Source organism: Tyto alba, unplaced genomic scaffold (assembly GCF_018691265.1).
Source record: "Tyto alba isolate M040663 unplaced genomic scaffold, T.alba_DEE_v4.0 Super-Scaffold_45, whole genome shotgun sequence".
Lineage (NCBI taxonomy): Eukaryota > Metazoa > Chordata > Aves > Strigiformes > Tytonidae > Tyto > Tyto alba.
This window is the reverse complement of record NW_024881321.1, coordinates 18,870,021-18,942,109: the sequence shown is the minus strand read 5'-3', so window position 1 is coordinate 18,942,109 and position 72,089 is coordinate 18,870,021. Positions and strand designations below refer to the sequence as shown.

General features: G+C 38.9%; 1 protein-coding gene across 7 annotated transcripts; it reads left to right on the top strand.

The window, feature by feature from the left end:
- Positions 1 to 24,962: 24,962 nt before the first annotated feature.
- On the top strand, positions 24,963 to 59,425 carry EDNRB (endothelin receptor type B). 7 transcript variants are annotated; one of them, XM_032986008.2, is made up of 10 exons: positions 25,134 to 25,350; positions 25,562 to 26,063; positions 35,209 to 35,321; positions 35,491 to 35,695; positions 36,049 to 36,198; positions 37,797 to 37,930; positions 38,511 to 38,619; positions 40,014 to 40,159; positions 45,922 to 45,944; positions 57,696 to 59,425. In XM_032986008.2, exons 2-8 carry the CDS (start codon positions 25,590 to 25,592, stop codon positions 40,143 to 40,145), a joined length of 1,317 nt encoding a protein of 438 aa, XP_032841899.2. In that variant the 5' UTR covers positions 25,134 to 25,350; positions 25,562 to 25,589; the 3' UTR covers positions 40,146 to 40,159; positions 45,922 to 45,944; positions 57,696 to 59,425. The 7 variants fall into 7 exon arrangements, with proteins under 7 accessions (XP_032841896.2, XP_032841899.2, XP_032841898.2 ...); XM_032986007.2 differs by lacking the exon at positions 45,922 to 45,944; XM_032986006.2 differs by lacking the exon at positions 57,696 to 59,425 and having other exon boundaries at positions 45,922 to 46,153.
- The last annotated feature ends 12,664 nt before the right edge of the window (positions 59,426 to 72,089 follow it).

Here is a 72,089-nt window from a genome sequence, read left to right as displayed (position 1 = left end):
TTGATTACAGTTCTTATGCAGTAGATATCATTCATGTTCACACATTCCCCGGGTACAGAAACGTATGGCTGCCATACATAACAAGTTCAGTTTGACCCCTTGAAGAATTACTTTGTCCTTACATTCAGTTCCCTCTACTTTGAGAAACATTTTGGTTTTATACATTTGCAGCTGGAAGATTCAATTGATCTAGCTGCCTCAAGAATAATTCTCCATATCTAGACAGAGTCCTAATACTGTTTTCTAGGGGCCATGCAAGTGTCACACAAAAGCCATACTTCAGAGTATGAAACTATTAATACATAAATCTATGCTTCTCAACTATCAGTGACACTGTCACAGGGAAAACACTCCAAACTCAATGAAGAAAAAACTTAGTGGGGGAATTCTGGCAGCATTTGTTGATGCACGCACGCTGAAGCTAACCATGAGAAACTCATTGCCTGAAAAAATGTACAAGCACTTTATTTTCTAAATAATTGGTGCTTGGTGAAATATTTGTGCACACTTATCATAGTGTCAGAGATGCCAAGGTCAATTGAATGTCTAAGGCATTCCTCAGATGAGATGACAAAGGCCCTCCACTGCGCAATTCACACTGCTGTGACTCAGTGAAACCTTTTATGTCACTGTCAAACAGACATACTCAAATGTATCTGCTCTGCATGACATTGGTGGCATTCCCTCTTGATAGCAATGGACTTTCATTTAGGCTGGATCACATAAAGTTATGTGAGCAGGAAGGATATGAAGCCCATACTAAGTGCAGTTTACTATTGTGGTACACACACAGTCTTTGCTTAAAACAAGCTTTCAAATATTTCTTCTATCTGTGGGTTGCTATTCCACTTCATTGTCATTTTACTCTCTGAGGGACATTTCTTCCATCTTAACAACTGTCAATAATTATCAGGGGAAGACAGTTTAATCAATACTAAAATACCATGCATATACAACTAAACTGGATTTATGATTTTATTTCATATCACCAGGAATTCTATTATAAACAAGAACAAACACCCTTTCCCTTTATCTCCAGCCCATCGCTAAAGAAGAGAGCATTCCCTCTGGTATGCTCTAATAGCCCTGTGCCATGTCAGATATGCAAAGCAATCATAAATCCACTTTAGCTTGTTAGTTTACTGCTGTTTTCTATCACCAGACAAGCACAAAGCAACTGGAATATGTCAGTGAATCTGGCCCTAAATCACACTTCTTTTTTTCTTTTCAAGTGGTATTTTTAAGCCATTTAACATTCCAAGACACCCAGGGAAGAGAGCTACACCATGATCACTGGCTTTCTAGCATGTAGATGGCTGGATTCTCTGTGAGTCCTGGCTGCTTGGTGCAGTTTGGGCAAAGAAGTATAAGCCCAGCTCAGCTGACTAGTTAAATGAAGTTTAGTGGAATATTGTGTACAAGTATACTATTCATGAATTCAATATACTACATCAGAATTCAATAATCCTATTCCCTTTTTGTTTGATAAATATATTTTGGGGAATTAATTAAATCATAATTGTAGTAAAGGAAAAGTTTCTCGAAAATTTTCTAGGAGGAATAAGTTTCTTCCCCTTCTTAGTTTCCTTTTATTTTGAAATATGTTACATCTATATTTTACTGTTGCTTTATCAAGAGGAAAACCAGAAATACATAAGAGACAGTCAGAAAGATAAAGTTGCACTATTAATCCAAAGTTAAAAGTCAGATCTGCAGCAGGGGAAAAAAAAAAAAAAAAAACAAAAAACAACACATAAAAGATGCGAAGGCAGTGGCTGGCGAACCTACAGAGACAAAATGTCTTTCTTTAGCAAGACATGGAAACACATAAAAGTCTCTTTAATACCACATTCCTGAATGATCATGCTTGGTTCCATAGTCAGACTAAATGAAATGGCAGTTGCTCATCCATTACATTTGACAAGGATACTGCCATTATTAAAAAAATCTAGTTTATTTTATGTGCCATTCTATTCCAAAGAAAACTATGAGAGTACTCCAATGGTTCATTTGTGGGACTCCATGATGATATGAGTGCTCCTGTGACCAGGAAATTACTTACAAACATATGGCTTTTAAAACTAAGGGATTTACTATGTTTTGCTTAATGTGATAGGAAAAAGCAACAATCTAATTCTGTTTTTCTCAAACCATGGATAACAATTTTAGTTGTTTTAAATAAATAAGTAGATCAAATTAACTACATACATAAAGAAGACAATTCTCAGGAAAACCAACACAAGTACCATATGCCAACCTATAGTCAGCAGCAACTCAAATAATCTAAGGCAGCAGAGAGAATATACTGGGAGCCAGTTATCACATTTGTCACTTAACTGTCCAGCCCAGCAGGGCTTCAAACATAGTCAACAATTAAAGCTAGCTAATCAACCAAAGGTTACATAGAGACAAATGAGGCCATAAAGGTGCATTGCTTGTCAAAATTTTGAGAATTACAGATTTCTTTTGTGAATATTCTTCTGCTCTTCTTCCACAGGAGATGTATTTCATAGGTATTTCACAGTGCTGACTTAGTGGTATATACTTTTCTAGGGCAGTCTGAAAGAGTCATAGTATATTAGTGATATAGTGGTCAGTATAATTTAATGGCCTGATTTCACAGAGGTCCAGGGATGTGGTCACCTTTTTCCCTATAAGCCTGTATTTTTGCCTGATTTTTACAAAGTTAATTAAGTGCTGTCAAGTATTTCAGCTTGTGAGATAACTTTTGGTGCTATGGATGTGGCTATCTGTCTTTGATGCAAACATCTTAAAAGCAGTATGGGAATGTGCTTCACTTTTGGAATAACCTATGTTCATATGGCTACCACGTGGATCGAGTCCATCTATGCATGCCCTTGCCCTAAGCATGCTACCATGCAGTGAATGCCTATGCCCAGAGGCTATATCTATACTAGATCATAAAACAGCCAGGAAAGGTGCTCAGGTCAAGTGGCACAGTAATTTCCTTTGTCTGTGCTCTTCTGAAGCTTTATTGCAGAAGAAGGTATAATCTGTGATGTATAAAATCCAGCCACTGGATGTGTCTGTTTGCAACTCTGAAAATAAAACACCTACTGAGAAAAGGGGGACAGAGGTCCTAGAAATCATATGTGACCCAGTATCTCAGTCTCCATTTAGATCAATTGTTAGTCAAATTCTCAGAGAACTTTCTGACATATGTACCTTACCATATTTCACCTGTAACCATGATGTTGGTATTTGGGAAGTACCCATAGGATAACAGGATCACAGAACAATTGAGGTGGGAATGGACCTTGGTAGGTCCTCATAGAATAATAGAATCATAGAATGGTTTGGGTTGGAAGGGACCTTAAAGATCACTTAGTTCCAACCCCCTTGCCATGGGCAGGGACACCTTTCACTAGACCAGGTTGCTCAAAGCCCCGTCCAACCTGGCCTTGCACGCTTCCAGGGAGGGGTCAGCCACAACATCTCTGGACAACCTGTTCCACTGTCTCACCACCCTCACAGTAAAGAATTTCTTCCTTATATCTAATCTAAATCTATCCTCTGTAAGTTTTAAAATGTTACCCCTCATCCTATCACTACATTCCCTGATAAGGAGCCCCTTCCCATCTTTCCTGTACCCCCTTTAAGTACTGGAAGGCTGCTATAGGTTTTCCCCAGAGACTTCTCTTCTCCAGGCTGAACAACCCCAACTCTTTCAGCCTGTCCTCATAAGGGAGATGCTCCAGCCCCCTGATAATCTTTGTGGCCTCCTCTGGACCCACTCAAGAAGGTCCATGTCCTTCTTATGCTGGCAGTCCCGTAGCTGGACACAGCACTCCAGGGGGGGTCTCACCAGAGCAGAGTAGAGGGGCAGAATCACCTCCCTTGACCAACTGGCCACACTTCTCTTGATGCAGCCCAGGATACAGTTGGTTCTCTGGGCTGTGAGTGTACTTTGCTGGCTCATTTGGATGGAAACACTCCTTTTTAATGTTATTTCATTCAGTATGTATTTGAAATTTGGTTCTATGATCCAGTATCTACAAGAGTTCTCACTTAAACCTGACATCACACTGCAGAGCTTTCATATGTTTGTCCTTAGACTTTCACATCACAAATGAGCATGTCTCCTATGGGACTCCACATTGTATTCCCTCAGTCCCTTGGGACTTTCACCTCTCTATTCTTCTCTCCCTCTTTCTCTCCACATCCTATCTTCCTTTGTATGGAAAAAAAATTCCAAATATCTTTTTTTAATACTTTTGGTGAGATCACTTTCAAACTCACAAGGCTGTAAATTTGTAGCCCACCCAAAAGGAAAAGCCACTTGGGTCCAACTTCATTTTCTCTGGTGGGTCTAAGCTTGTTTGGAAGAATAATAATAGTAATAATAGCTGTAGTGCATCTTGAAGCAAGACCTGACAGTCTGTGAAACAACTTGAAATTAAAAATACAAAACAAACCCAAACAATCCCAGTAATTTGTGACAGGTACAAAATATTTCTCTTCTGTGATTATTTTCAAATTGTTATCCCTTCAGTTAGTTAACATTTTAAAAGAATAATTAGCTTAAGCTAATAGGCTAAAACAAGTTCTAACAAATTGTAAATTCTTTATTAGAATTCAGAAGATTTCAAAGACCTGCTAAAAACAGAAATATTACATTTCTTATGAAAGTACTGTTTAAAAATACTCAGTGTTATTACAAAGCATACACTATTTGGCAGTTGGTTGCCCTTTGCTCTGGATTGGATATTCTAATTCAGCTTCAGGCAGGGAAAATACATTCTGGAATTGACATGCCAATTTCTTATTTTGGTCCATATTAAAAAGAGCTCTAAGCTAGTCAACAAAGCAGAGAAGGAATCAAGGCACTTATTATGCCATAAAGTCTCAGTGCATTCAGAATTTTGCTCCTCAGAGCTTAAATATTTCCTTCTGCTATCTGGACTCCTACAAGAAAAGTGATATATATAAAAAATACTTCTACCATGTGCAGTCATATCTTTAAGTCAGAAAGGAAAAGCATGCTTACAAGCATGATGGTCTAGCTAAATTGTCAGAAACAGTGTCAGAAGAGGCTTAATTTCTTGTTCCTGTTTCCAGTTTACTCTGTGCTTGGATAAAACTAAACACAGCAAAAGTCCTGGTAGATGGTGCCAAAGCCCATTGAGTTATGTAAAAAATCATCATAAATCCATGGGCTGTCCATCTAAAGAAAGTGGCAGGAAAACCTTTCAGCATGCCCAGAATACATTAGTTCTATCAGGTCTACCCGGGAAGATAGACGAATATTCACTTCTCAGATTGCAGCTCAGGCTCAGATGCTCAGCTCTGTTAAAAACAGAGTAAACCTGGGTATAGCTGAAAGTCACAGAGAGAATTTTCTAAGGCGTTTGAGTATTTCATGTTATGTGATACCTGAGTGTAGTCTTATTTGTATGCATATCATTTCAGCTTCAACTCTCCATCACCTACGTAATTCCTGAGATATGATCTACCTCTTATTGTAACCACACCAGGTTTTTTCCTCTTTTTCCTTGCCTCATTTCTCTTTATGTCAAATACTTACAAAATAAGGATAAAAATGGTCACACAGCACTAGGAAAACAGCTCCTATCTGACCTGGCCTTCCAAAGTTAGGAGTTCTTTTCCAAGTAGTAATTTCAAAGGAGCAGGATAAATTCAGATGAACTGACCTTGTTTAAATATCTTGGACAAAACAGAATCACCCATGCTGTATGCCAAAACCCATGCCAAAAGTGGCTCTAACTTAGGTTTGCGAAATCTTTTCTTATTAATGTAACACAGCACATTTCTGCAAAAGATTTTGGTTTCAACTGCAGTTTTCTATGAAAAATCACTTTCCTGGTAAACCTTACTGGCTGCTTCTACTCACAAACTGGACATGAGTCTCTTTTAGAGTTAGGTTATGACATACCAATTGGCTATACCTTCTTGGGAAACACAGCAGACAGAAAAGCAATTTAGAATTAGTTTCATAAAGCCCAAAATTTGTCTGTTTTGTACTGTGTTATGAGGGGTCAACAGCCAGTAAACTTTGCTCCTTCAGTGCAATAACAAAAGCAATGTGCATGACAAGCTAAAGCATAAAAACCTTATGCAGTTTGCCTCAGGATTATCCTGGCAAATTTCTATCAATTCTTCTTTAAAGCCTTGTAAGAAAGTTGGATAAAAACGTCGTTGTTTTGTTCTTCAGTCATGACATGGTCTTGACTCTCATTAGACAAATAATCCCTTACAGCAGTCTAGTCCTCTCTTAGTGGTCCCTTGGAAGTGAGAGTAGCATAGGCAGAAAAAAGAGAGCATTATACTTCAGCATTTTAAAAGAAATTATATTAAAAAAAAAAAAAAAAAAAACAAAAAACAAACAAATCAAAACAACTCAAATTTAGACGATTTATTATTATATTGTCTCTCCTGCAACAAATTACAGTTTGTCACAAAAATTGCTCCAAATGCTTCTGTGGTCTGGTTTTAGATTATTGCTATCATTTGGGAATAGCTTTTTCAAAACAGTATTATATAATTAAAACCACTAGGGTAGTCAGTATTTTACACTGATGAGGGACATTTTGGATCAGATTACAAAATGTTAATTTCTTCTTTTGCTTGTCTTATTGTTGTTCTTTGGCTAAAACAGTATCACTTGTTTATATGCCTTGAAATGAGCTTGTCAGTGTAACAGTATAACGTAACTAAGGATTTATCCCTGCACACTGTCCTTAGTCAAGAGAAGTTCAGCCAGGAATCCACTGGAGTATTTGTTTAACTGTTTTACTGGGTCAGGAAAAGAGCAATCAGCATATTAGCAGATCAATTCCACTTGTGTAGTACTTTGATGAGAGAAAAAACTTATATGAATCCCTGAAGTTATCATGTACATCACACATTTGGAACCAGCAGGAATTCAGGATTTATTATGGGAAGATAAAGGCAGTACTTTCCCTCCTGTACTGATAGAGAGAGAGAAGAAATTGTAAAGGTTAATCATGGGGAAAGAAAAACAGAGATCTCAAAGAACCCAACTCACTTTTGAAGGATAAAGAATACAGCACATGACATCACCAGCACTTTATTAAGAACATGTTCTAACATGCCCTTCTTGACTCAGAAATTATTAATATCTAATTATTTGGGGCTTGTAATTCTTCTGCTGATTTCTGTATTTCAGCTACAGCCAAGGCAAAAAAAAAGAAAAATCTTAGTACAGAAAGAAGGCACAACTGAATCAAATATATTTATAGGTTCAGAAGTAGAAACAGAAAGAAACATGCTGACACATAGTCTTGCATAATAAATGAATTTATAAAATTGTATACTTACAAGACAATCAGTAATATGGAGGATAATCAACTCCCCTGGACTTATTTAGGCAGCTATTGTTTACTTTCAGCACAATTTTAACAGTAAAAAGGTAAGGGAATGCTGGCATTATTGCTGGTGATAGAAAAGATTTCTATAAATGTATTAAGTAAAAAGCAGTGTGATGTCAGTGGGCACAGAAAAGATCTATCAAATCTTCCCAGTTTACCACTTGTGACTGTATGACTTCCTCTGACAGCAAATTGATTACTGTTGCGCATTGAATCATGTGTTGAAAATGACCTATTAAGGTCTTACTTCTACAGTGATGGCATAAATGTATTTTACCAGGATCAGTAGCATTTCCACCTATTCTACTCTGTCCACACATCTGCATATATTGAGAGATTAATCCTAAATCTAGTTCAGACAGTAATTTTATACTCCTGAATTGCCTAAAACCCTCTCTGCAGGTTAAAAATCTTTTATTGAAGCTTTATTCTCAGGGCACAAGTAAACTGCACTACCATACAGGATGAGATTGCATCATGCCATTTAGGCTTCTCATTAACTGGCTCCAAACATTGCAAGCATGAAATCCAGGCTATTCTCTGCATCTCCACCTGTTTCATCTGAACATCAGAAAACACTTCTTTTACTGTGAGGGTGACTGAGCCCTGGCACAGGTTGCTCAGGGAGGTTGTAGAGTCTCCATCCTTGGAAATATTCAAAAGCTGTCTGGACATTATCCTGGGTAAGCAGCTGTAGGTGGCCCTGCTTCAGCCGGGGTTAGACCAGATGACCTCCAGAAGTCCCTTCCAACTTCAGCTTTTCTGTGATTCTGCAATTGTGTGATCTCCAATGCCAAAAAAATGAAGCCTTATGAGGAAAGACTGAAAGGAATGATGATAAGGAACTGGGTAAGTTAAAATGTTATAAGTTATAAAAAAAAAAAAAAAAAAAAAATCTGGGGCAGAATAGCACATTGGCATATATTCAAATATTTATCATGAAAAGTTTTTTCAAGCTGCATCTTACTTTAGCTCTTCAGCTTATTGTATTCACCATACGTTTTGCTACATGATCCTGCTAGAAATCAGTCATTTGCATTTGCAATTTTTGATAATTGAGAGTGAGAGAAGTCACAGAAGTACACAGGCCGCTTGGACTCCTGCATGATAATCCAAAACAAAACTCACATAAAACATGAAATACCTCCCACATTTATGTAACACTTCTATCTTTGTGATTTGGTCCCTATTAAGCAGCCTGGAAGCCTTACCAAAGCCCCTAAAAGCACCCACACAATGATATCTGAAAAGTGGCCACTCCAGGTCTCTATAGCACTTATTGATGTCAGACACAGCAGCTGTTTCAGATTCCCTTTTGTTCTTAAGAACTTCATTCTCTGGTAAAACAAATTCTCCTTCCTTCTGGGTTGATTAGTGCTTCAGGTGAAAAAGAGAAGTCCAAAGAGTTCTTCATCCTATAGAATATAATCCTCCTTTTTTTTGGTCCATAGCTCTCAAGAAGCTCTTTTATTAAGGTATTCAACTGCCTTTCAGACAGGATCTTCCCCTATTCAGGCCTGGATATTTGTGGGATGTCTGAATTCTCTATTTTCTAACTGCATAATCTAGAATACCTTAGACGCTTTTTTCAATTTCCTAGTGATTTCTTAAGTTCTTGTCTTCTGATACCACTCAAAGAAGTCTTCAAAGCCTTCATTCATACATACATTAGTTCAGGGGTCAGTCATATTTCATAATACTGACATGAGTTCATCTCACTGGAGTTTACAGGAGTCCTCTGAGATCAAACCAGATCTCCTTTATTTTCAGCAGTTTTTTAAAGGAAATATCTTGATTGATCTACAAAACATCTTAAAAGAAAAATCATGTTCTCTTTCCCCAAAAACTGTTTAGTTGATTAGCAGCTGAATCACACAATTTGCTATGAATTCACTTAATGTTACTCTGGTTGGATATTTAAAACCACATTACAGAGTTGTGATGTTTCTGTCAGGTCACATTCACCTCAGACTTGGGAACTAGCTAAGTACTTAATGAAGTGTTTTCATACAGAAAACCATGGGCAAACTTTGGAAAGATTGGATAAACCAACAGATCCAAATGACTACTTAAAGGTCATTTGAACTTAATCAGGTTGAGTTTGGTGACAATCTCATGGCATGAGTTTCTCTGAAACACTTCCTAGCTTTGGCTGCACCAAAAAGACATGAAAATAGTAATTTTTAAAATATACTGACAGACATATATCTAATCCAGCAGTAAATAATGCCCTGTAACCATTTAAAAACAAAGATAGTTGGATTTAATTGGTTTGATTTTGAAAGCAGTATTAGTTCAATTCAGTAGGTGTTCTGAATGAAGGGTCTAACTGTATTTCCTATAATCTTATTGCTTTTTTCACAAAGTAAGTTATTAGGTAAAAGTGTCGGGAATTATAATGAGTAATTGGCAATCAGTTATGCTAAATTAATACATTATAACTTGTTTAGAAAAAAATTTATGTGAACTGTATGTCCTCTTTCCATTAGAGTTGAACGCAACAAAAAGAATGGTAGAAGAAATAAATTAAGAGAAAGAAACAAGAAAAGAATAAAGGTAGAAAGAGAAAAAAGATCCACATAAACTAAAAAAAAAAATAACTTGGAAGGGCATGATTCCAATGTCTGGAATTACATTAGGAATCAGGAGCTGATTTGTTGTATTAACAGCAAACTTTCATGATGGCTTTGTTGAAGTCACTAACACCTTTGCATCAGTTTTTCCATCTTTAATAAGAATATGTATCAGCACAGAAGTAATGGATAAAATTAGGTTATCTTTTGTGAGATGAAAATTAATGTCCAGAATCTTACACCTTCAAAAAGCTGTCCAATTATTAACTAGCTTATTTAACCAAAGTGTTTTAAAGCATAAAACATTGTGACAAGATTCTTTTAATAGATCACAAACAGCCAATAAAAATGTTTTTTCCTCACATGTGTAGAAATAAATCATTTGTATAAAATAGAAATTGCCTGCTGTGCTTTTTTATGAAAATAACAGTAGCACTTCAGACAATGAAGCCGAGGGTGGGACTACTAACGGTTATAAATACAACATTAACAACGTCATTGTATTTCCCTTGACTTCCACACTTGTATCTCTGGGGAAATAAAGGCCCTGTTACTTACTAACTTGAATTCCTGTCATTGTACTTTGGGAATCAGTTGCTTGAGATGAAAACTTACAACCTATGCCTAAGGTTATCATATTTGGGGTCATTCACAAGCACTGATGTATAGTTGAAAAAAAAAACTTTTTCTTTTTCTGTTTTTTTTGTTTGTTTGTTTGGTCGGTTTTTGGGGTGTTTTGGTTGGGTTTTTTTTTTTTTTTAGAAAAGAACAGAGAGAGAGAGCTGTAATAAATCAAGGTAAACAACAAACTATGTGATGGCTGAAATTGTGGTGGAAAAGTGAAATATGTCCCACAGCTTTTTTTTTTTATTAAAAAATAACTACACTGTACAGTGATAATCATAATATTTTTTTAACATTTTCAGCCAGTCCAAAGTGGTGATGTGTCAAGCTTTGAAAAAACACCAATTCATTATTTCCTTCCCAGTTTTCTTCCCTCCCTCCTGACACTACACAGTTAAAGTGAACTGATAACAGCAAAACCTTAAGGAAAATGCTTATACCCTATTCTAGTTAATACCAGTGGGTAATTATCTCTCAGCATTTGCTAAAAATCTCTCCTGGGTCAGACAGAACCGCTGCTGAACTTCTTCTATCAAGCTATATCATTCCTTTCTATCTGAAAACTTCTATTTTTGCTAGAAAGAAGTGCATTAATGTCATTACATGTTAAATCGCACTATAAACATATAGACCCTTCTTTGGTTGATGTGAAATCCTGTTGCTCATGAAAATGGGTGACTGGGAACCGGTGGCGGAGCCAAACATGGTGTGGATAAGGAAGAGATGGACCAATTACTTTGGCAAAATAATGTCACAAAAAGCCAGCCAGACTTCTGAAGTCCTGCAATCCCAATGCCATCTCAAACACAGTCCAGTTCCTCCTCAGGACTGTCATTCAAAAGAAATTCTTGGAAACATAAATGAAGAAGCAGTCACACAGGGACAGAAGGACACAAGGGCAATGGTCCCGGGCTGCTCTGAGGTGCTTCTCCATAACCTGTCTGTGCTCATGGATATTATATGTATTCTGTTGCAGCAGACTCTGAAGTCATTAAGAGAAATAAGGCAGCACAGTATCAGCAGTCATTTATTTTGGGTTTAGATGTTACATATCTTGACATCCAGTTCTTTGCTATTTCCATTTGGTCAAAAAATGTTCATTTAAAGGGGAATGGCCAAATGCTGGTGTCACTTAGATGGTGGAATGGCAGGAGCATTTTTTTGTTGCAATGTTACTTAATCTATACAGGTAAGACAAGTCAAGGAAGGGTCTTTTCAGTTTTGGTCCCTGGACTGAGGCCGCATCTATAACAGTGAAATAAGTAGGCTCGAGCTATTCCCTGGCACTGAGACTGAATGGCATGGAACAGCCAACACCCATATAGTTAACCTCTCAGTTTTCAAGACAAAATACCTATATTCTAACTGCTTGTTGGGAATAGTTCTTGTCCTGCTAACTCCAGAATTATGCCCAGTTATTGTCTGAGAGGGTGTTAACTAGTCACTAGAGCTGTACATTGGACTATAGCATACTTTACCAGCATGGATCTCCAAATTCCTGTCCCCTGGAAATGTTTAGTTTGCTTATACAGGTGTAGCCAGAATGTTCTTGGGATGGTAAGAAATGCTAACTTTCTGTCACATCTGAAACAGTCCCTGCAGTGAGAATGTAAAGACTGAAGTCTGTCCAAGGAGCTTCTTCAGGAAGGTTCTAAGCAGCCTAGAAGACACAAGGAGCTTTACCTGTGGGGTATGCATGTGAACAGATCTCACTTTGTAGTTCTTCTAGGCATCACTTTTTCAAAATTGTAAGGAATATTTATTTGGGGTTTCAATATTTTCCTTTTCCCAACTGGAGAACAGACTTCTGTTTGTGTCTTCTTTATGCATGGTCCAGAAAAGAGACTCTTGTTATGACTTGGGGCCATAGTTTCTCAGATCTGGCTAGGCACCCATCTTTCCTAGACATTTCAGACTCAGATGCAAACCAAGGATTACATATGCATGCCTGTACAGATGAGTATGGCAATGGTCAGAACACTTTGGTAAGTCCAGAACTATGGATTCATTCTGGAAAAAATATGGGAGTCAGTGACTATAAAAAGTGCAAATCTATGGCTATAGATGAGTGAGAGTGAATGAGGTTATCCTGATTAAAAGAGAAAATAAAAATATTGGGTGAAGCAGCAAGGATAGGAACCTTTTAGAATTAGAAGTAAGGTTTATGAAGACATGAGAGAGGACCTGGTTTGTTAAACAAACAAACCTAGGTCCAAATGTGCCAATTTATACTAAGCATTATGAAGCCCTATCATGGCCCTGTATTTTCCAATCCACCCAAGATTGGGACATTTTGGAAACAGAGGAGAGGAGAGGAGACAAATTCTACCCATTTAACCTCACTCGTGGGGCCTGCATGTCCTAATAGAAATGCCTGGGCCTGTTTTTCAGCTCTGAGGCCAACTGGTCTAGTTAGAGTCTCTGCAGAGAAATGTTTACACCTTCCAAATAGAGTGGCATCATTCATAGCACCTCTTGGGAACAGACCCTCAGGTGTACTCTCAAATACTCTGACATTGTATAGGTAGTTATTGCTAGTCAAACTATGTCAGGGACTACTTGAACAACTTAAAACCACTGACAGCTGCAGAATAATGCATAAGCCCATGCTTTCATATCGCTTTGTTTTCTAATAACATATGATGAAAGAGACATATAAATTTAAAGCATCTTTCTTCTAAGTTTCCTTTCTTGTTAATAGGAGAGATAGGTCCTTCAGATTTCATATGGCCCAAATCTCACTCGGCATATGTTGATCTTTTCCCACTGAATCTAGGAGTTCTGGGAAAACTAAACTCTAAATACAAATAACTCAGTTAAGTTCGTACATTATTTGTAAATAAACCAGTACAAATTTTGTCACTCATATTTATCAAACTACTTGCATGGTAATTTAAAGTTCTCAGGTCAAAACCTGTCTTCAGTGTTATTTGTGCATACTCAAACAGACAGCCTCAGCCATCAAATCCGTTCAACTTACTTTTTGTACAATAATGATTTTTAGATTTTCAGATATTCTGAATAGTTCTAATCATTTTGATGCTCCACATAGAAAATTTCTGTTTATCAGAGAACATTAACTTTTATGTTTAAGTACAAAAAATGTTAAGTTGTCAACCTTTCAAATAATATAGAGCATCTTGTGTCCTTTACTCATGATATATTTATTAAACCTGGATTTTGTCCAGAAAAAAATATACCACTGGCACTAATCTATTTCTTTCGGTATCACTGGTTTTAACTTTAAGATAATTGAATTCACCAAAGATATTTATTATGAAGGACTCTGTCCCATCCCTCCAGAAGCCCAACGGGAGCGCTATTATAGATTTCCAAAAGAGTAGGATTGGGTCCAAATTATCTGAATGAATGCCAAGAAAAAGTTTGTTTTGGTCTGAGCTTTTGACTAGTTGTTTATGCTAAAAATAGAGATAAAGGAAATGTTTCCTCTTTATCATGAATATTAACTCATTTTGAATCAAAGTATGTATTACACTCTGTCTGTGATTTCAGAAACGGAAACTGTATGGAATATACTACAAGCCATAATCTAGAAAAAGTCATCTGAATTTACCAGTGGCTTAAACGGTGGCTAAAGTTACACATAAAGAATTTGTTGGTTAGGAAACAGCTGTTAATAAGAGAAATAAATCATAAAAGAGGCAATATGACATCATCTGCCCTTGAGTGGATGTAAAATTTATGTGACAAGACACGAAGAAAGATGAGGAAATTCAAGAAACACAACAAAAGCATGTAGGAAAAAGCTTCTCTTCTTAACTTATTTATGCTATTGTAAACCTTCTTCCAGCTAAAACTCAGACACCGGGCTTCATGTCATGTAGTTTTAAACATTTAGAAGCCTGAAAATTAAATCTGAGCTAGTCACTATACTCTCACCAGACTCAAAGGAGAATAGTAAATCACCCAGAAGATAAATCCTCTGAGCAATCTTATGCCCTGATGTCCAGATGGAATTAATCACCTTCAGAGACAACTGATATAATTCATATAAAGAAATTTTACAAAAGCTACTTCAGGTTTAGCATCTATCATGTAGATGTCTAAATTAGAAATTACTCTCATGCAGAGTACAGCCTCAGCACAGTTTTTGTGGATAAACAAGGAGATCAGGAAAAACAGAGCTCCATTTAGCCAGAATCCATCCACCATTGCCTAGTCACTGCTGAAGGTCTGATTTGCATCATACTCTCTGAGACACAACACAGGTCTCCACAGACATCCTGTGGCCAACCTCCAGAGGCTCTTTAAGCTATTTAGGTAGCTCTCCACCTGGCTTTAAAAAGGGGTGGGATTTTCTTCTTCCCTGTTCCACAGGTGGCAATTCCCTTAGAGATCAGGCTGAAACACTCCACCATTTCACCAGATGACCGTTTTTCTGTCAGCTGCTTACCTTCTTCTCCACTATCTGCATTACCAGTGGCTCCAGTTCGGATTCTCTGAGAGCTCCGTCTGCTTACATCTGAGGTGAGTGGCTCACTAACTGCATGTCATTCCTCCCTGTGCAGAAGGAAGCTCCAAGGCCCACAATAACCCTGTCTCCAAGGCTTCCTTGGAACTTGCAGAATGCCTCTATCAGTAAATAGGATTATCAGGGGACCCAAGGATCAGTGGCATGGTGCAACTTACTTGCACACATCTAAACCATCTCCCCCCATGCACACCGAAATAAGGTGGCTGTATTCAGATTGCTTACTGGAGCAGTCTCTATCTCAAATTATGCCCACAGCACACCCAGGCACTATCTAGGCCAGCACTTGCTGGCACGGACATGACCACACCGCTGCGTGGGGATTCTCTGAAGAGTGATGAATTCAACCCATCCATCAGTTAACAAGAAATATATGGAATTACTATTTCCTGCTAAATCTTGCTCTTGCACAACAATGTTTAGGCCCATAGCTCTTCACCGTGCTTAACAAACTGGCATGCCCTTGAAGCAAATCACCTGCCAAGGGGGAGGATATAAACAGGACATGAAGCCCTCAGAGATGATGGTTGACTTATGTTCTTAAGAATATATTCATCACTCAGACACTGATATGTGGTAAGAATCACTGATTATACATTTGCAGCTAACATTAAAAACTTAGGGAAAGAATACATTTCTCTAGCTGTTCCCTTTATTTTTATTCTGTTTGCAATAAATATATATATACATATACACACATACCAGTTTCATGTTTCACCTATTGAGCCTGTTGGGGTTTAGAATGTTAAAGGGAGCAAAGGGCTTGATTAAAATAGCAACTACAAAAGGAATGATGAGAAAAGGAGTGGACTGTGTCTTTTTTTAACAGTGAGGGTAAGCACAGAGATGCATTGGCAGGCTCATTGCTGGTCTGAAATATAACAGTGTTAACTAACCCCAACAGCCTTATACCACCAGTAAATCATCAGTAAATCTGCTCCTCTGCACTTATCAGTCCATAAAAGGGGTTTAAATTTAGTAGGAATTAATTTTAACATTGTCACGTTTGTACTGACAAGATACTTTTGGCAAATTGGATGTTACTACAAAAACTATCATACAGCAGAGAAAATTACAATTGCATTCTTAAATGTTATGGCATCTTATCTTCTTTGCCCTAATTCTCATGGCTTTTTGCCTTTTGCTTCTGGACTTCTGGCATAACACAACTATGAAAGAAATGTGCATTTCAGTCAAGCGATTCAAAGGAAGGGTTGTATCAATATAGATGCACAGGAATCAAGTCTGGGGGATGTAACTTGTATATAACCAGGAAATTCCCACTAAAATAAAGTGTCTTGTTTGCAAGGGCATTCCATGTCTAAAGTAGAGGAAGGAGTGATCTTCATTCACGTCATTAGAGTAGGCAAGCAAGAAGTCTATAATGAGGACGTGGGCTAGTGGGTTATCATTCTCTTATATTTAATCTAAAAATACAACTTTGGTGCTTTATTTTTAACATAATAGGAGCGAGTTCATTCTGCTGACAATGCACAGAAATAAGGGAAATGGCTGAGATATCATGAAACCCTCTTTGACATTTCACCCAAATTAGAATGACCCTTTTGGAAGCTGCAGTATTTGAACTTGCTTTTCTTCATTGTCATTTAATTTTCTTCCTCTAATGCTAACCAGAAACATAAGTGATGAGGAACAGAGTGAAAGATAATTATTGCACAATTTCAGTACTGACTGGAAATAAAGAAGTGCAGAAATGGCTATAGACTGAGCTTTTGGTGGGTTAAAGCTGCTTCCAAAAATTACCCAGAGCTCCACTTGCTAACCCAAACTGAATGCATACTCCAGCTAACATGAGGTTACCGTGCTGTGAATTTCTGTCCACTTACTTTGCACATTTTACATGGTTGCATTCTAAAAGACAATTTCATATGAATGTCAAACACACCAGAGAAGAGGGCACAGAAGTAAATTTATTTGATTTGCTGTGCAGATTAATGAACACAGGGAGAGAAAGGTATGCTAGAGTTGGGTTTGTAGGCCACCAGGAAACTGGCATGGTGGAGAATGAGAAATGAACAATACAACCCAGGAACGGTGAGAATGATGCAAGGTAGAAGAATCTTGAAAACCACAACATCTACTTGTTGTTTCCCAAGATGCTGAATATTTACAAATTTTAAGGACATTCTTAGTATCTGCAGGTGAAAAACCCTGGAGAAAATATTCCTTGCTTGCAAAGAGTCTTTAGCAAAACAGACTCATGTAAACTGCAGGTAAGTTTGGAACAAGCTTTCTAAGACTTTCTCACCTGTTTGTATAGTCTTTATGGAACCTAAATATGAAATTTCAGCACATAATTAAAGACACTATATTCTTCCCACTCATTACAGAATCACAGGCCTTACTTAGTTATGGGGAAAAGGCTGTAAATATGCCCATAAGAACAGACTGGCTTTATGAAGGACTCGGGGGAAGTATAAGCAAACAGAAAAGGAACAAGATCAAGTTTCCAGAGATAAAAAATGAAACAGTAGAAGAAAGGTCAGCAGATTCAACCTGTGAAGGGTAGGTGAGAGGATAGCAGCAATGTTCAAATATCAGTTTTGTCAGAACAGATATCTGAGTCATGCTGTTAGCCTGTGAACCTGTGAATATGTAGATTTCTCTGGGCCTTGTAAAACATTGATGTCACTTTCAGAACTTCGGAGCAGGAGAGCTAGAGAAGAAACCAGAGCGTTGCTCTGAAAAGAAGCAGTATTCTGTGGCTGTGGCTTCCAGTAAAGTTCAAGTTCTTCTTTGGAAAGATGACGTCAAGGCTACAGAAAGTACATGAGATATTACCAGAAGAGATATACCAGAAGTAGTATTCAATGACTGGATGAAAAAAAACAAAAATATCAGGGAAAAGAAAGTAGCTTTAGAGAACATCTAGCAAAGGAAAGTAGATAGAGCAGAACCTGCAAGACTACATTTGTACTCTATGCAAACTAGGAGAAAATGAAGTTTGCACTGAGATAGTGTTGTAATAGGGAAGCTAACTTGGAAAAAATTAATGCAAGTAGCAGAAAGTGTCCATCTTAAAAAAATAATGGGAGGAGTTGTAAGGAGTTAATTTCTGACTGATGTTGGGGAAAATACAATTTTGCTGGCCTTGACGCTTCAGAGAAAGAGATATAGGTACTCGTCTTTAGCAAAGCAAAGAAAGGAAGGGTCGCAAAGGGAAGGTCACAGAAAAATTATACCTAAAGGTCAAGGATGGGGAGAGAGCTAAAAACAAGTTAGGGAGAATATTTCCCTGGAGAAATCAAAATGTATTTCTGATCAGGAAGTAGCTTTGGAGAGTTCCTCTTGAAACAAGAATACTCCATTTCCTGGAGATAAAAAATAGATTGCTGTTAGGAGCAAAGAAGTCCACTTCAGAGAATGGTGGGTTGATCTGAGAACAAATACATGACCAGGCTACTAGAGCATCTACAGAGGCTTTCTGTAGATCTCTAGACTTGGAAACAAGCAAGGTGATGTTCTGTTAATGGCTGCAGGTGGAGCGAGTGTCATGGAGCACAGGTCTGTGCAAGCTGGGTACAAGAATTCGGGGCTTCTCAGTACAAGAGAGACATGGAGCTACTGGAGAGATTCCAACAAAGGGCCACAAAGATGATCAAAGGATTGGAGCACGTCTTCTGTGAGGACAAGCTGAGAGAGCTGAGACTGTTTTTCCTAGCAAAGAGAAGGCACAGGGGGAATCTTACTGATGTATATAAATACCTGAAGGGAGGGTGCAAAGAAGATGGAGCCAGGCTTTTTTCGGTAGTGTCCAGTGACAGGACAAGGGGCAGTGGGCACAACCTAGCACACAGGAGGTTCCCTCTGAGCATCAGGAAACACTTTTTTACTGTGAGGGTGACTGAGTACTGGCACAGGTTGCTCACAAAGGTTGTGGAGTCTCCATCCTTAGACATACTCAAAAGCTGCCTGGACACAGTTCTGGGCAACCACCTGCACATGGCCTTGCTTGAGCAGAGGGGTGGACCAGATGACCTCCAGAAGTCTCTTCCAACCTCAACCATTATATGATTCTGTAAAGAGTAATCATGATAGTACTTGTTGCTACCAAACCTACTCAACTAAGTAGGACCAGAAACAGCAGGAAAAGATGTCACATAAAATGACAGTATTTAGAAACCAAAATGGATTCCAGAAAAACAAAATAAAACAAATCAAATGCACCTGGGAGAAGAAAAGAGAGCAAACTAAAGTGTCCATTGTGTAGCAACAGAGTGGTCTATCTTTTATGGAGGACTTGCAGGTTGCAAGTCAATACCTGTATAGGTTATGTTAAAGGTTTGTTTTAATAGTGGCCATGCGCCTGAGCAAAAGAACCCACTTTGGCTTTTAAGCCCAGATTCTCCAGTGTGTCAATGTAAAACATGTTTGGAATGGAAGGAAAGTTTTTGAAGACAGAATCATGCTGGTAGTGTCAATAACGAAGTCAGATTTTGAGGCTTCTTCCAGAGGCCACGTTCTATAAACCAAACAGCATCTGAAGGCAGAATTCCTGTTTGCCCTCGGCCAACAGCATATGATCCTCTATCACTAAATATAGATGTATATAAAAGTGACATTCAGAGTTTGAGCCTTTACCGTATAAAGGGAGAAGTTGTGTTACTTCATGATCACATTTTCTTAATTGGTGGAGGCTAGATTTTGCTGCAATATGCCTGTTTTCAATATATTAAGGACTGTATTTGATGAGGTCCTAAGAAGACATGCATCTGTAGTAACTACAGAATGTCTGTGTAGAATATAAATCCTTCAGCAATACCTTGAAAAGTTAAAGTAGCCATCTCAACAAGCAGCTGCAGTGATTTAAATAAGTTTGGATTCAGTTCATTAGATCTGGGCCCCCCAAATACCTCCTACCAAAAATGTGGTGTCCAGCGGGACTAGCAGTATTAGGAATTTCCTAAAAGGTATCAACCAGCTTCAGTTTTTGCTGGCCTGCAGAAGAGAGTGCTCTGACCTTCTCCGCATTGAGACTTGACAAGCTACCCAGCTAATTCTATGGCCAACACCCAAAACTGAGAAAGTGGCCCAGCACTGTTCTTCATCCACAATCCAACATCTGTCTGAAATAAAAGTGAAGAGATTCTTCAAAGGTCTGATCAGCGAGGACCTATTTGCACATATAAGATTTTTTTTTTATGTCTTAGAAAAACTTAGAGCCCAATGATGTGATGTTAATCTGTAGAAAGCCTTTTCTAGGTCTCTATGAGCATTTGAAATGGCTTCCAGTCATCCACATAAACAGTACTCCTACCTCTTGGGGTATATGGCATATAAACACTATCTCTTGCTTATTTCCCTGGGTAAGTAATTACTGCATTCTCTCAGTGCAGTTTGGTGAAAGTCACAGAATCATAGAATCACTCAGGTTGGAAAAGACCCTTAAGATCTCCCTCTCCAACCTGAGCAGAGGATCCCAGGGATTATTTTAGTTGTTAGGAAGTGCAGGCACATTACTGTCTAGAAGGAACCCCATTGCCTCGTGGCAAGCACCAGCTTTCATCACTGCTACTTAGGGCTGACCCCACAGTAAGAGATTTGATTTGGAGCTAGTTGGAACCATCCTGAACAGAGCCAAGCGTGAAGGAAACAAGGAGCCTGTGGACAGCCAGCTGTCTAGCACCTGAGATCCCTCCCTGTCTCTCTTTTATTTCAGAGAATAGATTTCTTTATTCTAGCAATTTTTAACTGAATGGTTTTATCGGTGTACAGTTTATCAGTGCAATTTAACATCAGTACGTGGTTGTGGGTTTATTCTATCCAGATGAATGCTGTGTTTGTATTACATGACCACACTTGCAGAAAAGCATGGATGAGTGAATCACTGCATCTCTTGTTGAGGTCAGACATTTTGTCTGGAAATGAATTTAATCCCGACTTGAAAGGCTTGCCTGGAGTGATTGCTGTGCAACAACATAAACAATGTATGGTCAGTTATCACCTCCTTTGTACAAACACGTACATTTCCCAGCAGCTAAAAAATGTACTTTTTAAAAAACAAAACAAAACCAATTGATCTTATCTAGGCTTCCTGGGTGATTCTGATCCAAACTCCAACAACAACTGGAATTTAAAAGTAAACTTGGTCACTTTTATTCTACTGAAGTAACATGGGCAAAAATGACTTTAATAATTTTCGTAAAATACAGAAATGCTGTTCTTTCAAACCTGCATCTACATTCCCAAACCCATTTCAGTAGCTTTTCCCTTAAGAGACAGCAATTCAGTGTATTTTATACCCCAAAAAAGTTAATTACATGCTGCTATATTAGTTTCGGAACTTTAATGTACCTTGTAATTTCCTTTGCTGATGTTGACTAGGAAGGATAAGGGGAATAAGTTTAACTAAGTGGCATATTATTTTTAATCTTAGAGTTAGATGGGAAAATAAAATTTCAGTTAGCAACCAGGCTGACTTAAAGGCTTGAACTTTATTCCATGCAAAAATCCTTGAACTCGTACAAATAAGGACTGTTAAGAGACAAAAAAAAAAAACTTAGTACAAATTTGATTCTTTCATTTTTTTGCATCTTGCTGTTTTAAGATACAATATGGAATCATATGCAGTGTAATCTACATTAAAGCAGGTATCTGCATGCAAATCTCATGTTTCATTTGTGATATCTACTGTTACTTTTTATAACCTTTTATGACAAAATACATACTGTTTAGCTGTTTCAAGAATTAGGAATAATATCATTACACTGCAGTTGACAGCCAACACTATAATTTATAGAATTTGATTAGCTTTGTAGTAGAAGAGACAAAGCTTAACTACATATCACACTAAAAAGCATTTAATATTTTTGCATAAATTTAGACTAAAGGGAAAAAAAATGAGACAGATAATATAATTCTTCTGTATTGTCTGCCCAGTATATAAACATGTACAGTTACAAAACTGAAATATCCTAATTTCTCAAAGTACATTTATTCCTTTAAAATTGCCATTGGTGGAAGTTCTGTGGTAACTTCTAAAACACATAAAACTATTTTCTGACTTTAATTCACCTCATGCTTCTAGCACGTGGCTCACACTGAGTGGCTGTTATTTTTTATTCATCCCAGACTTGCCCCAGTTAGTAGGCAGATTTCCCCCAGACTCAATAAAAAGAAAAGCAGTCCTGATGGGGCAGATTTCCAAGGGTACTTGGTTACTAAACAATGTAAACAGAAAATTAATGAGATTTTCAAAAGTACCTGCAAGCTCATGACAAAATTTCCATTGACTCAATGAGTATAACATGAGTTAAAATATACAGTCCTGCAATGTGTCTCATGAGCTTGTTAATGAAAGGGTTTTCTGACACCATAACTGTGACCACTACTCATGAGTTATACTGCATATAACAGAATAATCTTTAAAGTCATCCTGTTGTTAAAAAATCATTCTGGTGGTGATTACAAGTTATCCACTCTATTTTCTTTCTATATGACACTCCAAATTAAAAAAAAAAAAAAGTCAGACCATTATCAGTCATTGATGGAAACATTGCATCTGACATAAACTAGTGACTGGTTATAATTCATGTAATTGTTAATAGCTGGTGGGATGGAATGCAGTGGTAGTGTAGAATATAATAAAATGAGTGTCAGACAGCCTGAGGGATCTTTAAGATGACGGTCCAGCTTTCCCTGTTTTGTACAAAAGTGAACTTTTCATATGACAAAAAATACTTCTGCTTTCTAGGGAAAAAAAAAAAAAAGCCGGATACACTAGCAGCTGTTTGTATAATCGTATATAATGAATTCCATACAGTTCAGTAAGGCGTTTATTTCATAGCTTAATTAGCAGATGCCACTTAAGGGGCACCAATCTATTATATTTACAGATGGTTCTCTCTTGTTGCAATCTAGATTAACTTTATTAGTTTCTTCTTCATTTAAGATACAGTTAATTTGCCAAGACATCCACTATGCTCTCTGTTTAATAATTATCTTAATCCTCACATAAAATTAAGTGAAACTGTCTTTTCCTGTAGTTTTTCACTATTTAAAGCAGATTTGTGCTGCAGCATATGTTCATTTTAATTTCTCAAATATTCTAATCTCTGAAAAAACAGAGTAGAAACAAAAAGGGTAGTAAACTTAACTAGTTGTATTTCCTTGAATATCCCATCATTTCTGATGAACAGTCAATTTTTTCATTATTGATTGTTCACCATAACCAACAGTAACTATGAAAAGAGCTGGTCTGGGCAGACTATTGGCAGCCAGAAACAGCTTAGACGCTTTGTCACATAGACCCAGTTTGTGGAATACTATAGAGTAATGTGCTTCGGGTATCAGCAGTTGCCCAGAGTTCTGTATATACTAAAGATATTACTAAAAATCTCTGAAATTAATCTGCTATTACTAAACCTTCTGAAGCTGAAGTAAGTGGCATCAGTGGTGTTGCTACCAAACAGTAGCAAACGTATCTTGTGCAGTTGTGCTAACAAAAATGTTAGCAAATATATCTCAGTGTAGTCTCAATCTATTTCTCAATGGATCAGGGTCAGCATACAAGCCTTTGGGTCTTAGCAAGAACCTTGCAAGTAAGAAGCAATTAAAGGTAAAAATTAATTCTATGTTAATTGGCAAGAGTTTCTAATAAAAATCAATACTGCATTCAGCAAAACATTGCTCCCTTATGGATTGGAAATTGAGAAAAGGCAGAAATGGGAACTGAAAAGACTTTAAGTCCTCAGGGCTCAGAATACTATAGGGTTAATTCAACCTTCACACTTTTGTCAGCAGGAGAGGAATCGGCCCTGGTGCTGCAAAACGTATCCTGCTGCAAAACACAGTCTGAAAAAGCATGAGCCTGGAAAGACCAGTCCTCTGGCTGGAGTACAACCCCCAGCTACCCTCATACAGTTTAGAAGTGACTCTTGTGCCTTTATTTCACAAATACTGCAATATAAAATGGGGAAGAAAAATTAGTGTGCCAGCTAAATTAGGAAATGGATCACGAATGATTAAATGGGAAAGGTGCTTGATACAGCAGACTTTTAAACAAAGATGGAGATGTGAAAATGAAGCTAAATGAGGACAAGAAAAGGCTGTGTGCTGCAGTAGCTCAACAAAGATGTTAGCATGAGATGCTGGAAAGATGAGCTAGATCAGAGCAGCCATTCTGGGGAAAGGCTTGAAAGAAACATTTGGTTTTCAGAGTTTTCCCCCTATGGATATGTCAGTAATGTAGGTTGAGTGGGTCAATTATGTAATGAAGCATTTATACATTCATGTTCTGCATATGATTCGTCTTCCAGCATAATTAAAAAAATAAAAATAATCAGGGAGATATATGTAGAGATGCTGGAAAGCAGCTTTAAATTCAACTCTTTTTAGTTAGGCATGCAATTGTTTCCAAACTTCAGAGGCTGTTCTTAGCCTCCACAAAACCCCGTACAAATCTCTTTGCTCTTTTCCTTAACGCTTCACTGAAGGACGCAACGACTGGAAGGAGCTCGCTGGGGTCTGATGCATTGCTGAGGCCGCCCAAGGCGGCAACCAGGTGCCCAGCCTGGGCCACTGCAGCTTCCGAACAGCCAAAATACTATTTCTGAGTAAGAAGAGTATACGAGGTACGTCGGTTTGTGAAGGGCTTTAAAACGTGACATCGACCCGCCCGTGTGCCGCTCTGGATGTCAGAGGGGAATGAAATGCGGGGGGGGGAGAACCCCGCACCCAGCTGCTGGGAATGAGACTCGGGGAGGACAGCGGGGAGAAACCCTCTTTCTCCTCGCAGGCGTCCAAACCAACCCTCTTGCAACAACCCTTAAGAAAAAAAAAAAAAAAAAAAAAAAAAAAAAAAAAAAAAGTTTCAAACCGCCGCCAAATTACTACTTTAGGCTGCCACAGTCAACCTGGTGTCAGACGAGGCGGGCGGGCTGCAAAAGGGGCGGGTGCCCCGGTCGGTACCGCGGTACGGAGCGCTTCTTTGGGGGGGGGGGGGGCGGAGGGGTGGGCTGGGCCCCGCGGGGCGGGTGGGGAGGAGGGCGCGGGTGGGGTCTGGCCGTGAGTGATGGGTCGGATGCGGCCGAATATTTTAGAAAAGGGGGGGGGGCCCTGCCTCGCTGCCGCGGCTTTAGCCGGGGGTTTTGGTGCGCGGCTGACGGCCGCCGGGGACCGCCCGGCTCTCCCGTCTCCGCGGCCCCGGGGGAGGGGGGACCCATCGCCGGCAGCCGGGCCCGGGAGGGGGAAGCCAACCGGCGAAGCCCGTTTCCCTCGCTCGGCAGGCAGAGCCCCGTCGGCGGCGGGCGAGGAGGATCGGCTCGGCGAGGTGAGGGGGGAGAGGAGCGGCGGGGGGGGGGGGGGGCAGAGCGGGCCGGCGCCGAGCGGGTCCGGCCGGGGGGGACTTCTCCCCCCTCAGCCGCCGCGTAGGTTTTCGCCCCGGCGCTGCCCGTCCCTGTCCCCGGGCGGCGGGGCGCGGTGTCCGCGCAGCTCAGCTTGACGCCCCGTCCCCCCCCCCCCCCCCCCTTCTCTCCGCGCAGGTCGGGGGATCGGCCGTGCCGCAGCGCCATGCCCGCCGCCCGGCCGCGGCGGCTGCCCGCCCTCCTCCTCCTCCTCCTCCTCTTCCTCCTCCTCCTGCTCCTCAGCTGCCGCGCTGCCGCCGAGGGAGACGGCTCCCTGCTGCCGCCCGGCCCGGGCAGGCAGAGCCCCCCGACGGCCGGGAGCCCGGGGCTGCGGGGCTCCGAGCCCAACGCCTCCCGCCCGGCCGCGCCTCCCCAAGGCGGGGGGGCGGCTGGCGGGCGGCCGCGCTCGGCCTCTCCCCCGATGTGCACGGGGCAGACGGAGATCAAGGAGACATTCAAGTACATCAACACGGTGGTGTCCTGCCTCGTCTTCGTCCTGGGCATCATCGGCAACTCCACGCTGCTGCGGATCATCTACAAGAACAAGTGCATGAGGAACGGCCCCAACATCCTCATCGCCAGCCTGGCCCTGGGCGACCTGCTTCACATCATCATCGACATCCCCATCAACGTCTACAAGGTGAGAGCGGGAGCCGCGGGAGGGTCCCGGAGCGGGGGTGCAGCGGGCTCTCCTCGGGGGTACCCGGCAGATACCCGGCACCCCCGTGGCTGCCGGGGAAAAACGCTCCCCGCTTCTGGCCGGGAGACAGCCTCGTGCCAAAAAAAAAAAAAAAAACCTGCCGGGAGGTGGTATTCTGGTCAGATGTTGTCCTCGTTGTCTCGCGTGGCACCTCTGCTGTGCCCCGGTCCCAGCCCTTTCAGCGGTCCGGGCTGGGAGTGGGGCAGAAGTGTGGCGGCTGGAGATGGTCAAGCTCTGAAAGGCACCTGGAAACAGGTGCTGCCCTTTCGAGAAATGAAATAAATGCAATGGATAGATGTGCAGTGGGTTCATGACTTTCCCTCCTTTCCCCCGAGGAGTGGAGGGGAAGGCACAGAAGACCCTCTCCTGCGGGGTGGGTACCACTCACCCCCTTCTGCACATCTGGGGCAGGCTTAGTCACACCCCATGGGTCCGTAGAGGCACGGGTGGCATGGGGACTTTTTCATGAGGAGCCAAGCTCATTCAAACTGAGCGATTTGTATTAGTTTTACACATCCAGCGGTTGTGGGGCATGATGCTCTCCTGAGCTGTGAACCCTTTGCCCCGTGGGCCAGCACTGCAGCGTGGGCAGCCGAGAGGGAGTGAGCCACACCTGCTGCTCTTGCACCTTTTTTTGCTCTGCCCTTCAACATGATAAGACTTGCTGTGGGAGAGGTACAACCCCTGCCTTGGCTACCCAGCTTGCACAGTCCGTTTGCCCTCAGGAATTCTTTGGTTAGTTGAATCCAACCTGTACTTAAAATCAGCCCTCTTAGGAGGGATGCTGGAAGTAGAAAGGCATCTTCTGCCTTGAGAGTTTACAGTCTGGGTCCCTGAGCACCCACGCAGTTACTGCATCAAGTGAACACGAGAGCCTTCATCTGTTCTTTCTCCTCACTTCATACGCATGTTTGTAAACTGTGGGGTTTGTTACTTTTAGCTTTGGAAAATCATGTTGAAGTTTCTGAATTTAATCTTCTGTATCCATAGTGATTACTCCCAGAAGCTGCTGAAATTGGAGAATCCTGTATCTTTATCCTTTTAAAGTACTGAAATATTACAAAGCAGGGAACATCATACCTGTGTTAAATTAATAAGCCAGATAATTTGGCTTACACAGGAGTTCTTCAATTTGGAGTTTCAGTATTTTCCATTCTATATACTTACCGTAGTTCTTGTGAGAGGCATGTACTCTTCTGAGTGAGAGTGATATTTATGAAACAAAACACTTTTAACCTGTTTTGAAAAAACTATTTTTGTAAGAAAAAAAAACATACAAAAAGATTTTTTTTTATCTCTCCTCAGAAAAAATAAGATTAAATCAATAACAGCTGCTCAGTATGAGACTTTGAAATCTCAGTGACACTATTTCAAAATTAAATTAATGAAAACATGCCATAATATACCACAGTTCTTATCTTGATTGAATGTCATCAAGTATATCATTATGAGTAGGTTGGAGCGGGAGGAATAAAAGGTCAGATTGCAAACTGATGCATATTATAGCAGCTGAAAGTCCAGGATTTTTATTGTACTACTGATAATGCTAGAAGCTAAGCAATAGCTTTCAGGTGCTAAATCTCCCACGCTGCTACTCATATTAATGAAGAGCTCATAATAAATTTATATTATCCTTTGTGATAGTGAGTGAAATATTTGCTGTTTAGAAACAGGACGTTTGAATGAATCTGAGTTAAAAAACCCCAAACAAACCTCAGACACTGTGTTTATTTAAGCAAAATTAAGAGTTTGAGTGAGATTTGAGTTGATGATAACTTTTCATCAACTCTACACCCCAATTAATTCCACCTGCAGAGCAACACTATGAGGGGAAAATACAGTGACACAAACAAGAGCTGGCTATAATCACCCAGCAGTATGGGAAAAACAAAGGCTAGGAAAGGCTTGGCTTGTAAATCAAGTATACTTAACAGTTGTAACTTGCAATTTGAAACAGTTTTAAACTGGATGAAACGGATCTTCAGAATTGCTACCAGATCCTCAGTTAGACAGCTGTGTGAAAAAGAATGTGAGAGAATTTCTCATGTTAATAAAATGCCAGCAGTTTACTCAGCAGTGCTTCTAGTAGAAAGTGTGAAAGGGTCTGTGAATGCTTTCCAGACAGACCCATAAGAGAGAACTCATATTGATCTAGGAGCAGCTTTTTATTAGGTATTAAAATTGATAACTGCAAAAGATGTCCCCTGTGACTATTTAAATTAAGTGAATATGTAAGGAGCTAAAAAAATGCACAAATTAAAAGTTGCAGCTCTTAAATTGAGGATATCTAAAGAAAAACAGGTGTTATCTAGATTGTGAGGCAAATGCAGTCCAGTGTGTAAGATGCTAGTTAGTCCATTGCACTTGATAAATTTGAATATTGAGCAGCATGTTCAGTAGAAAATGGGAAGTATTGGAATCTGTCACACAGTCAGGAAACTGGGTATGAGATGAGGGTTTGATGGGAGTTCAGTTCCAGCATGCAGAACCTGGAAGACCCTTTTGGAGTTCAGGGTCCTGATAAACAATCTGGCCTTGGCCATCCCCCTGAAACTGCACAATGGGAGGTAGAGAAAAGTCAGAGACAGTCATTCTGCAGTACGTAATGTAGTGGCAGTGCAGATACTTTGCAAAATTGCTACTAATTGGATGTGAAGATCATCCTATGCCTGGTCAACCGCTTCAGTAAACAGACTAACTAAGCATGTCTTTGTTAATTTGAGGCCACAAACAGCAATTAAAAGTGTGAACGTAAGGAGTGGAAGGTTAGAGTAGGTGGTCAGTGAGCTTTTATGTCCTCTGCACTTAATCTTTGGAAGACAAGACAGTGGCCTGACAATACAGATCTGCAGTTCTGGGAGGCTTATACTCAGTTTCCCAAATAGAAAAGTTGTTAACTCCCATGTGTAAATCACCAAAACAACATTAGGATTGGAAATTCCAAATTTACATTGTCTCTGCCTCTCATACATATATGTATACGGAGATAGGAGCACAGACTTTTAAAAGTTATAATCAAATAATATAATAACATGCTTTCTCTTATGATATATAGACAACTCCTCTCTTATATTGTAATATTTATTCTCTTATATTAAATCCAATTTATTGTCATGTTCCAATGAATTTTTAACAGGGGAACAACCTGGCCTCTGCACACTCTTCAACTCTGGTCACTGAACTCTAACTATCATTTTGCTAGGACGCAAATGACTGAGGAAGAATATTTACCTGGAAATACTGTCACAGGTTCCTTTATCTCAGAGCACAATGGGAGAGTGGAGGAAAAAAAATTCCAGGGAAGAAACAAAACCTGGTCTTAAAAATCAAAGTCAGCTTTGATTTTTTTTCAGTAATGTATTTTAGGGATTACATCAAAAATATAGTTACCATTATGTAACATTATCAAGCACTGGAAATATAAGAAAGACCAGATTAGGGACAGCACGTTCCATGCAGATGCAAACTGGCCCCTTTGTTAATCCAGCTCTGCTCTGCAAAAGGCAGGATTTCCACGGAAATGTCTTTGTGATGACCTTACCAACTCTTGTAATGCAAGTACCTGTAGGGCATGCATCATGATAAAAACAGTCTTTTCCTAAGTTTCCAAAAAAGCCAAGGTACTTCTCTTTAGAAAACATTGTTACTATTCCATATTACCATTCTTGGCCACCGGTCCTTCTGATGTTAAAGATAACAGCCATTTTTGGGAGAAATAAATGCATTTGTTCTTTCAACATCTGAACCACTTACCTGAGGTCTTGCAAAGTTAATCTCAGAATTTCCTACACAAAGTTTATTGATCTCTGACCATATTAAGCTACAAGTCTATTTTGCTTAGGAACCCTTTATGGTCAACGAATGCAGTTTATGGGCACTTAAGAAACGTCTGAATTGTCCAGTGGAGGAATCTGTCTAGGCTCTGCAGGCAATGGGGGTAGCTTTGTTCTGTAGTTAGATGGGAACAAGCTACTTTGAAGTCCAATATATAGGGTAGTGGAAATGTCTGTATGTTGTTAAAAGTACACATACATACTTTTCAGTTCGCAGATACATCATGAAATACGTTAGATGATGTCAGTATGGATTTGTAAATTTAGAGTAGTTTTTTTTCATTATGTATACATTTGTTATGTATACATTCACTTGAGAGATGCACATGAAAAATTGCCAAACAGGTTTTCATCTTATTTTCTGGCTTCCCCCCTGTGTTTATGCTTCCCAGTCTAACAGCAGCACGGTTTTCTTAATGGCTACTTTTGACGCAGTCCTTTCACTGGGGTCATGAAATTGCAGAAATTTTTTACTTTAAGAGGTTTTTTCAAAAAATGAAGTTCCTAAGCAGAAGTTGCTATTAAAGACACAGGAAAATAAACTACTTGCATGCCTCACTTTTTTACACTGTTTATTGGATAGATCAATAAAACGTTCTTAGCTCAACTAGGAAGTGGCAAATTTATTTTCTTGTCTAGAGGGAAGATCCCCACCCTGCCATCATAATTATTGTTAAATATTAATAAGTTTTGTAGTGTTTTCTGAATTATTCCTGACCATAAGCTTAATTTCCTGGGCAAGTTTCCTGTTTTGAAAAATGCTTGCTTCTATCAAATACTGAAAAATATTTTATGTGCATGACCTCCCTGTGTCAAAAGTATCAGGTGAAAATCTGCCAGTCATTTCACAGATATGTTGAAAAAAATGTGGCTTGCAAATTAGGTCTACAGTTGCATATCTGATTTTTCCATGTAACTCTGCAATTCATAATGCTGAAAGTCGAGCCCGATCATCCTGTGAAGTAGATTTGCTGTGAACACACAGCCAGGAGGAAGTACAAATTCCTGCTCTGCATTTCTGCGTGCATTCATTGCTCGGGACTAGGACGCTGGTATAAGTAAGTGCATAATTTGCTACTTCTTCGTGCTCAGCTGCAGAAAGTCAACAGCAGTGGGTTGGAGCCGTGGCATAAGCCTTCTGGCTAGTGGCCACAGCAGCTGAGCCAGCGAGGAGCAGCGTGTTGTGTTTGCCTGCTGGCATTTTCCAGCAGCGGGTCACGAACATCCTTCTGTTCCTACACAACCAGGAGAGGAAGGAGGGCGGGAATTGCAGTTCACAGGTGTGTGTCTGAGTCGCAACATCTCTTGGGGCTACTTTCGTAGCTGTGCAGCTTTCATATCAGTTCAGGCTCAGATCAGTGTCTGGTCCGAGAAAGGGTTGGTTGGCTAGGAGTGCATCAGATGTGTTGGTTCTTTTAAGAACGATTTATTTCGCTTCGTTCTGCACCGTGTTTCCTTTCGTGCCGTTTCATTTCATCTTCAACACATTTCTGTGGCTTAGCAGTTAAAACTTTGCCCATGTAAAATAAGTGACTATAAAACATTGGAAAAGGTCGTTCGGAATGTAGCCAGTGGTAGACTTCTCTTGGCATTTTACTGCTGAAAATGCAACATTATTTTTTCTCTTTGCTGCCACTTGGCAGTATCTCAGGCCCCTAAGTCATTTGTCATTTGTAAAATGGCACCCTTTGTACAGATACCCTGTTATGAATCATAAGAAAATCATTTTAGCCATACGAAATTGCACTAGGCTACATCTATACCTCACTAAGAATAATCATTGCTCTTATTCACAAATGTGATGCTCCTGACTGGAGTACAGTGGATTTTCACTGTACTTTTGAGGCAGTGTTTCGAAGAGATGGCAATACAGAGGACAAACAAAAACAAGGAAGCATAGTTCAGCAATTAAAACATTCTACTTTTTTTCCTTTTACTTTCTTAACATTTTCAAGCTTTTGCTGCAAAGCCTATCATTAACCACTTGCAATACCATGGTAGAGAAATTTATGCATTAATATGCTCAAATTTCACAATACATCTGCTGCAAGAGATAAAGGGCATGTTTTTCCAATCCAATGCAGACAGCTGTGTGTCCATTCTGCCCCTGATGTAAGCTGGCTGAATGCAAGTGATACTTTGATGTTGTGCTAAACCCGAGCTAATGCACCCTTTCTCTCAGTAGATCACATTCACTCGTGTGCAGCCCCATTATAATCCAGCCATATGGCTCCCAAACTGGAGCTGGCTCAAGTCCAGGCAGCTTGGAGCACAGGTGTGACTGTCTGCACCTGAGGGATGAGCGTTAGCTCTCAGGGAAATCTCAGATGTGTGGCTGAGCAGTTGTGATCTTAGAGAAGAGAGGCAGGGAGTGTCTTGTACATATACCAGCTAGTTGTACCTAAAAGTCTTCAACAGAATTTTCCAACATAAATTTGATCAGTTCTGAATTTGAGTTCAACAAAGAACAAAATACTTTAATTTTAAAGTGCTTTTTAAATGAGTCATCTCTGGTTTAATATATGTATCTGTACTATATACAATAGAAACTGTAAACAAGTATACAGTGTACTTGCTACCCAGTCCTTGGTTTCTATAGCAACTAGGTGTGGTAGGCTGGAGGTTCACTGCCTGATTGATATAAATTAAATTAGACCAGGTGTCACCTGATTCTGTAGAGTGTACATTTAGAACACCTGTAATTATTCACATTGCAATTTTAATAGGAGTTTGTTAGTATCAACCCCTCACAGCAATTCAAAAGAAGTCTCAGGGAGAGGCTTTACTGAAAATACTTTAATTACAGACTGAGTTATTTTCCCACATCACATAAGTAAAATATACTGTATGGTCATTACAGCCTCATCCCTACTTCCTCTGCTTTATTACTTTACGTAAAATTCTCAAGAAACATAAATCCTTAGAATTTGTTTTTCTGCTTCATTTCTGCAGAAGCATTATACTCTTTGTCTTACTTAAGTAGATCATTTAAGAAATAGATCAGAGCTGGGCTTTCAAAGATCCAATTTCAGCACAGGACTAAAGCAGATTTCTGAATGTATCTGGTACCTGAAAACACTTCATAGGGATTTCCAAAAGCACATGGTCATGAAATGTACTTAGCTTCCTTTGTGTGTGATACTTAAATTATATCAGGGCTTTTCAGAAACTTTTTTGGACCATGTAAGTCTTTATCTGTAGATATGCATGTAGGTGTGCTTAAGGACTTTGCTGAACCAAACCAAGGTGAGCAGGAACTCTGTGGCTATCTACAATCATTTTGGTCCCCAGCAGAATCTATACAATAGGATCATAGAATCATGGAATCCTTTAGGTTGGAAAAGACCTTTAAGAGTCCAACTGTTAACCTAGCACTGCCAAGTCCACCACTAAATCATGTTCCTAAGTGCTGCATCTATGTGTCTTCTAAATACCTCCAGGGATGGTGACTCAGCCACTTCCCTGCGCAGCCTGTTCCAATGCCTGACAACCCTTTCAGTGAAGAAATTTTTCCTAATATCCACTCTAAACCTCCCCTGGTGCGACTTGAGGCGGTTTCTTCGCTTGTTACTTGGCAGAAGTGACCAACCCCCACCTCACGACAACCTCCTTTCAGGTAGTTGTAGGGAGCGATAAGGTCTCCCCTCAGCCTCCTTTCATCTGGGCTAAACAACCCCAGTTCTTTCAGCTGCCTCTCATAAGACTTATTCTCTAGACCCTTCAGCAGCTTCATTGCCCTTCTCTGGACACACACCAGCACCTCAGTGTCTTTCTTGTAGTGAGGGGCCCAAAAGTGAACTGAGGTGCGGCCTCACCAATGCCGAGTAAAGGGGCAACAATCACTTCCCTAGTCCTGCTGGCCACGCTATTTCTGATACAAGCCAGGATACTATGATTATCTATATACGATCTATATATATGATGATCTATTTATTCTTTTCCTACATCCCTGTTGAAGTAAGATGTCTGAGGGGACCTGAGCTCAGGGAAAAATTTTACAGTCACTTTTGGGCAGTTATCATTCTTTCCTCTCCTTTTCCATTTTGTAGCCCTCTATCTGCAACAGATCTAAAAGGCCTTATTTGAAGAAAGTTATGAAAAACAGAGATGGACTCAGATAATGTAACTAATTACAGAAACTCAGAAAGTTTACTTTTGTATATAACAATTGTGACTATTTCTTGGCATACCCTCCGTTCTGGAGAGTCTTGTTTTTATGATGAACTGGAAGATTTGGCTGCTGCTGTGGTGTATTTGAGCTATTAGAGTAGTTCACATCAGAGTACAAAGATTAAATGTTTCTAAACTGAAGCTCCAGGCAAACAGCTCATAGCGTCAGCTGTGACGAAGGTGTTCTCTGCATCCAGTAAGTCTTGTCCCTTAAATCAGCAAAAATGTACTGTTGGGGATGTGACAGAAGATTTCCATTAAAGTTTACAACCCAAAGTGCAGTTGAACCAATCTAAAATTCATTGTACTGTTTTCTTTATATTCCATAGCACTTATAAGTATGCTGAATGTACAGATAGTCCTTTCAGTATTGTAATATAGAATCATTGGAAAACTGGTTAATAAACATCTTTAGTGTGGGATTTATCTGGTCTGCCTTTACCTGCTGCAAACCATTTAGTTCAGACTAGCTGTTCAGGCTCCGCGAGTGTCCAGTGAATCCCTCCTTTCATCATCAGATAGTCAGCTAAAAACTGTGGGACAAATTGCTCTCCAGTGTTGCCTGACTTCTCAGCTGAGGGAGCCTAGGCACCAAGCTTCAAATAAACCCCACCCTAGATGTGCAGTTGTTGGTTTTGTCCCAGTTCTGATCAGCCTTAAGCAATTATCTATTTATAGTAAATAGTTACTTGTAACATATAAGAAAAGCAATGAACGCTCAAGACAGATAAAGGCAATACAAAAACGAGGGAAATCCTCACCTGCTCAGTCATTTTTCACCAGAAACACTGGGGTGGTAAAGTTAGAAGCAAAATGAGTGGAGTTTGCAGGGTTTGAGAAGTCAGGACTAAGCTTTTGTGCATATCCTTGTCCAACCAGGGGGTGACTGTGAAGCTACCGCCTAGTTTTTAGGACACACACCTTGCTGACTCCCTTGTGAAAAGGTTCTTCCTGACTTAAGTTTTACTTGGTGAAAAAAAAAAAAAACAAAAAAAAAATAATCAAGACAAAAGTCCACATTGCAGCTTTGGGAATTATTTTTTAAAACCGTTTCATTTCTAATTGTTGTTTTCTTTTCACAGCTGCTTGCAGAGGACTGGCCCTTTGGTGTCGAAATGTGCAAATTAGTACCCTTCATTCAAAAGGCATCAGTGGGCATCACAGTGTTGAGTTTGTGTGCCCTCAGTATAGATAGGTGAGATCCATTTTTTCATCAAATTCTGTAATTTCTTTTCAGTATGGGCTCTGGCTCAAAATTTGCCTTTCTACTCAGCTGATAGAATACTAAAAAACTGAGTTTAAGCCAGTTAAAGTAGGTGGGTTTTCTTACATTTTTAATTTGCAAATGTGTGCTCTTGCTTCAGATATCGAGCAGTTGCTTCTTGGAGTCGCATTAAAGGAATTGGAGTGCCAAAGTGGACTGCAGTTGAGATTGTACTGATCTGGGTTATATCGGTGATATTGGCTGTTCCAGAAGCTATTGCATTTGACATGATTACAATGGAGTACAGAGGAAAGGATCTTAGAATCTGCCTGCTTCACCCCACACAGAAAACATCCTTTATGATGGTAAGACACTGACATTTACAAAATCACAGCTCTCTGGAACGGTTCCTTGTATCTTCTCAGTGTTGTGTGGATTGTAATGTGCACCTGTTTATGTGAAATGTAGGTGAATGTAATGTTCAGATGAAATGCTGAGAAATTTCTGAAGTATATTGCTTAAAAGAAGAGCATCCAGAAACTTTTGTCTTTTTGTGGGCTTTGGGAATATTATTGTCGTCCTGTTTTCTCATCTGCAATATGCATTTTATAAAGATGCTTCTCAGGACAGACTGAACAACTAGTTATAGCATAGCATACTTTCCAAAATGCTCAACATTCAGCTCCTAACAATGTTTTTGCTTTTGTTTATCTTCTAGTTTTACAAGCAAGCTAAAGACTGGTGGCTGTTTAGTTTTTACTTCTGCTTGCCACTGGCTATCACTGCGTTTTTCTACACTCTCATGACCTGCGAGATGTTACGAAAGAAAAGTGGGATGCAGATTGCTTTAAATGACCACTTAAAACAGGTAAAAATTTATCCATGACAACTCTGATGACTGTAGAGAGGATGACAATAATACTTTTACTGACCTTACCGCTACATCATTATTCCATTCTTGTACAACAACTTCAAGATTATTACTAAGGAGAAGTTTTCTAACAGTGGTGCTGCTGAACTCGTATATGTGTGTGTGTGTGTGTGTGTGTGTGAATGTATATATATAATATATATATATATCTATCTCAGAGTCCTCAGAAATGTAAGGTTTTAACTGACATGAAATAGTTTTTTTCTTATTTGGTGTTAATCCTTCTAGTTTTAATTTCAATTATGAGAGGTGGATATTTTTAATGAAAACTGAGGTCATGGTGTAATCAAAAAACTGGTGCAGTAAAATTACTAATTATTTTGAATCAATTTCATGCAGAACTGTAGTGAGGTTAGCGGAACAAAAATAATTTCAAAATACATTTCAAGTTAGTAGTGCACCAGACGCAAACATCATGCATCACTAGAATTAAGCTACATTTGTACTATAAAGTATATTTCTGCTACTTTCCTCTTACCTTGTTAAAGCTGTAATTGAAATCTCTTGAGGCATTTAAAATAAGATCTGAGATCAAAGCACAAGAAAATGCAATTGAAAATAAGCTAGTATTTGAAAGTGATTGGGAGAGATGAACATCATAGGATAGTTTGGGTTGGAAGGGACCTTTAAAGGTCATCTAGTCCAACCCCCCTGCAGTGATCAGAGTCATCTTCACCTAGATCAGGTTGCTCAGAGCCCCATACAACCTGGCCTTGAATGTTCCCAGGGATGGGGCATCAACCACCTCTCTGGGCAACCTGTTCCAGTGTTTCACGACCCTCATCGTAAAAAATTTCTTCCTTATAGCTAGTCTAGATCTACCCTCTTTTAGTTTAAAACCTTTATTCCTTGTTCTATTGCAACAGGTCCTGCTAAAAAGCTTGTCCCCATCTTTCTTATAAGCCCCCCTTTAAGTAAAAGGGTAAATAAGATCTCCCTGGAGCTGCCTTTTCTCCAGGCTGAACAACCCCAACTCTCTCAGCCTTTCTTCATAGGGGAGGTGCTCCAGACCTCTGATCATTTTTGTGGCCTCCTCTGGACCCGCTCAAGCAGCTCCATGTCTTTCTTGTGCTGGGGACTCCAGAGCTGGACACAGCACTCCAGGGGGGGTCTCACCAGAGCTCAGTAGAGGGGCAGAATCCCCTCCCTGGACCTGCTGGTCACACTTCTCTTGATGCAGCCCAGGACACGGTTGGCTTTCTGGGCTTCGAGTGCACATTGACGGCTCATGACCAGCTTTTCATTCACAAATCTGTTCTTCATTTTAATTTAAATGACTGTTTTCATGTTCTTGATTTTGCATATTACTACTCATACTTTTTAAAATTAGAAATACAGAGAATCAGTATAAGACATCTAAAACAATAGAAAAGATTAAGTACATATTCCAAGAAAACAAGGGATTCTGATGTTCTCCTAGCTCCTATTTTGATAGGGGTTTTATTCTGTTTATCAAATATTTGGATATTCTGACAACAACAATAAAGAGAGAGACAGAAACTGTAACACTGTTCTGTCCCAATTTTCTTTTTCAGAGACGTGAGGTGGCCAAAACTGTGTTCTGTTTGGTACTTGTTTTTGCCTTGTGTTGGCTCCCACTTCACTTAAGCAGAATATTGAAGCTTACTATTTATGATCAGAAGGACCCCAACAGATGTGAACTTTTAAGGTGAGACTGTAAAAATAAAACACCTGTGAGCTGCTGACATTCTCCATAAGCGTAACTGGTTTTCCTACTGAACTAGCTTATTTTGTGTGTCTGAAGTTCTCCGTGCTTCTTCATCCAGGAGACTCTGGTTTCACTCCAGTAGCAGAGTCAGGAAATTGTGAGGAACCTCATGAGCACAGGGCTTCTTTCCTGTTCTCCTGTCTTCTCCTGATCCCTTTTAGGACTATCCTGCTCTCTTGTGGTATGTGGGTGGAGGGAGGATTTCTATCCCTGTTTTCCTTTTCAACAGAAGAGCTAGGATTAAATCTGTGAGGAAAACCTTGTGAATGTTTCCTCCCACAAGTTAAGGTGGTTGGATCTTCTGAAATTACTTTAATGAGAATGGTCTACTGATTCAAACTTTATTATTGAGCACAATTGTTACCTCCATGAGTTAATCCTGTTTGATATAAGCCCCTTTACTATTACATTTAATTGTTAGTCTTGGTTGAGTGAAGCTGATTTCAATTTTCATAATTGTAAACCTCCACTAAGCCTTTTCAGAGAAAATGAGAAGTGTCTCACTTTAATTTCCACACAGCTTTTTTCTTGTGATGGACTACATTGGTATTAACATGGCTTCACTGAATTCCTGCATCAATCCGATAGCTCTGTATTTGGTGAGCAAAAGATTCCAGAACTGCTTTAAGGTATGTGCCTACTAGGAGCTGCTCCTCTCGTTAAAAGCTTGTCATCAGTAAAATTCATTCCCTAACATGCACAAAGTGTTTTAAATGGTCATTACATTTCATTTTGGATTTTAACTGGGTTATGGTAGGTGTTCTCTCCCTCTCCTGCTGAAGCTACATAGAAAGGAATTTAGGATTCATAGGGACAAAAGGAGAAAGCAAAAGAGAGGACTGTATAATAAGCCCTCTCGGTACCCTGCTAATCAGTGCTACATCATTTCCTGACTGGAGCTGGCGCCCAGCCACTTCGAGAGCACTGACAAAGCAGATTCGGACCGTGGTGCAGAGGTTCACGTAGCCATATCCTCTGCAACCCAACGGGGAGGGTGCTGACCCTGGGCTCCCCCATCCTGGCCGAGCACTTAAATCAGCAGGCAGTTCTATAAGGCAGCGGGTGCAAGTATCCGCTTGTCCCTTTCCCCTGCCAGCATTTTATGAGACGGACCTGTTTGTAGTTTTGCTGCGGTTTGAGTGAATAGTCGTGGGCACTAATTCGCCACGCAGGACTTGAGGCTCTGGATCGCATGTGGATTGCAGCCTGTCAGACCTTCAGCCTTCATGGCTGCTTATAGAAGAAGTGTCTAGATTTGGTCCTTAGAGCTTTTTTTGTGAACCCTTACTGTCTTCAGACACTGTATCAGCGTTCTTATAGTGCCTGCCGCAAATTCTTAGGTTTTGGTTTTGTTGCCAAGCATTTAACCATTGCCCACTGCTAGGCTTATTCCCCAGCTGTGCAAATTCCTTACTGGATATGTCTTTCCATCAGAAGCCAGTCAGCTCTACATCTAGTATTGTCGGGGTATCTCCCTCATAAGGCGACAGCACACATGGCAGATGCTTTAGTGTCGGTCTCGTCTTCCCTGTTTTCATTACTGGCTCCCTGAAGGAGTCACCGGAGCTGAGAGCAGCTAAGACATCTGTAGCATCCTGAATGTGGTAACAAGTAGGTGTGCAGGATCCCAGATGGACTTCCAGCACCCAAAGGCCAGTCAGTAACATCAGCAAAAGGTCTGCAGTACATCTATCAGATGTTTGAACCGTAGGTAGGTTTTCATCATTCTCCTACTTAGGTCTCTTTTTTCCCCTCAAATTGGCTAAATAGCAGAATTTATATAACTCTGTGTAACTCTTCCTGCCCTCCAGTGCTCGAGTCAGTTGCTAAAGGGGCCTCCCAGAAGGTAGTGGCCATTTGAACAATGCAGAGCTTCACTCTGTTTCTTTGCTTATGCTGTAATGTCAAAATGACACACTTGATGTTTTTTACTGTACTGCTGAAGAAGGGCAGCATTTCAGTGTGTTTTGCCAGATGTGCAAAACAAAGTGATGTAAAATCTTTATTCCTTTTATTTTAACAGTCATGCTTGTGTTGCTGGTGCCAATCCAAAGATCTGTTGTCCCTGGAGGAAAGGCAGTCCTGTTTAAAGTTCAAAGCTAATGATCATGGATATGATAATTTCCGCTCCAGTAACAAGTACAGCTCTTCATAAAACAAGCACAAAAGGTATATTCTCTTAAATTAATGCTGGTGCCTTTTTAAGTAAAAGTGGCAATCACTTTTAACGAGATGGTAACGTTTAGAAAAATCTAGTTTTGTGTTTGCACAGAAAAAGAACATAAAAAAAAAAAATGCCCCAAAACTGTGTCGCATTCAAAATCATGGACATTTATAAAATCGTCATTTATGGAACATGAAGAAAAGCATAGAAAGTCATTGTTAGCACTTGAATACTTCTGAATCAGCACTTCCAAATGATCCCCACTTCCTGTACGTTAAACAATCATTTGTATTTGCTATAACAGTTGTAGGAACTGAAGTCACAGTAATTACTAGGCAGTATAATATAACACTAATTGGACCAAAACCATTATTATATATAACTCAGTATATTATTTTTTATAAAGCAGATTAACCGCCATCACTATTGTATTTTTTTTTTTAAATAAAACATTAAATACTTTGTAATAGAAGTTTAAATATAAAAAGTAGCATTTTTATCAGGGGTATTATAGAGGTAGCTGATGAAAATATTAAAGGATAGTCAAGTCAAAAGTGCATTTCACACTGATGACTGGTTTTACCTTTTATTGTTAGAAGGAACCTCTGAAAGCCTCTATAAATGCCATTTTGTAACCACTTTGTGTGTTCACTGCATTTGGCATCACTTTGGATATGGTCCATTTCACTGTTTCCACATTATTCGTGTTTAATGACAGCAAAGGATAAAAAACACCCAAGCAAAAATTAATACTACTAGAACCATACAAACAATGGCTAGTATTGGAAACCAGCTATTTTTAACTGTAAACAAATCGATTGTATCCCATATAAACAGTGAGCATTCAAGAACCTCATGGTTCTTTGCTCAAAATAGTTCTGCAACAATTTACAACTGTTGTTGCAATTCGAGTACTGTCTTGGGGCAAAAGCCTTTCGAAATAGCAGGTGGAAAAATGTAACCAACAAAAACAGATGGAGAATTTGAACTTCTATTTTCATTTAGATTTAAATCTTCATAAAGTAAATAATTCACAATTGTACTTCTAGAGAACAGTACTATGTAGCACACTTGCCTTCATACTGTTTTAAAATATGTTCTCCTTCTGTAGTTCCATATTTATGGGCTTAAGAAGATGCATGATTACTTTCTGCTTCTGTAAATAGTTTAGTGAAGCATAATTAATTATAAAGTATTAAAGTATGGGCAGGACCCTGTGAGAAAAACAGAAAGATAAAGATGCCTGTAGTAAACATGATGTGTGTTGCCGGGAGCAAGACACATTTTGTACATACATGACAGGTCATTCTTTGGCTTTTCATTTCCTATTAATTTGTTACAGATGTCCCCACCCAAAGACTTAATAACATATTTCGTGCACTAAGGCATGAGTTTTTCAAGAAAAAATGTTATATAACATGCTTTTATAGAAGACATGTTTTCAATAGGCATGGTATTTTATTATAATAAAAATATTTATCAAAACTCAGGAATATTTTTTTTTTAATTTCCAAATTTCACACATAAGGATTTTAACCTTTTTTTCCAGCCTTGATTAACTTCACATTTTTTAATAAAGTGCCTTAAATATGCTCAGGATGAAAACAGTTTTCATTAAAATGTTCAGCTGATGTTTGAGGTGGGTTTCATCTCATCTGACTTTAGATAGCTACAGCTACCTTGCAGACAGCTTAAAATAGGAGAGGTAATCCCCATTCCTGGTGTTGCTCCACCAAAAGCTAGTAAGCATATGCTTGCATAATCAAGCTGAGGACCTATGCACATGATTTGAGCATGGGCACGTATGTGTGAGTATGTGTGCAAGTGTGTATGTTGTCTACCATTAGGTTGCTGTTACCATCTTTCTGCAACCGATGCACCCAACTGCTACAATGCTGAACTTTTATAACTATAAATCTATTTAAAGTTTTGTTCTTCACATTTTTACATTAACTTTCATGGTAACTTTCTCACGTAAGCCATGAATATCACTTCACCCTGTCTGCATCTATTTCTGTGAAATACATTTCATCTGTTAAGGATGATCAATGAAATCCTAAGTTTGATACTGATCAGTGTTATTTTCATCAAGTTATATCGTTACACTATTGTACATGTATATTATTATTATTTTAATTTAAAATATAGCTGTTGTATTGGCAAATGTGTAACATATTTTTCATATTTTCCTGGACTAATTCTTTGTTAAGATGAGTCCTGCTAAGTCAGACATTTAGATTTTGCAAATAAAGACCATATATACTGCCTACTTTTAGGAGTTAATATATACATATTAGTACACTTGCTGTCTTTTTTTGCAGTATTTTTTAAAGCAGTATTTTTACGGAAGCTCTCATTTTCTGTAATAAAAATTTTCAAAAGTTCTGCTCTCATAGAGATAAAAGAATACACGAGAGCTCCAGTGCATCTGTGTTCTAGCTAAGATTAAATCTCTTAATACTGAAGACAGGCATTTTCTAAAGTCGTCAGTACAGTTCTATTGATCCATCCACTGAAATCAGTGAATGTTTAACCATTCAATTCAGTTGGAGCGGAATTAGGGCACAGCACTATCTCTTTAAAAAACCTAGCTGACATTTGCTACCTTGAATGAAAAAAGCTGAAAGCTAAATACTTTTTTTTTGTTGACAACTGAGTTTTTTAGAAAGGTTAGGAAAAAAAAAAGTGAAATCTTCTCATGGGGTAAGCCAGCCAGTCTAAGTTTCTCAGCCTCAAACAGGGTCTCGCGGCTAGCGGAACTGCAGAGAGGCACATTCGATATGCGTGCCCAGAGTGGTGTGACAGAGCAAGAGCTGTCTGTCCGAGTGGCCTGAAGAGTTGACACAGAACGGCCTGAGATGAAAAAAATAAACTTGTAAGAAACTACATCACATCCCTGTGTTTTGGCCTTCGGGCTAATAGCTAGATTTTACTTGCCCAGCTGATCTGAATTCTGCGCGCACACCGCTCTCTCGGAGTTAAGAGAGGGCATTTCAGACTGGGTGGACTGCACTGATACACTGGTACTACACCTCTGAGAATCACATGCGAAATTTGATGGGTTTGGAGCATTTGCTGTGAGCTGTGGCATTTCACTGTCCAAAACAGCTCCTAATCAACGCATGGTTGGCTTAGCAAGAGAATGTTGTATGTACTGAAATAATGTTAAAAGGACTTTTTTTATTGTTCTGTATAGCTGTGTAAAATAATTCTATATTGCGTTTTCTGTGTTCACTTAAGATAGCAAGTTCTGTGGTTCAGGCAGTGTAAACATACTAAATGACCAATAAAATATTTGTAATTTTCATTAATTACAAAAAGACATCTGACCTTTTTTCTCTTGGGGAGTCCCATTTAATTGTTAAACATAATGATGTAAAAAAGAAATAAGCAATTCATAACTAAAAATCAAAGCTTATGAGTGGGATAGTTTTATATAGCTGAAAACTGGAGTGAATTCAGACTTGCATACGCATTGCAAAATTGCCTGATGTTTGTTGGAACAATCAGTCATGCTTATCTTTGTTCTATTTGTTTTTGCTCAAAATGTCAGTTGCAATCTCTTCTCTACACATCCATATATAGTCACAAATCATCCTGTGTTAGGGGCATCACAAATAAAAGGCATCAAACTTTTAGTTCATTAATTTAGAAGTGCATGCACTTGATGCTGAAATATGCCTCATGAAAATCATCATCACTTTGTATGCTGACAGTAATTTTGTGCATATTTCAATTTACCTTTTTTTAAAGCAGTGGAAAATAGTATCAGACTAAACATGCGGTAGCTGGTCAAATATATAACTTTATATGCTTGTAGTATCTGTACATCCCAAAATGTGTTTGCTGCTATTGCTGTTTTATTTCAGAGGGTTAGGTTTCCTTCTATTTAGTTGGTGGCCCACTGCATCGATACAGTTTCGTCCTTTTTCATGGTCCCAGGACCTTTAGCACATAGTTACAAGTTTCCTATGCCTGGAACAGAAGCACCTGTAGAGATGAGATCTCTTTTAAGTAAATATTCTACTCAGTATCTCTCATGGTGTCTTCACTTCCTTTCCCTGGTCCTCAGTAATACTGTGGCCTGAAGTCTTCACCAACCACTTATTACAAAGGCATTTTTTGCATATTTCTTTTGAGATCCTACAGGTAGGCCATAGTCTTCACAGTCTGGCTAACGTACTCCCTTGACACAATTCACTTTTCTAACTATTTGTCTCATACCCAGTTTTATCTACTGCAGTCTTGGCTCTTTCATTTAGGAGATTAACTGCATTGTTCGTTTTCTAAACACGCTAGAACTTAGATAGCAACATGGATATACACGTAGCTTACATTTTTCAAGCACTGACTCACTCGACCCCTCTTGAGACGGGTGGATTTGGCACTCTGGTATTGGTGGAGCAGGATAGTCCCCTGGCAACCTGTGGCTGGGTCTGGTCCATAGAGTGATTCACTTTTTACTGGACCTTCCTGCAGCCTGCTGCTCAGACCATCATGTTCTTGTAGTCTGCTCAAGAAGGCCCAGGAGTTCTCCATGTACATGCAGCGCACTTCTGTTCAAATTTCTAATCTAAGTTGCTTAATGGGTGTCCACATCAGAAGATGAAGGGAGGCAAAAGGATTCAAAATTAGTCTTCTATGTTCTGCTGCTCATCTTCTCAGTCAGCAGCGGTAAGATTGCTGTATTACATAGCAACAGTAGTCCCATGGTTTATTGGCTTGCAATTGCTAATTTAAAAGTGCTGTCATTAAATAAAACCCTGGCAACTATTTGGTCTTGTCAGTCATTCAAAGTACTCTCGTTTAGCTGTGAAGGAGGTCCCAAAGCTGACCCTCACCAGTGAAAAGGCAGAATCCCCTCATTCTTCTTTCCTTCTCTTGAAAAAAAAAAAAAAAAACAGATAACACTTTGAAAGAAAATTCTATCATAATTAAAAGTAAAACATTCAGAAATTTATATTTTACCTTTGTAATCAGTATCCTAAACCCCCATGAAATCTCTGTGACAAGTCAAAGATGTCCTGATTGTGGGAGATAGTATCTGGAAGGAGTTTTACTGTAGTGATGTGGTAACTAATTAGATTATACAGCTCAGCAGGGGGCTACCAGTGTTACGGGATGTGAGGCCACATCAAAATTTTCAGAACAGTAATGTGGAAAATACCTTACTAACATCTAGATGATGCCCATCAGTGGATGTCTACAATTATAACTTCAGTGTCGCCATGAAACTTCCCATCCTCTGTAACCACCCTAGAAGAATGCCCTGGAAAAAAAGTGGGAGTCAAAACCTGGAACCCAGTAAAACCCGAGAGAAAAGACTGGTAAAGAATTAGGGTAACCATACCTTCTTCACAAACCACCTTCTCCAAAACTCACTTCTACTTGTTCTGATCTTGGGGGAGCCAGATGAGGGGAAGCATTTGTTGCCCTTTTACCTTTTCATAACAATTAATTTCCCAGAGTTTGCATTAGTTGCTCACAAGTCTGGTTACCCTGAAAAAAACAGACCAGTGGTGAAACTGAGGGAGTCAGACAATGGCTCTCACTTGAAGGTACCAGGAAAAAGAATAATGACAAATCCCCAGGATGCTCACATCTTCACAAAAATGACGGGTTCAACACATACCCAGCCTTTTCAGGGGCAGGAGAGAAACATGCTAAGCTGATAAAGACAATACTGGTGGATTTGGTAAGTTTTAGTTGGAAATGCAAATGAAACTGAACTGGAAAAAGCATCATAATTGCTAATGTGTGTTCGCAGGTCCAGACTGGAGCTTGGCAAAGGTAAAGCAGCTTTTCCCTGAAATGTACCTACAGCAAGTAGCACATCTTACAGATTTGGCCCGACTGGTCTTAACTTGCTAGTGTAGATGTAGTGTGACAGGTTCACTTCTGCTGTATTTGAATATCTGACACCTACAGTAACCAGACACATGCACTTTTGATGCATATTTATATGTATACATGGATATGTATACATATGTATTTATATATTTATACCCCTATAAAAATAAAATATATTACATATTACGTAATATAAATTGTGATATACAGGATATTTTTCATTAGTTTTGCCTAAAAAAGTTGTTTCAAGAAAATCAAGCATTTTTACAAAACCATAATGATCTGAAGAAAACCTAGCCCACTGTCTTTAAAAAAAAAACCCAACTTTTAATATGTTCTATAACTTTGATCTCATATTTTGAATTTTAAGGGGTTTTTAATATATTTTGAAATTATTTTACATTAGTTCATACCGTAGTATGAATAATATAATCTATGTATGTCACACATCAACTATGAATGCTTGCCTAACTATTGGACTAATCTATTACATTTTAAAATTTTGTGTTCATTAATAATAAAAGCTACTGAGCACAGACAGAAATATTTTTATTGTTTTCTGACTTTGGTATCAATTTATAATAATAAAAGTTTGAAAAACTGACAAAACATGCACTACTCACACTGAATGACAAAACTATGAAATGTAATGAAAATATGTGTAAGCATTTATTAAGTGGTATTCATAAACCTGAAGTTTCAGAGAGAAATTATTATGCAATAATGTTATAATTTTGTTACTTGAATAATTCCTAATTTAAATATTTCATATTTTTGAATTTTGCAACTTTTATGACCATTTTATGATAACAGAAGTGCTTTTTTTTCCTCAAAAAATTTTAGAACTTTGTATTTTGATAGGAGATGGAAACAAACTGTGAAATGTGAAATGAACCATGAAATTGCTACTCTGTTTCAATAACCTCCATAGGTTATGCGGATACTACCTGTAGAACTAACTATTAATATTTTCTTGTTAAATTTGTTTACGCAAATTTCATGATAAAGAACAAACAAAGAAAGAATATGGCAAACTTCTTAATATTTGCAACTCATTTAATATCTTGGAAGCATTTGATTTTTATAGAAGTGTTCATACTTAAGCTGAGGTATTTCACTTGAAAATGTCTTTATAGTAAAAACAATGTGTTACAAATAGGTGAATTCACTTGATATTTGTTTATATATGTACATAATTTATGTAAGAGAATTTAACAGATAATTTTATAGTTGAAAAGGAATAAGTTGATATTGTAATATTTAATATACAAGTCAAATGCATTTAAAATCCTCTATTTATAAACATATCTATGCACGTATGTGTTCTTGTCTGTGTACATACATACACAAATATATATATATATTACATAGGCCAAAATGTTGGTCACAGTAAAAGAAGCAGAAAAAAATAGAGAAGGTATAGTTGGGAGTAAAAATACCAGAAATTTCTAGTATATATGATTTTCTGAGACTTCCACTGTGCTTTTTCCTTCACAAGAGCTTACAGCTTTCATAGAAATAACCAAGTTTTCCAACTTTTCAAGGTCTGACCAGGATTACTCCAGTCTTTCCAATGAGTTGTAAAACCTGGACTATAATCACGTTTCATGGCACTCTTACAAAAGAGGAACATTGCCAACCGTGGGTTCTTGGCCAAATTCCAATTTAAATAATTACAATCTGCTTCCTCTTCCTCCCCCTTCCTATCAGCTGCAGCGTAGCTTAGAAGAGCATACTGCCCTTGTTCTGCAGCTTCACACTTTGCATGGAGGCATCTGCTCCGTCTCACACTGGAGGTGACTGTATTTCAGTGGTAGAAAATGGGAGCCTTCCAAGTCCTTTTTCAGTCTGTAGAGTATTTGGGGGTGTTTCAGAATGAAAAGCAGAATTTAAATGTAAAATCAGTATCTTAACACTCAGAGTTTCTTCCAGTATATGTCAACTCAATGTTAAGTAGATCTAAATCAGTCTTTTTTTTAACTGACTCTGTTAAGGAGTTTTATAAACATATGTTTTAAAAGGCTTTTAAATCTTTGTGTAGCTTTTATTTGTATAGCTAGAAAGATTTATTATGATCTGGAATCCATTAAATGGTACTCAAGTACTTTGAATAGGCATTAGGCATGTCTACAAGATTGAGTGTAGAAAGCCAGGAGCTGCAGAGCTCAGTGTGCACCAAGCTCAGGCTAAGGTAGTTGCATTGCTTCCACAGGAGACCAGGGTAACTTTTACTCAACTCAAATCTTGGGTGGAGTGAGCTAGTGTTGGTCTGCTTCCATCCATGCAGGTGGATCCTAAGTGATGTGTAACTACTTACTAAGACAAGGCCAATTGTTTGAACCATTAGACTGTACAAATATAACAAGATCATCATCATTTATTGGCTTTATTAAAAAAAAAAAAAAGGCTTGTTTGCTTAGATTCAGAAATTTCAGAATTCCCGATGAAAACAAAGTGTTTTCCAACTAGTGATGTTCTGTGAAGTAAAAGATGGCTTGGAAATGAACTGGATTTATCTGTTTGAAAGAATCAGTGAAGAACTGGCAATATTGGTTTTAAGGTATTTCATTACTTAAATACACTTTTTGAGCATCTGACAGGTAAGGAGAGGTTGAAAGAGCTGGGACTGCTTAGCCTGGAGAAGGGAAGGCTCAGAGAGGATCTCATCAATGTGTATAAATACCTGATGGGGATGGGTAAAGAAAATAGAGCCAGATGCCTCTCAGTGATGCTCGGTGAACAGAGGAGAGACAGCGGGCATAATTGGAAACACAGGAAATTTCATTTATAAGGAAAACATTCTTTAGTGGAAAACTGGAATACGTTGTCTAGAGAGGCTGTGGAGCCTCCATCCTTGGAGTTACGTAAGACCTGATGGGGCACAGACCCGAGCACCTTCCTCTGTAGGTGACCCTGCTTGGAGTGGGGAGTTGCAGTAGATGGTCTCCAAAGGTCTCTGCCAACTTCAAGTCTCTGTGATTCAAATGTAATCTATTCTATCAAGTATGTAATTCCTATCTGAACCTAGAAAAGCTGTCACTGTCACAGGATGGGCATATGATCAGACAGAAAGGTTACTGCATTAGAAAAAAAGTGGAGATTCCATTTTTCCCATACCTGTTCTAATTTCAGTTCTGGTCAAGTCTTTTCATTAGTAATTTTTCTTTGACTAAAAAGATACAGGGGGATCATAGATGAAGAACTGATGTTTTCATATGTAGCACTGGGTAAGAATTCATGTGCTTATGACAACAAGAGTCAGTGATCATTTTGGAAAACTTGTCTTGCAATGCACCAAAACGGACTTCCTTGTGGTTTAGCCTGACAGCTGAAGTCAATGGAAGTTTGCCAGGCAAAGATGTGTTGATTTGTAAGAGAATTGACAAGACTTTCTTAGGAAAAGCCCTTCAGGGCTGTATTTTTTTTAAGAGTACCATGGAAGAGCTATGCTGTAGTTGACATGTTGATTTTATGGGAGATGAACAAGTTGAATTCCACCGAATGATTTATTTTATTTTATTTTACTTTATTTTATTTTATTTTATTTTATTTTATTTTATTTTATTTTGGACATATGCATGTCAGGTATAGTGCTAATAATACTAGGTAGATATGTTTATTTTTTAGTTTAAAATAAATACTCAAAATTTGCATGTCTTCTTTCTGTAGACTCTGTCTACCCTCTCATATCCTCCTGACAGGGATTAAGTTATGACTGTGTCTCTCATTGCATTAACTCATTGTACAGTAAATACGAAGCCATGATCTCTCAAGATTTTCTGAATAATGTTTTTCTATAACCTGAAAAAATAAGATGAACCTAGTGCATCTTTTGGAGGGTAAGAAGCAAAATAATAACTTATTTGTAAGGTAACACTAGTAATATGTATACAATTTCCTCCATTTTGACCCATTAACAACTGTATGCATTTAGAGTGACCTTGAAGTAGTAATTCTGTTGCTCAGAAACCTTTGATTTTGCTGGGCTTCTTAAAAAGCATGAGGAAGTTGAGAACCACACATCATATATATACAGATGTCAAGTACGCTTAATGAAGGTAAACATGCATTCCTTAATAGTAATTAAACAAGAGGAGAGAACACATTGTCCACTTCAATTAAGAGATTTCTTTTCAAGGCTCCCTACCTGACAAGGCATGTCAGTTCCTTTACCTCAGTTATACCAATATGCTTTTTAAATTATTCCTTAAAATATATACCACATTAAAACAATACCAGACTTCTATGTAATACAACTACGTAATTGCAGCTGCAATGTAAGTACTTAAGATTGTGACTTTTTTTGCAGTAACACACACACAATAGACACCAAGTAAATACTACACAATATTTGAAAGTTATTAAAAGTTATCTCACACTGGATCTCTCAAAAATATTTATTGTACATATGACCCTCCTTTCAATATGTCCGACATTGAGATTTTTCTATTTTTAGAATGGTAAAAATGTTAAATAATCTTTACACATTAATCCCTTACCACCCCCTGATCTTTCCTGCTTATAGCGGTGTACCCTAGGCATTACAAAGTTTCACACTGTTGACTGCAAACCCCCTTACTGGTCTCTGATCCATCAAGACAGTTTTGAATACTAATAGCAACTTCTAGCGTGCTTCCATATTCTGTTTCATATGCAATTCATTAAGTGTACACTATGTATAATCAGTCCAAGTAAATTGTGAAAGTACTGAACAGGACCACGTCAGCAAATCATCCTTACAAGGTCTTACTTGAAATGATCTACCAGCTTGACAGAGATAGCTCCTATTTAAGTATGGTTTTAAAACTAGGTGAGTTTAGAGCAACCTTATAGTGATTACTTTTTAGATAAATTTTCTTCAAGGTGTTCATGAGGGCATCATGTGAGACAAGGTCAAAAGTCTTGGAAAAGTCAAAGTCTAACCTCGAAACTAGTCAGTCCTTATTTCTGTCTCATGCAAATCAAATACATCATTGCCCCAACCACCACTGCATATACAACGTCTCTTGCACAGACCTTTCTTTCTGTTCCTGTTCATGCAGTTTCCAAGTGTTATTATAGTGGTGCCTTTTGACAAAACTACCTTCCCACATGAGTTTTGACAACATGGATTGTGAGACACAGTAGGGGAGGAATGTAAACTTAATACTATGGCTGCAACATCTATCCCAGCAAGACACCTCTTTCAAAGATCTGTCCTCTGGGATCTCCCTTTTTCTGAAGCAGAAGACAGGCAGAACTGCTGTCCTTGTCATGGCTACTGCTTTGAGCACAGTCAACTGGAGATTTGGGGCCTGAAGAAATCACTTCTTGTTATTGTGTGAAGGACAGGATCCACAGTGCTGAACTGGGTAGCATTTAAGGGAGCTGTGTTTAGGTAAGGGAAGGGGCCTTGGAAATCTGTTCTCAGGACTGCTACATGGGCAGCTCGTTCTGTTGCTGAAACTAAACAGAAATACTTTCTTGAACAAAAAAGACAGAGGGAAAAGTTTCTGATGCAGCTACTTGTTCACGGTCCTCAGGTTTTAAAAGGCACAGCAGCCCTTGCAGTCATGGCATATGACCCTTAATATAGCACAAAAACCACTTTGGGATGTCACAGGATTTCTCAGTGGCATTCTACTGCCACATGTCTGTTAGATATGCATTGGGCACTATGTAATGGTGTGGACTCCATAGGTTCACACACTAATATCCCCATCAGATGGAGGACACTTCAAATGGAGATGGATTTTGTTTCTTCCAAAACTAATCTACTTTGAAACCACTGAAATTGCTTTAGGAACCAAACAAAAACACAGCAAATAAAGAAAACTGGGGGATTTATTTCAAAACCCACCCTACTGCTCTGAACCAAACTGCTGTAGGCAGAGACAGAAGCACTTATTTTAGGAAGACTCATTCACGAGGCACCTAAAATTTAGATACAGATTACACCCTTAGCCTGCCTTGATTTAACCCACATATGCTTTCATAGTGTTTATACCCGTATTCAGCCTTCTCTCCTCTCTACTTTTTGTGTAATTCCTTTTTATTTTTCAGATTATGAAAGTGTTTCTACACTTGCATTTAGTGATAGAGATGAAATTTTAATACTGCATATTTATGTATTGGGGTTGTTTATTTGGAGAAAGCTTTTTAGAAAGATGTAAAGTTCCAAGTGACTATAATATCTAGGAAACTCTTGTTTAAAGCTGAATATATAATATACACCCCTAGCCCACAGAGGTATCATGGAATCAGAGAATGTGTCTGGAAAATTCCAGGTATGAGATCCAGTGATGCAAATAATTACTTGAATGTTGCAAATATTTATTTGGAGTAAATAAAGAGTGAGAGAGGTTCTGGTGCAATGACTTGCCTACTGACTGAGATGATAAACAATTACAAACAACTGTGAAAAGGTCTCCATTAGATTTTTGTTATTTCATGGTTTTTCACAGAAGAGTTATCCATTTTCTTGTCATCTATTTCCTCCTCTCAGTATAAATAACGTCACAATAAACCCTCTGTTCAATGTTTCTCATTAAATTATACAAGTAGGAACATCACACACATCAGAGCCAAAAAACAGCTAAAAAAAAAACAGGAATAGTGTGTCATAGTGTGGCTAATATGTTAAGGGAACCAGACACCCTGTAATGTCTCAGATATCACTGGTGTCTGGATAGATAAGACAGTTTAAAATACCAGAGTGCAACTTACAGCAATGACTTTACCTTCATTAAAGAAAGAAGCACCTGATTGCAACCATTTTTTTAGTACATGACAATGTACTTGCTTAGGGTCTATATTGAACTGTACATACATCAAACAGCTGCACAACCTTGGTTTGTGTAGAGCCAACTTCACAAAGGGAAGCAACACAGTCACATTACCACAAATGATTGACTGGCCCTTGTGCATGACACGGTTAATTAGCCTGAGCTCATCACCAGAACAACACTGCTGTACTGCTTATCAGATCTAAGGTAGCATCATTCCTATGGCATGCCATGTAAGTACAGATACCAGCTCTCAGAGCACAGTGAAGGATGGACATATCCATACAGTCATAGATAAAAGGCAGAAGGGCTCGAATATAATTATCCAGTTTGATCTCATTGATGACAAAGTCCGCAGAGTTTCACAGGGTTATTTCTGCTTCAGGATAAGTAGTCCCCTTGAAAATTAAAACTTGTCTTTAGAGACATGTCCAATCTAGATTTTAAAACTGCCTGTGATGCCACACTTCGGTGAGTAAAATTAGCCACTAATTTCATGGATTGTTAATAAAAGAAAGTGCTTTGGTTTTTGTTTGAATTTTTATCTTCACCTTTTTGACAGAGGAGTTTGTCAGAACTCTGACTGCTGAACTGAACAGCCCTTTGCTATTTGTCCTGCTCTTGTGTACTATCTTTGAGTCATCATGTTGATAAGCTAAGTAGATTGAACTCCTGGAGACTCTCCAGGTCTTTAATATTCCCATGGCTTTTATTTGACCCTTCTCCAAATTATTCAAATTCATCATAAATTCTGAGCACTAGAACTGGACACATTATTACAGTAGCAATTGCTCCTCTGCCAAATGCATCAATGACTTAATCTACCACTCCTGTCCGGTGGATATACACAAAGATAGCATTTGCCTTTTTTTGTCCATGTGGTCTCAATAAAGGGTTTTAACATGCCCTCTTCAGAATCATTACTTAACAGGAAAGTCCTCTCTCTTGTTTTCACAGCTTAAATTTTTGTTCCTGTATGTTAGACCTTCTATTTGGCTGTACAGAAATGTCATTTGTTGGTCTATTGCTTACCCAGTGTCCCTGGAAATTCTTTATAGCTGAACTGTCTCCTCTTATTTTTTTATTCCTGTTATCTGTGTGTCATCACCGAATTTTGTCAGACAAAATGTTATGTCTCTTTCCCCACTTGTTGGTAAAAATGCTCAATGACACAGAGCCAAAAATAGTCCCTCTGGAATATCATGGAAAAACATAATTAATCAAACAAGACACAGGTGCACTCTTATTTACAATTAAGTATGAAGATCAACAGTTTTTAATCAATGCAATGTATACCATGTTGACCTGTTTTTCTGTAGTGTGTCAATGAAGATGTCATGCAATGCTAAGTCAAACCTTTACCAGAAGTTTCTCAATTCTCCAACCAAAGTTGGATCTTCATTCAAAATATTCAGAAACTTTGCAAAGATCTATTTCTATTGGTTTAATTGATTGAAATTAATTATATAACCTTTCTTAATATTTATTAATCAGTGTATGCAAAGTCATCTATTATTTGGCCTAATACTGTGGCCTGGCTGCCAGGCCTGTATTAACCAGGTCTGGGATTTTATCCATTTTCTGTTTTAAAATAATGGCACAGTGTTATCTTCTCTCCAGTCTTCTGGAAATTCCAAGGCTTCTTGAAAATCATCACTAGAGGCTCTTTATACTAATCTCAGCAATAATCTTGAACAAGAGTTGGGTTGCAAGATTATTGGAACTGCTAACTTAAAATCATGCAATGTCTTGCGCCTCCTAGCTATCCTTACTACCACTGGAGGATATTAAATTATCATCATTTAACAGGAAGACATCTTTCATTTTTCATTTCAGTCCATAATATAGACTGAAACACTTATGGAATGCTGCTTTTTCTGTGTCAGCCATTGCAATTCTGTTAGGGTCATCCAGCCTTTATTATTGTTAGCATTGGTTTTGTTTGGATCTATTCAGAAAATACTTTATCTTTAACCCAGACAGTTCCTCTTCCATTTTTTAATCTTCTTTCATTACTTTTCTTTATGTGTTGGCTTCTATGCTGTTCAGTGATACTACTCATAAATATGTCTTTTTTATTATTATTTGTTCTGCCCTGATTTCTCTTACATCAGACTGCTTGTTTTCTTAGATACAGCCCTATGTCTTCTTTGGAGAACTGTAGATTTTTCAAAATCTAGTAAAATATTTCTATGCAGGTCCTACTTGTCATTCCTATTTCTTTTCATATTATTTCTTCCAACTGTGCATGTGTATCATATTGAATGATAAGATACTGTACTGTGCATACAACTAAGGGATGCTGACTGAATGGCAAAGTCTATCACTCTCAGGTGAATCAGGCATCCTGCCACATTAACCATATGGCAGTTGACCAGCACCAGTTTAATGGGAGCAAAGAAACTCAAAAGGATCTACTTACCATTGCTTTGTACAGAAAGAAGTGAAAGCATCCCCATCACCACACAGTAGTACCACCATCATACAAGCAAAGACATATAGGAGTGATATGCTAAAACTGAGGAGTTAAACTCACAAATCCGTGGCACTCAACAGTTACATCTTCGTAACAGCATAAACAAGACCAGTGTCAGACATGAAAAAAACTTTTCTTTCCATTAAAAGGCAGCTGAAGTGCTAGGTAGTCTTTTTAATAAAATGTATTATTTGTGCATGCTTGAAACATATTTTCACTTCTGTAAGAAAAATATGGCAACTTTGTTATTTAGATTTATTGCCTTCCTTGAGGCAATGAGAGGAAGCAAGTTAAAAAGAAAGAAAAAGCTCTCATACAGTATTGGTTTTGGTTTTATTCTGATTGTGGTAAGAAGATGCTTTTAGTGTGCATGCTTGGACACATATCTGAAGGCTGCAACTTACCTTGCCGTCTGATCCCAGGAATGGGCTCAGTCTCATTCTGTTCTTTTGCTTAGCTCCGCAGATCTAGGCTGTCAGCACGCACATTTGCTGTAGCACCTCTGCAAACATAATTTCAAGGGTTACAAATTCCAGTTGTCCTTTTGATGTGTGACACTAACGTTCTTCCCAGTTAGCTTTTCATGCCAACTTGTTTTCTCAGCACTGGCTTCCTGGCAAACCGGCATGGTGACAAAGGCCAGACGCATCAGGTGGAATTCATCTCCACTAACTTTAGATGTCTGCACTACAGACACCTATATTTTGCATAGTCATACTATGTTTCTGTAGTCAGTGGAGAAGAAGAGGCACCCTCAGATTGACATCCATTTTACCTATTTTGGGGATTTGTATTAGAACACCAGAGGGGACCTACTATTCTCCAACAATAAAGTTTATACTTTAACAGTGAAGGGAGTTTAAGGGGAATAGCTTGGTCATAGATGTCCACATTTGGTTCAGTGAACATCACTGATGTAGTCTTACAGCTGCTGTATAGGTAGATGAATAATTTGCTTAATATCAACAGAGCTGTGAGCCTTAGCTCTCATTACCACAGTGTGTCAACATCTTACCTAACCCTGCGCATGAGCTTTTATGTGGAGCTTGAATTTTACATTGACGAGGAACACAAAGTGCAATAACCTTATTCATAGGCAGAAAATATGCTGGGGATTTTTACATGGGTGTAAGTTTAAAATCATACCAAAATGGCAAAACTAAAACCAGACTCTGCACTACAGTTTTAAAACGTTGTAATATCTGATGAATCAGGCATCAGAAATATACCTGTATTTCCTTCTCACACCTCCAGCTATAGTGAAGTATGCCTCAAATTTGCAGCTTCAGTTGTTAAACTCCCAAACCCACAGCTTTTGTTAAACTTTGAATGTTTTACTTTGAAAAACAGATATACATATATAGAAACTCTGAGATCCTTAGAATAGAATACCTACAATGATAACTGTTATTAACTACCAGGATGATTTGACAATTAGCTGACAAGAAAAATGGAGAATAAACTGAAACATAAGCACCTACTCATCTCCAAATAAAAAACTTAACAAACTAAACCCCCTCATCTTTTCTGTCACATGAAACCTGTCAATAAAATAATTTCATGTATTTTTTTAAAAAAAAAAGCATTAATAGCTTTTAGAAAAATCATATTATATGTATTTCTTTTACCTTTCTATATGCCTCTTGTCTACATGCCAGTACCTCCAGAGATCCCTTTCTCTTTTTTCAGGACTCGTGGACACCCACTTCTCTCCCTTTCTCCACACAGCCAGTCATTTTATCCGGGAAGGCAGTCAGACTTTGTCAGGCATGATTTACCCTTGGTAAATCAAATTCTTGTCTTCCATGTGCCCAGAAATGGTCTCCAGGAGGATCTGCTCCATAACTGTCCCACAGATGGAGGTGAGACTGACTGACCTGTAGTCTCCCAGATCCTCTTTCTTGCACTTTCTGAAGATGTACATGGCATTTGTCTTTTTCACATCTTCAGGAACCTCCTGCACTCTCTATCACCTTTCAAAGATGATGCTGAGGAGCATCATAATGACATAGACCAACTCCTTCAGCAATCTTCGACACATTCTGTCCAGTCCCATGGTCCAATTTGCTTAAGTGGTCTCTAATTCCAGCATCCTCTAACATGGGTAACATTTATTTCCCCCAGACTCTGTCACAGAGCTTCAGAAAGCCTGAAAGCAGACCTTGTCAGTAAGAACCAAGGCAAAACAGCCAATCTGTCTTTTCTACATCCTTCATCATCAAGTCATCCATCCCACTCAGCACCAGATCTGCATCTTTGTTGGTCTTCCTTCTGCTCCCAATGTACTTATAGAAGTTCTTCTTGTTGCCTTTCCTATCACTTGTCAGTTTAAACTCCAGCCAGGCTTTGGCTTTCCTAACTTCATCCATTCAAGCTCAAGCAATGCTTTCCATACTCCTCCTTAATCCATCCCCACTTCCACTTTCTGTGTATTTCCATTTTGTGTTTCAGCCCAGTCCTGAGTTCCCTGTTCAGCCAAGCTGGCCGCCTGCCACACCTGCTGTTTCCTGCACAGCCGGATGGTCCTCTTGTGCTTTGAAGAGTTGTCCCTGGAGATCACTGCCCTGCCCTGTGCCTTTGAGCAAGGGCTTGCTGCGGAAGACAATGCTGAAGATTTTAGCATTTCTACAGTTCTATTAGAAGAACAGTTTATGTTTAGTGTTTCCTAATCCACTTCAGGCAAAGCAAACCAAGTAAACTGCTTAAACTAAAGAAATCAGCCCAAGTAATTTCTTCTGAAATGAGTTAAGGAGTACTCACAAATCACTTTACCGTCTGGATACAGGGCAGTAAATGGCATAAAGGTGATAACAAACAGCCAGAGGGAAACAGAGCACTGAAACTCAGGGAACGTATGTCTTCAGCCCAAACTGAAATAAGAAATACTTAGAGCAAAATTAGGAAAGGTTGATCTGGTACCAACCAAAGTGAACATTTTTCAAGTTATGTCCCAGAATCACCACCCTACAACGCACAGGTTTATATACATGTATATATACATACAATAGTTGAACAAATAATTTTAAATCCATTTTGATATTTTAAATACCTTATGTGCCTCTAGATACCTGGGTTATTCTGACATTTTCTCTCAATGTCTCTTCTTGACACTGTTTCATTTTCTATTAGATACTTCAGTATTGATTCAGAATCAGAGAAAGTTTATGAGAATAATTCCAAACACAGATTTTAGGCCAGATGAGTGGCAGGACTTGAGATGGTCTCAGACAAGGGTAATATATTGAAGTTACAGCCTCATGAGAGGATTATGGGATAAATCCTCAGTTTTCACAAAAGAAGTAGAATCACTTTTTCCTTTCTTTTTGTGTGGATAAAGCCCTGAAAACATCTGCACAATAAAAATGACTCTTATAGTTACTGACTGGTCTTGAACTAGTTGTGTCCACTCCTCCTGGTCCTACTGGATATCCATACTGTGGTAGCTAACTGCACAACCACTCCAGGAGTGATTGTGATGACTTCTGGTTGCCCTCACCCCGCCAGCAAGCTTGGAAGGTGTGAAAAATGGTAGAGCTGGAAGGAACTTTCCACAGTTATAGGTGGGCTTTGTCAGTGTGAAAAATTACAGTTCCTGGCCTTTAACATGGCATTACCCTGTCGCTAAAAATGTGTCACTAAGCGGTGTGTTCTATTGACCATCACTGCCAATTTTGTGGCTGAGATCCACTTGGGAAATGGCTTCTCCCATACCCTTACCAGACATGACATAGAGTCTTTATCAAACCCTTGTTGGTGCACCTTCTCCATGAGCGGTCTGTGTCTCAGTTTATTAGGACTATGGGGGCTGCCATGGTAGGCAAAAGTTGGGGAAGACTTATTCACTGGTTCCCCTGGGTTTGGCTATGTGATGTACCAGAGGCCACCTCAGCACATGGGCCCTGTGAGATACCTCTCCCAAAATCTCATGAGATGACCAGGGTCCTGATCTATCTGTTACCAACTAAACAACAACCAACCAAATTTTGTATTTGCGAATATCAGTTAAATTTCCAGTTAATTCAAATCACATTTCTGGCAAATAAACGAACTGATAGTGGAAAATATTATTCAGTTCCAGCCTTATTGTAACAGCTTTTATGAAATTCAGTCACAATTAAATTATAAACATCAGTGCTTTGGAAAACAGTTAAAAGCAGCAATTTTCCTCTTTATTTCAAATATGTAAACTTTTTTTTCAGTTATTCCCTGGCTAAAAATTCTAACATTCTCTCCACTGTTTGTTTTTTCATAATCATTTTGACACTGTTAAATCTCCTCCCCTTTACTGGAAATAACGTTTCATTTTTCTCCCTCTTCAAACATCCTAGCCTGCAGATGAGCAGGATACAGAAAAAGGCACACCTACTTACTGAATCTAAACATGCCTGAGTTATCATGACATCTTCAAAGTGCTCCTCTTCCTTCCACTCTGCCCCCCACCCTTGTTGCCACATACATATTACAATTGCTTTTGATGTCAATGTGTCTGGATTCCTGGTTCTAGTGTCAGCTATCATCTAGGAAACTTAAAAGAAAAATTAAAAGAGGAAGAACAAGTCAGACTAAGCCTATGTTTTGTTGCAGGAAGCCCTGATAATATGAATCATTTTAGACATGGGAATAATTGGATTAAAACTAGGGGTGTTTAAGCCATTTGTCTTAAAAAGCTGTGAAAATATTTTACAAGACCAAGGACAAAGACCCAAATCTAGATCCATGGGTTTGTATACATAGCATAACTTGGTACTTTGAGCTATGCTAGAAATCAGGAAAAGAATAGATACATTGATGGGTACTCGAATCAGGTATCAGTGATGCTATAGCCCAAGTGGTGGTTTTCAGTTGCCTAAACACAAGTGACTATAATAATTTGAGATGTCCTACACTCTGTCTCTTTTTGTGTCCCATAGTTTATGTACTCAGTGTGATGGGTGGTGAGAAACCTCCCTGAGGTCTCTGGGTCATATCTCACAGATCTCCCCCACATACACTTATTGACCAACATAATTCGTCTACATCTGCAGTGACATTTTGGATACAGTCCCACATCTGTACAAGTGAATCTCCTGTGATAGACTGCTTCTAAGAGCGCACAAAATTGCTACCATTTTGGCACAGCTGCGTAGCTCAGCATATATCTCATGCTTATACATAAGTAGGATTTTAAATTATGCCTGTTTTCCAAGAAGCCCAGCCTGGCAGGTAGACTCTCTGCAAACATAATACACTTCTAAGGCATAACTCCATGAAGAATATAGAAGTCCTGACCATCTTCCTTCTAAAATTCAAAGCCAGGGTATTTCCTATGCAAAAAAAGGGTATTTACTATTCAAAAAATGTTTTACACTGTCTTATTTCCTTCCAGTTCTTTATAGAGTAACTCAACAGATATAGTACTTTCTAAAAAGCAGGGGGGGACACGACTGTTTTCAAATGTCAGTTTGCCTTTTCTTGCCTCTAAAAAGTGTACCAGACATCATGCTGCAGGCTGCTGGTGTCAAGAAGCAAAGATTATCCATCCCTGCTGTTCATCTGTGCTACTATACAAAAAATTTAAAATGTAGCCAAGATGGAGAACAAGCAGAAAACTGATTACTCTTCTCCAGCAATGAGGACACTCACTCACAAATGTGGGTTTCTCATTCCTACTCCAAAGTCTGCATTTGACATGAGGCAGTCACCAGCTAGCTTGATCACTGAGTGCATTCATGATTCCTTTTCTTGCTAAATTATGCAATGCTCCAAATATCTTTCTTCACTAGAAAGAGAATGATTTATCAACACATTACAAAAGTCATCACAAAAAAGCTGGATTTGATTTCTGTGACTAAATAGTATCTATTCAAGTCTTTAGAACAAGGAGGGTAAGGTCACTGCAAGTCAGTCATCAGAAGTATTTAACTCAGAAATCAAATTGTTTTGGATTGCTATTTGTATTTTTTGTTTTATATGAAAAGGAGCGGAAATCCACTAAGCTGTAACTTGTGAGGCAGGCTAGGAATTAGATCTAAATTAAGATTTTTAGTGTGGCATATGTAACAAAAAACATCAGTGTTAACATTGGCACATATACTCACAAATCTAAGATTGTTGATGGACGAAATCTTTTACTTTTCTTCAAACACTGTAAATAAGAGTGAGTCTACCTGAATGTCATGTGAAGGGCTGTCTTGCAGCTCTGGGATTTCTGTCATTGTACTTCCATCTATTTGTTCTTCTGCACTTAGAATTTTTTCTAAAATTTGTCCAGGAATTTTAATATCTTGGGCCTCTGCAAAAATATTTAAATTCAATTTAATCTCCCATACCATATATTTTCTTTTTCCAACTCTGAACCAAAATAAACAATAAAGCATGTCTTAAATTTCAAACCTAGAATTGAACATGTGTGTTCTTTAAGTAAACTTATTTCATGTGTTAAATTTTAACGAGAACTGTGGAGAGCATTATACCTTCTTGGTATACAGGTACTTTGGGCTCCTTTAAATAGAACAAATAACTTAATTTGCCCGTATGATATAATGGGTATTTTCAGCCCCAAATTCCAAATGTAGTCAATAGATATACTGCATGCACATCTCTCCAGAACACCAAGCAAATCCTCTGGGAAAACCTAGTCCCTTCAACCAAGGGAAACTACTTTCTCATCACCACGTTGATAAAGCCAGCAATGTCCTATCTTATAGTGGGTATCTGGTCTCTCAATAAGGTTGCAGAGCAGTCCACAGGCAAGCAGCCAACATTCCTATTCCAAGGCAGCAGACCATTACTTCCTAAGCTATACATTACACACAGCTTTCATCTGGTCCAGGCAGCCAACAGGGAAGTATGCTGGATTTTTACAGTTCCTCAGAATTTCTGAAAATACACATAGTTGTCACTGGCCATGCTGCTTCTACCTGGATTTATTTTCTGGCTGGAAACTCAATTTTGTGAGATTTAAGAGAATTTTGACTATTCATCAAAGATTCAGTGTGGAAGCCTGAATGATATCCTGATCTGTCTACACAACCTGGATTTGATTGCAGCATGACTAGAGATCAACTGCACAGGAGGTTCACTGATAACCTGTCCTGTATGCAGCACACTTAGTGTTTACTTTCACATTAATGGAATACCACAAAAAGAGTAGGTAGTGTTCATTGTCTCCTCCAAGCATACAACTAAAACCCATACAATACTTAACAGATGCAAATTTGTGAAATATTAGTAGGTCCTCATTACAGTTTTGGCCCATGCAAACCAAGATTCTCCCAAACACTGACTAGATGTTAGCATGGACCAAGGACAACTCCATGTAGACAGAGTGAAGACACATCAGTTGAAGATTAAGAGAATCCAGCTCTCTGGGTGCAGGCCACTCCATGCTAGCGAATGCTTACAGACACACTTAGTTTATGTGCCTAAATATATCATATGGGTGCATCTATAGTACTAAGCAGAGAGAAAGAAAGAGTGGGCTCAGCCACTAGACCCCTTCATGGTAGCCTTTTATTACTGCCTATTTATTAACTTTCCTGGATATGTTTTGGGTTGCTCATACTCTCTTCAAGACAAATCTTTAGAGATGGGCTAACCCTAAGCAGTTTGGATACTGGATCATCTCTGCTATTAGAGAAATAGGAAATAGTCCATGGTCCAATTTAACTAACTAAGGTATAACCATAATTGATGAGGGACAACAGCATCCTACAGGTATGATGGAGGTACTGATAATACCTGATGGCATGCTACAAATCAATCCCAGAAAAGTCAGTGAAATACTCTTCACATGCAGGATAACAGAGGAAGATAATGTGAAGTATCAGCCTGAGAGAACAGAGACAAAATGAGTGATCCCCTACTTCCCCACAGACTATAACATAGCCAGAGAAGATTGTGCCTTCTGTTCTCCGTGTTGAAGACAAATGACTGCAGAATAGGACCACAACAGTCACGCAGCCGGTGACAGTGCAGGAAAGAAAACACCTTATTCAGTAGATCAGGAACACAAGAGCACCCAAAGGGAGTTTGTGTTGTAGTCCCTGCATAAAACACTGGTGTAATCCCATAGTTTAATAAAAAGTGATTGAGCAGTCCCAGCATAACAGAGCTGAAGCCAGGATGACCTCCTTCTACAAATTCCGATTATCACAAGGATTCAGAATCAGGGACCTAGTTGACACCCCATTACCTCACAGACTTTGGCTTTCATCACAGAATCACCGAGCAGTTGAGATTCAAAGGGACTCTGGAAGTCACCTGGTCTACCACCCCTGCTCAAACAACCTACAGCCAGTTGCCCAGAACCATGTCTAGGTGGCTTTTAAATATTTCCAATGGGGGAGACTCCACAACCACTGTGGGCAACCTGTTCATGGTGCTCAGTCACCCTCATGGTAAAAAAAGTGTTTCTTGATGTTTCAGTTTGTGCTGTTGCCTCTTACCTTCATTCCCACACCGTGATTCAGGTTTAACAGCAAATTAAGACTGTCCCTGCATCTTCACACTGGTAATGACTATATCAAATAGCAACTATGGATTCAAAACTCTTTATAAAAAGACGGACTTGAAAACCAAAACTCTCACTTCCTAACTAGTTCATGAGAACCATGTCCTGCCTCCAGCCACATAATGAACTGAACCCTATGTTGTCCATATGCTCAGTAGAGCATAAGTACTTATCAACTCCAACTGGGTTTCTCTTCATTTTATACAGGTATCTAAGGACTTTCCAGATATATAGGTGCTTACAGTCCACAGGAGTCATTTAGGTACCACAGCTGGTAGCCCTACATGTTTTCATTGGCCTGTAAATTGATCAAAGAATGAATCAGCAGAAGACAGACATTCCTTGGCAGTACCAGATGGCAAAAAATATATTTTAAAATACATTGTTAATAGTATCTAGTAGACACATCATGTCTTAAACACTATCTTACTTTACTGGAATGTAACAAAAATTGGAAGTCATGAAGACAACTAGCGATTACATTAATAATTTTGTTTATTGCTTACTGAGTTACTTCAGTCACCCTGAATGAGACTGAATGACCAGTTTGGCAAGTTTCTCTGAAGAATGGGTACTTAACATTTAACAGAAGCATTATTAGTTTGCCCTTTAATACCCCCTGTACTTCAAACCTGACAAGAGTTCAGCATTCAGCCTCCTCTGCACTCAATCTAAATCCCATTAAAGTCAATGCAAGTCTTTCCCATTTTAATGGGATTTAAAGGAAGCCTTTAATCCTCCGTGTCTGTGTCACTGAGAAAGAAAATTATGAATGTGGATTTGTGATGTAGATACTGCTGCAATGGGAAGTGAATGGTAGCAATCAGTGCGAGTTACTATGAAAAAATATATCGTCATGTATCTTCCTTATTGATGAGTGCAGAAGATCTCGTATACTTTATGGAAAACTAAAGCAAAGTAAGTATTTAAGATGTAAAAGCTTGAAGCCCTCTGCCAAATCTATACCTCTGAAGGGATTCATTTGTCTTAATGAACTTGCCTAAAAATTGGAATCCTTCAGGTTCCCTTCGTAGTAAGGAGAGTCACCTCCAGAGGACAATTCATCCGATCTGTCTTCAGTGCATATTTTCAGCTGAGATGAACAGCCTTCTTCTGATGCTTATTTCTCACTGTTGATCATATTGGGAAGCTTGAGTGGATAACTCAGACTTAGATATCTAATTTTTAGCCATCTATAATAAAGGCAGATAAATACATGTCACCTCTTACCGGATTTTTTGAAAACTGTAAGAGATATCCTTCAAGCCTGGAAAGTAGGTACTGTGCTGGTGTTCAGTTCCATTTCTATGCAAGGAGCATTACATGCTGGTTTGACTTGATTAAGAAGGTTAAAAAGGTATTTATTTTTAAACTAAAATACATATTTTAGGTAAAAAGAACTGTTCTTGTACACATATTTTGAATTACAGAACTATCATCACATCCCTTATTAGGTTATTCATATGTTTAATCATCCTTACTATTAAACATATTATCCCAGCTCTGGTAGAACTTCATAATTTCTCTAGTGTTTGATGCAAATACTCTAATTTTTTAGTTCATAGTCCATACTCTTCAAGGCTTCCACTAGCCCTTTTAATCACAGTAGTGTGTGACATTCTCATAGATAATTTGGTGTTCACTGAAACTCCTTAGTGTGTTTAGGCATATTGCTTTTCAAGGCACATACCCTTGAATAGTAATATAGTCTATATTCACTTTTCCTACAGTGAATGCTTCGTAATTAGCTGTATTACAAATCTGTTTCTCTCCACTAAAATGATTCTGTGAATTTGCTCTGCTGGCAGAGCTATTTTAGCAAAACAAGACACTAAAGGAGTATTTCCGTCACGGTATCTACCATGCCTCCTTTAATGACTCTAAGCCATAATCAGAGCTGCATTTTGCATGGACAGATATATGAGTTTAGGGTGTCATTTTTTTCCCCAGCTCAGCTGAGACATCATACTGACAGAAAAACTTTCTATCATAGACCCATACTTAAAATTTTGTCCACAGATCCTTACTAATAGAGTTATGCTAGGGGAAAAAAAAAAACCAACAAAAACAACAAAAAAAAAATCTCAGTGTACAGATAGCTTTTTGGGGGTACAACTTGATAAACTCCACTATTTTTGGGGGTACAACTTGATAAACTCCACTAGCAAGCACACTGATTCCCCTGTTACATGTTTACACACTTCTGTGTTGCCTCATTTCTAAGTCTTTTGTTATAGAAGTGCCACTCCCAAAAATCAGACCCTTGTTGCTATCACAGTGCTGAAAAAAAACTGTATAACACCTGTTTTGAGTCTAGCTTGCAATACGAGCTGCATGAATGATCTTTTCTCCTCACTATTTAGCTGTTAATTCTCTGTGTTATTGTCAAAATATGACTACTATAAAAAGTTACTATTATGAGAGTTCAGTTGTGGACTATGTGATGAGATTGCTTTGTAATATATGATGTAATTTTTGAACTATACACTCTTTTGCTCTTTTTCTGCTTTGTATTTGAGAAAAAAAAATATTAAAGTTACAATTGCATGGAGGGAGGTCAGTTTTTTTGTGAATTTTTCTGACAGTATAAAAAGCATGTGCCTAGGATAAAATTCCCACTTGTAAACTATACACTGGAATATATGTCAAAACACAGGAAATGTCATAAACCTTTGAGTTACATAAAAATATATGTAGCTGTGCCTGAGCAAGAGTATTCTTCAAGCCACTAAGTTTTACATACAGCATATGTGTTAATGGGTAAGGTTTGAGTTAAGGAAAGAGTTATGGTGACATAGAAACTTAAGGATCTTGAAAGTGAACAAACTCACTGGTATAAAAGACTTTTATGTAACTCAGGGGAAAAAAAAAAAAAAAAAAAAGAAAAGTTGTGTGTAGTTGAAAGGCTCTAAGATCTTTCTATTAAAGTCCTTATCAATGAAGCTACCCTTGAAAAATAAAGAGGAAAGAAGCAAGTAGGAAGAGTGAAGTAAATAAAGTTCAGAATCGGGAGTCAATTTTTAATTTGTTTGTGGGAGCACTCGAGTGCTTACCGCTCACAGCTACCCAGATGGCAGATGTAACCACAGCACTAGCACTAGGTTGCTTATGCCTTGTCTTTACAATGCTTCCTTTTGTCTGATGGCTGCAAATGTTTGACAGTCATTAGAAAGTCATCCAAGGAAATACTTCCTTTCCATGTACAAGATCCTTGTGTGGATTTTTAACACTGAGTTTTCTCAGTAATTCAGCTATCATTAGCAAAAGAATAGTTTCTTACAGCCTGTCTCTGCCCTTAAGGGTCTTTTATAAAGAGGACAGAAGCTCTTTGTTGTCACTCCTTCACACATTATTAACAGAGGTTTAACAGAAAGAAGAGGGGCTTGTTACATGTCCCCTGCAATTTGTCTTTTTTTTCAGTTCATTCAGATCTTCATCATGTCCAACCAGAAGATGGATTAACGCAGATCCAGGGTGACTGTTTCTATACTAAATAGAAAATGGATTTGAAAAAGACAGACAGCATAAGCTCTCCCTGAAAAAAAAAAAAAAAAAAAAAAAAATCAGCTAACTAGATAGTGAATATTTCTGCAAGCCAAACAACTTTTTTATAAATCAAACTGCTATTGAACAAATGAAAGTAAACCTCAGTAATATGGAGATATATTATCTTGATAATTTGCTACGATCATCATTTTGCCTAGTTGATGTTTTTACTTTTTGTCTTTCCTGCCTAATTCTTTCCATGCTACCTATGCACATCCGTTGTTGAGCACAAAGCAGTGTTTTACAGTGATTGCTTCTAATCCTATTGCATTTGGGTCTGCAATCTGATATCTGTGATGAGGCTGTCAGTTGCTGTAAAATAGGATTGCTCGACTGATGACAGAAAAGTCAGGCTGACTCAACACTAGCTGAGCCTCAGCTTCCTCGGTTCTGCCTTTGGCAGGGTCCACAGACCCACAATGACTTGCCACTTTTTACAATTCTAGCAATACTTTTGATGAACTTGGGACCACGCCTAGCATGAATCACAGGCAACTATCCAGCACTGCTGCTCAGGACAGGAAGCTGTAGATTTTTCCCTTACGGTCCAACTGACTCATTAGATTTCTGTGGAAATTTCTATCTATTCAGAATTCCATAAAGAAATGATGGAAACCAAAGAGGCACATACATAAAAAAGGGAGTTCACAGCATGGGATCCTGTGCCGCATGTCATGTTGATGTACTAAAAACCTCTGTGACCTCTTGAAAATAAAGAGGTCTCGGCCTAAGAAATTTTGAGAGTGTCTGAATGCTGAAGCCTGAAGTTAAGATTGCTTAAGCACAGCTTATCCAGGAAATGGTATTTAACCTGTCTTTTTCTTACAGTGCTGGTTACATGTTCCAGTTTATTTGATAATAAAATTAATTCCTGAAAAGCCCCATTCCCTTCTACCACCTGTTCCCACTCCCAGTTGTAGTTCTCCATCCTACACTGTGCTCAGGAAAGATAACAGGGATGTGCCAGGTCTCTACAATGATATAGGGTTTTTTTTAAAAAAAAAAAAAGCCCTCACCCCTGCCAAACATAAATATTGTGGCTTTTGAAAAACTTGAAGTGGGGGAGCAAGAAGCAGCCATGGGTGGACAGGAACCTTTCAAGACAATTTCAGCACTGAAAAAAGAAATCTGTAATAAGGAAATATCATAAAAAAAAAAAAAAAAAAAGCATATAGGTGTATGGGAAGCATTTAAGTCTTCTGTAACAAGAACAGCACAGTGCATGTCTACTGGTCTAGTTCACAAAAAACAAGTAGTTAGAGGATGCTCTCTCCTTACAGGTAAAGTTCTTCCAGATGTCTGATCAGTTTGAAGCAATCTCCTCAATACAAGGAGTGTAACAGTCTCAGAGCCAGAATAAGTTGGGTTGTGTGTGTGAAGCTCAAGACATACATAAACAGCCCGGCAAAGAGAGCTAACAGTGTGGCGGTCATGGGGGAAACCATTTGGAAAAACTGACCTAGTATCACATGTAAAAGGTGATTACATATAAAATGAGCTGATTTATTCTGGGGAAAGATCATGGGGTTAGGCTAGATAGTGCTGTGGAAGCACCATCTCTGTGCTAAAAAAACAGGAAGAATATAAGGAAATATTAGTGAAGGAATACCAAATAGAACAGACAACATCTTTATGTCATTGTTTAAATCCATAGTTCACCGTCAGCTTGAATAAATACTGTGAACAGCTTTGATACGTTCATCATAGAAAGGATATTAGGAACTGGTAACAACTTGCCTTGCTTTTCCCTTCCCTCCATGTCCACACGTGGGGACTGCTACAGCAGGGTACTGTGCTAGAGAGGCTCTTTGAACCTTTCCTATGCCCTTACATGTATGCAGAGATTATTTTATGACTGAGAGCTACTGCTAACAGTCCTGAGAAATGAGTGCTAGCAGCCAGTTCCAGCTGAAAAATGTAATTTAGCAATGGTTTACCTGTTGTATACTCAATACTGTAATTCCATGTGAGGATAGAGGGGATGAAGACTTGATTACAAAAAGAACATTTGAAACACTATACCTATGAGATCACCTCAAGTATAAACAGCAGTCTGAACAACCTGCTATCCCACCTATACAGATATAAAATTGAATGCTTACGTACATGGAGGCAATGCTATGTAATACAATAACTTCTCAGTACTGTGATAGGGATTAAAATAGGGCTCAAATATAGCTTCAGTGTCTGTGACCAAGCCATGATAGGTACAGACACAGATTACAATTGTCTAAAGCAGTGCTGTAACTGGGTTATAAAATAGCTTAAGGCTGCTACACAGACGGCTTTTGATGACATTCTGCCATGTCCAGTTCAAGCCCACCCCAGCTTTCCCACAGCTGCATACAATGCAGCAGTGCACCACCAATGTTGGAAATCTCACAAGCAAAATTATTTGAATGCTCAATCATTAAGGGTTGAAAATCCCATGAGAAGCTGGTTATTTCCCCTTTGTATCAGCAATATTTACTATGTGGGAAAGTATACGCAATACAAATGATGTATTTCTGCTGCTGAAAATAAAATGTCATTTTCAGATCTCTGAAAATATCCCAGACTCTGGTAACATCAACAGTACCCTATTGTTGGTAACAGTTGCAAGTAACACACACCCCATTCACTTGACTGCTCCAACACTAAGGGACATATTCTCTTTCTCATTCTGCTTCCCCTCCATTCAGCTGCTAAAATGACAAAAGGAGGCCAGCTGAATGCTACGGGCATTTTTATGGAGTATAAAGCAAATGCCTTTGCACGGTCTTAGGAAAACAGTAGCTCAGACACACTCAGCTGCTTCAGAGCAACTGAGCAATATGGAGATACAAGTTGGACTAAGAGACATCAGCATCAACCCACACCCGCAGTGTGTCTATGCTCCTTCCTGACCATGAAAACAAATGGAACTGAAGTCCTAGATACTGCTGACAAACTTTTGCTCAAATACTTTATTTCGATTAGGGCTCACAAACTATTTGAGTAGCTGGTCACCCAAATACTGACATTTTAGGAGTCAAGTGGGAAAAAGTTTCTAAGTTAAGCAGGACCCTGATCAAAGCAGTGGTGAGTTCTGGTGGAAGAGGGTCTAACTGGTGTTCAGCAGCAGGGAGAACAGTTTTTCTAACGTGGGACCTGTGTAAAGTATTTACTTCAGAAACAAGGAGTGTACACATTATAGTCACTGTGGCAGTAACCATGAAATAACCTTAGGAATATATTGAAATGGCCTACTACTAACAAAAAACAACATTCATAGTGCAATGGATGTCAAAAATAAAACATCTTATCCAGAAAAAACAGTATTCTTCTACTACAGTTAACTCTGTAGCATCATTCACTATACAGAAATCCTAGACAATCTGACACCTTGAGCAACGGGTGTGTAGCTAATAAGAAAGTGACAGCACTGGTTCACCCCTGTACTGGCGTGTAACCCAGGGTTGCACAGTGAAGGGAGAGGAAGCTTCCTGAAGCACAAGAAGCTGACAGTAGTGCCAGGAACAGAGGACCCAAGCCCTGGGACCTCTTCAGCCTCAGAGTCTTTAGGCAGTGCCACCACCTTCTTCTTTGTGTGTTTTCAAGGGAAATTAGTGCTCTCCATGTATGTTAACCAGCCTGATCACTCCAAATCAGCCTTGATCAGGGGAAACTCCAGAAGTTCAGGTTCCTACAGGTCTACAGTCGGAAACTTCTGAGGAGACATGATATCCTGAGGTTTTTTTTCTCAGGGAACTCTGCATTGCAAGTCTAAGAGAATTAGATGTTTTCAAGGGCTGTCAGCTATGTATTGCAGGCATCCTTAATTTCTCTTTTGAATCTTGGCATCGGAACTCAACCTAAATACACATGAATACATCTCAAATCCCAGTGTGAACGTGCTCATTTGATACTAAGATTGTCTTTCTGCACCTGAGCATAATCCCAGATTATACCTGTTCTTAAAATGCATGAAGAAAAATTGCACAAAAGCATTTTTAATCCAGGGAAGGTGGTACATGTAAGAACCTCAGGCATATTTTGCTGGTGCTTTTCTCTCTTCCGGGGTGACAGAGTGTAGAGAAACCCTCCCTTAAATTATGTGATTTGGCTAGATGCCTGAATCTGTGTGAAATACGCCCAGAACATATGGCCTGGGCAAAAGGCTGTTCACAGTGAACAGTATTTGGCTGAGACTCCATTTAATATCTTAGTGAAGTCAACTGGGTAATCATGAAGTACTATTCATATACAATATGTATGTGGGAAGCAGAAACATTCTTTCTACGGAAGAAAAACCTCAGTAAAAATTCTGCTGCATTTCTTCTAGAAGCAGAAGTAGATTATCAATACCAGGCAGAGGATTAAATTCTGACTTTAGAAGAGAAAGCAGGAAAAAGAAGGAAAAACAACATCAATGACCTCCCTCTTATAGTTTAGGAAATGCTTGTTTGGAAGAATTGCATGAGAACATACAGACTTAATGGTTTTGGTTTCTTATCAGGCTGGACCAAGCTCAAACCAGTGACCTCAAGGTTAAAAGCCCTACATGTCTCTTCCATGTTCCTAAACAATCCAACCCTTCCTACTAATAAAATATCTTATTCGGAAGTCCACACCACTGAATTACATATAGCTTGTAAAAACAATTAAGTCTAGACAACCAGCTGACAATCACCATCAAGTCTGTATTCCCTCAAACAGAGGACATGAAGAAAAGGAGTCTGATGCTCAGCTGCTCTAAAGTCTGAGGTAGTGAAGTGATACCTCTCAAGAGCAGATAAGGGTCTGGTATTTGGTGCTTAATAGTTTGCAAGTTTTAAGGACAGATCATT

What these genes read in the sequence shown, in the direction of transcription:
- EDNRB (XM_032986007.2), top strand. Translation starts at nt 25,590, where the DNA reads ATGCCCGCCGCCCGGCCGCGGCGGCTGCCCGCCCTCCTCCTCCTCCTC. An exon ending in TGTGCCCTCAGTATAGATAG is followed by an intron (nt 35,322 to 35,490) that starts GTGAGATCCATT and finishes CTCTTGCTTCAG; the next exon opens with ATATCGAGCAGTTGCTTCTT. An exon ending in GATTCCAGAACTGCTTTAAG is followed by an intron (nt 38,620 to 40,013) that starts GTATGTGCCTAC and finishes TTATTTTAACAG; the next exon opens with TCATGCTTGTGTTGCTGGTG.